Source organism: Megalops cyprinoides, chromosome 23 (genome assembly GCF_013368585.1).
Source record: "Megalops cyprinoides isolate fMegCyp1 chromosome 23, fMegCyp1.pri, whole genome shotgun sequence".
Lineage (NCBI taxonomy): Eukaryota > Metazoa > Chordata > Actinopteri > Elopiformes > Megalopidae > Megalops > Megalops cyprinoides.
Window position 1 is genome coordinate 4,499,023 of NC_050605.1, and position 72,089 is coordinate 4,571,111.

A 72,089-nucleotide genomic window follows, 5' to 3' on the forward strand; every position below is an offset into this window, starting at 1 on the left:
AAGTTATGAAACCGGACTCACAGCTTACAAAAACAAAAAACACACATGACAATCTAACTCATCGAAATACAAAGAAATAAATGGTACGTAAGTTTCAGTTTTTAAAGAATGCTCAAACTGCAGCCATCCGAGAGCAGAAGGACTGCCCCTTCCGATTGTAGCTAACAGCATTATTATAGCGGCTACGCACTTGGGGGCGTGAAGTGTTAAAACAACTGTAAACAGTTATAGCCAGCGCTTTAAGACAACCGTGCTTAAGAACAGATAGACCAAGGTAAGTCTGAATATGTTTGTTAAATGCAGTTAAACACACATCCCCGCTGTTTCTTTCAACTTTGAATTTCATCTGCGCAACATAAGCTGGAATGCGGACATTGGCAATGCTCTAGTGTCACTGCCATGTGGCAAAAGATCAAAAAATCCTCTCTTAGCAACAGAAACATGACGCAATTTTTATTCCTAGTCGAATAACCAGTCAAGGATATTTTAAACTAACGACTTACCGATACTAAATAGATCCATGTGGAGGGGGGGGGGAACACCTCACAGTACACAGTTTTTAAAAACATGACAGCTAACTACCGACCTGCTGAGCTTACAATAAACATACTGCGCTCCAGCTGCTAGTCAACTATCAGATTTACTATAAATAACTCCACTTACCTTTTTGACACGCACATGTATTCTGCTTCCCGGTTCAAACGGAATAAAGACGCCCTTTTTGCTTGTGGTCATCGCATTTTGGACACAGTACTAAATACGCGTAAAAGCAGGTGCAATCCCGTGTTGGGTATCGCGTCTCTTTGATGAGGCGAGTTGTGCGGGATTTTCAGATGCCCCCCTCTTCCTCTCGACACCCCTTGTCTGACGCGAGCGCTCGTGTGTGGGATGTTTGTGGACGATCGGGTAGTTCGCTCGGCGTTTCGCAGCTCGGCGCGCACTTCGCAATTTTGTTCCTGCTATTTCATTATATCATGTCCATCATGTGACACACTGGGCCTCTCTCTATGGAAACTTAAAGGGCCTCCCACGTGACTCCTCGCAGTAACAGCACCTCGCGCAGTTACAGTAGCCACATCACAAGGACCTCTGAGAATGCACAACATGATCAGTGACTTCATTAGGTTAAAACCAATAACAAATAACGTGTCCACGAAAACACCCCCCCAACACACACACACACACACACATACGTGAGTATATATGAAGACACTTTTATATTAGGCTGACTGATTTAAAAATATTATATCCACAAATCTACAAATGAGGCTAAGCCATTTAATCAATATTTCAAGTAATTCAAATCGTTAATTCAAAGCTCTATATTTTTAAGCACTTTTTAATTTAAAAATTTTAAAATCACCAATTACACCAATTATGTTTTGTATTCCTTTGTATCCTTTAAAGTGAGTTCACAGGTATGAGGTCATCTGACCAGAGATGTGAGTCATAGCAGCTGACTGTATTAAGGCTTGATGGTGATGGTGATTCAGCCATGACTCATTCCTTTTACCAGGGACTGAATAGATACGGAAAGTGGCAACCTTTACAATAAACAAAGGAACTTCTGTGATCAGTCATCAGGAGACATATATACGAGATAGCAAACACAAAGTGTATAATACACTTATAGCTACAATTAAAGCTGGCCTACCCATTTCAAATTTGATGTGACTCCCTGACTGAGGACTATACATTCACTGTATGTATATATCTGGATATGCTGTATATATTGTAGTTATAGACAGGGAAAGCTCAACAAAGCAAATTCAATCTATGACGATCACAACATTATATGCACAACTGCACCATAGATTCCACTGGTATTTGAAGCAGGAAAGACAATTTCCTGACTTTGCAATGAACTGAATAAGAAAGATACCACACAGTATGCCGTCTTACACACACGTGTACTATGCACATACACAAACACACACTTTAATTGTAACGAGCTGGTGATAAAATACTATTTTATAAAATGTAGCAGAAAATTATTGTACCCTGCAATAAAAATTTATGAAAATAATTAAATAAATAAGTAAATAAATAAATAAACATACAAGGGCAAAATCTCTTGGAGACCTGGACAACTGAGATATTTTTGAATGGGAAAACCAAGCATATGATGTATTTTTTTCTGGTGTTATGATGAACACAGATCTTGTCTTTTGTTGCATGTTTTCCCTTTGGACTGCAACAAGGATACCTATGCGGTTAAAAAGAGAGATTTGGAAATGTAAATCTAGATAAAGAGAGGCACAGACAGCAATATGAGGGCCGCTTCAGTACCATCGGCTTGGCAATCCTGTGTGATCTTAAAGGGAATTGGGATGAAACCAGAAAGCCACATAGCCACCGTAGCACTCCTCTGATCTCTTCTCACTGTCTTATCTTTTTATTACTCATCTCTCTGTCTTTCTCTCTTGTGCTCTCCTGACCTTTATTCCCCAAATCTCCATCTCCTCAGCACTATGCTCTCCTGGCACCCAAAAGTCATGCTCCTTGAAAATGTTCTTTTCCTCACTACCACATCAGCTATTTTTATGCTCTGCCCCCTGCAGGACAGTGGTAGAATAGTCGCTGAAAGTCAGCTGCCTCAGGCCCCATTCACGCAACCCTTCGCCTTTGCCTACATCCTATAATTCTGTGATTATGTAAAAGATGATAATCAATGCAATCAATGATAATCACAACCACTGCAAAGATAATGTGCAGGATATAAAAATATAACTCTGCATATAAACGTCTTCAAGCAGTACAACAAACAATATGCCACACAATCAAACAATTCACAATTAATAAACATAAATGGCTATGAGTCATGCAGTCCCTTTAAACACGACTTGAATAGAGGTGGATCTAGTCGAGCCTTGGGGATGAAGCAGTGTCCCAGCAAATGCTCTGTGCCCTGGTGATGTTGCTTTAACAATACAGCAGCATTAGCAAATCGCACTGATGCGATGTCACAAAAAAAATATTACAAAACGTATTAGCTGGGTTGATCGCAGACACTGAAATGTTGCCCGTGGGATTCTTCTTCCAGGGCACAGGGAAACAGCTCAGTGTAAATAAATTACTCTGTACTTCAGCACACAGCAACAGCAGAAAAAAAAAACATGTCATTTTTAAATGAGTCTCAGATGTCAGAGCCTACAGCACAGTGGGGAATAACAAATAGAAGGGGAGGAATTTTTACCTGGTAAAGCTTGAAGAACAAAGTGAGACCAAGTATATTTATTGTGAGACACACGTATGTTCCATTCTTTGACCGTGTTCTGGGTCATGGATACCCTGTTATGAACAACTGTAAGTACCCATGAGGTAGTCACCAAAGAGGCCCCCTGCCCCCAGCCAATAAAGGATTCGTAATCATGGACATGGTTGCTGTGTATATTCTCAGATTTAGACTGATACTGATATATTTACATGAAACCATCCTGATGTTGTTTTGTAAACATGTAGGCTATTATTACATAAAAATGCATAGACTTAAATTCTTGATAAGTAAGTATTTGCTAAATATATGATAATGATTCATAAATTATTCAAGAACGTTATCAATTGTTTGGTTAAATTTCTATTGTATTTACTTTGACACTGGAAAGGGTATATAAACGACAAATATATGACACCATATATAAAGCACCACGTAAGCTCATCTTATATCTTTGCCGGAACCTCATCATTTACGGTAAATTCGCATCATCCTGTAGACTTCTGAGCACGCACTTAGGAGAAATGACATTATCCTTCATTGCTCTCCATCGGTCCGCTTCCGGAAAAGACAGCTTCACGATGCTATGACTCACCAGCGACTAATTGCTTTTCATTTCGGAAGGTCATGGCACGCTACGTGGAGTGTTCAAAGAAGTTAGTGTATTTACAGTGCAATTAACATGGCCTGTATATTTCACAATACACTGTTCGTGACTCCTCAAAAGACTGCCTGGTAAGCTTTTGTGTTTTCTTTTCAGAGCTAAAAATAATTGACGTTCAGGACCAAGTAGTAGTAACACGCTATCTAATATATTTGGAATTATTAGTCAAAATTAGATTGTTTCTCGCGGATGCAATTAGATATTTAGCTCTGGCTCGTCTTGTTGTGTTGTCACGTGCAGTGATCTTAATCATTAAAAATGCCTGCCATTGTGCAATATAATTTGATCACCTAAGAGGTCCTTGAATATCTGTTATGTCCAATACTTAAAAATAAACAACAACAACTGTAAAAATAAACAACAACAATATAATAATAATAATGATAATAACCTACTCATCAAGAAACGTTAAAACATGCTGTAAAGAACATTTATGCTATGGATGTTAAATATCAAAACATCAGCTCAACCCGTTCATTAGGAAATACATCGCCATGCCGAATCGAGAATCATTTTTCTAGACTTTCACAACAATTTGTAATCATTAATTATGAATGTCCGAGTAAGATAATGCACTCGTTTCGTTCTCTGATTTTTCTCACGCAAGACAAAACCAAAGAATCTACTCAAAGGTCCCCCAGAAACGTGTGAACATGCGGGAGGGTCGGGCCTCCCGGCTCACAGACCCCCTGCTGGGGAATTAGCGAGGATTACAGGTCCTCCCAACAAAGACGACTCTGTTCTTCCCGGCCGTGGGCATGGGATCGCTCCTGTAGGTAGTGGACTGTCATATCCTCTTCCGAAATATGAAAAAATAATACCTTTTTATATATTTCTTGCAGTGTCAGAAGTGAAATATTTATGACTGTAAAAATGATAGTTGGATTCAAGTTAGATACTAGTAAACAAGATTCAAAGGCATATTTGTTCCCAACAAAATATCAATGAAAGATGTTTAAGAAAATAACAATAATCAAATAGGTAGGAATGCACTTTGAAACATACACGAATATAATTTTTAGGCATTTAAAGAATCTTACTATTTTAAAATATGGGCTATTCTTGATTACATGTAATGCTCCTTATCCAACACAAATAGTATTTTCTTAAGAAATTTTTAATTTTAATTTTTTAATTAAAACGAGAAAATGTTCATTGAAGAAAAAAAAATATATATATTCGTTGTGGTCATGAACATTGACCAACTGTAAATAGAAACATTCCAGCATTTTCCATGCTGTTAAAGAGATCATAGGTGCAGCTTAATTTATTGTAATGTATGTACATGATACTCAATCATCACCGGGTCCCACCTGGTTAGACATGAACACTTAGAAGCCAATTATGTCATTATTGAGCGCAAAGTGGAAAACATGCTTACCCTTGCTGTTACGAAGTGCTTTAAACTGTGCTGTCATGATTAGTCATCTGAGGATGACACATACAGTACAAAGGTAGATAGCACAATGACATTAACATGGTTTCCAGAACACCAAGGACAATAATGACGTAATACCTGTAATGACGATCGCTATTATTATCATTATTATTGTTGTTGTTATTGTTTTGTCATTTGTTTACAGTGGCATAATGTGTGCACATGCTCACACCTAGGGTGGCTTGTTGTACATGGTGTGAGATAATTACGCTAAAAGCGTTGTATTAGAAAATACATTTAAAAAATGCATTTGAAAGGATTAGCTACATAGGATACATTTCACACATTAGATTTGGAAATATCAATAAAATCAATACCGTTTCTCATTTAGTGCAGGTTAATAACGAGGCAATAAACGATATTTTCTAAGGGAAAGCGTAAAAATATCACACGTTACAAAAACAGTGGGAGCAGAGAAAAAAATAATGTACTAGAAACGGAAATATAATAATAATATATAGGCTACTGTATACAGGTGTACCTAATCCAATTATTGATTTGAAGGTCTTGATAGAATAAACAGAGTCTGACCGATTTCGAGAATAGAATAAGTAGGCTATATAAAAGAGTGTGGACCAAAATCTAAGAAATTGAGAGTGCTATATGTCAGCATTTCGTGTGAACTCTTGCTCGCGTAGGCTACAGAGGTAGGTAGCGAATGTTGTGGTGTTATTGCTTAGTCTCCTAGTGTTGGTAATGCTTTTACCAACTCCTAGACGTTCAGCACCGTTGCCCGCCGCTTTATGATGTCTGATATATTTGCATTGAACTTTTCAGGGTCGTCAAAGAAAACCCTGTAAGCACGTTTTTTTAAAAGGATATTTTGTTTCTTCAATAGTGCAATTGAACTCGAACCAGACTGACATCGATAGCTATCTAACCATACGGAGGACCCCACTTCAAAACACTCATGTCCTCTCTTATCGTAAGAAACGCCAAGCCCAGAAGACACTATAGGGGAAAATTTTTTAAAAAATATGAAAGTCTTTAATGTCACAAAGGCCTTTCCCCAAGACCCCTTTTGGAGGCAAGCGTTTTCTTTGTATATTTAAAAATGACCTTTCCCAACCCTCCTCAGGTAACGTTTTTTATTGTAACGTTAGGGGAAAGCGGCAACCTGGCAACACCGCATTTTTTGCGGTGACCTTGACGGAGCGCTGTACCCCCAATCGGACGAGCGAGCTTCCCCGACGTGGAAAACGGCGGTCTGTCTCTTTAAGAGACGTCAGCCCCTTCTCCCCCGCCCCTCCGTGTTTTCGCTCGTCGTAATATGTGCAACAAGATGGCGGCCGTTCCGGAGAACAGAGTGCTTTCCTACAGTGTTTTTAAATGGAGTTCTTACTCCTCGACATACCTGCCAGAGTGAGTAAAGGCTTCGCACGCCGGCCTCGTTTATTTGTGTTTTTGCTTGCAGGTGCAGACATCCTGCGCGGTAACAGAGCCGCAGGATATTCTGTATAGCTTTGGCCTACCTGCTCCGTTGCTGGCTAGCAGCAGCAACGATGTTCCTCTCCGCTCGATTTATCAAAACAAAAACAACACTCGTGCAACAGTTGCTTTTTCTGTTGCAAAACTAGCCACAAATGCGTTATTAAATTGTGTTATTCTGCCCATGTGCGAGTTGGTTGAACGTATTTAGCCGGCAGGCAGGTAGCGTTGCGCCTGAAATTAAACGTCATTGTCAATAGGCGTAGTATTTGGCTAGTTACGTTAGCTAGGCCGAGATTGCAAATAAACAATGTCCGAACGGGATTCCTGGTATAACCGCTAACGTTAGCCCACACGCTACCTGATGCATCTTCCTTGTGAAGATAAATGCTCTGCCTAACCTAGGTGTTTTGAACCGATGCTGGCATCACTGGAGTCTGTGGCCAGCTAACTATCTATAGTAGCTGGCTATATTCCCGTCACTCCTCAGCAGCAGTGTTAGCTAACGTTACAGTAACTAGCTAGTTAGCTTTGAGCTCCACTTGTTTTATGGGTAATCTTTTTAAACTGTAGGCTGTGCATCCCCTTGAGTCTTTCAGAATGTTGTGGGTCATGGATTTTAAAGGGCATTTTGTTGGTGGTAATGGTAGCATTTAACTCTACTACACGATGTTTTGGGGAAATCTGTTGTTCGCTTGTTGGCTAATATAGCTAATATTACCTACTAGCACTAGCTGTAGCCTGTCAAACGCTGACATTTGCAGGTTGCATCCATTTTGATGGCTGTCTATTATTTACGAACAATGACGCTTGCATACCATAAGCTTTTATTGATTATGATTATTATTAGCTTGATGGGGTCAGCCGGTCGGGCTTGGTTAAATACATGTCAAGGTTGAAGTTGCAAGCTGAAAGATACTCTGACTGCATTAAAAGAAGACACTCCATGTCATTGGGCATCGACTTTATCGTGACAGCAGATCACTGTAAAAATCGACATGTAGGCGCAAAAAATGATACAAGCGCTGATGGCCCCGTGTAGTTGATTGGACTGTTTCCAGGGACTTTCTGCAACAGTGGGCAAAGGTCGGCTTCTCTTTACTGTAAACCGTGTTTTCATGGTGTGCTCCGTCACTTCTCGTGTTGAAATCGAAAGCACACTGTTTACAGTGTGTGTGACGTGAACAGACGGTTTACTGTTACCAGATTGGATGACCGACGATGCTGCGAACGTTTACGAGGCAGTCTTGACCACCCGCGATGTGTAAAAACACCTAAGTGCTGTTGTCCACGTAGACAGTTTTTGCAGTTGCCCTGCAAGCATCAGCCAACTTCATTAATGCAGCACATGCCATTTAATACCAGTCTCTTAATTGTCCATTAAACTAAGCTTGGATCTGCCCATGCACATAGCACTGCAAAATGTGAGGTGTTGGTGAAGTGCAGGTTTGGGATGTAGCGGCAGGTATGGTGCAGTGCCCAAAAATAAATGACCCAAAGTGGGCAGCTATGCACCTTTGACTCCCCTGTAGTGATGAGTTGAAACTGTGCACTCGTGTTGTGGATGGCCATAGGAGTCTGATCTCTGAACTCCATGACCCCTTTCACTCGGGGCAGCCTCCTATTTTAGGAGGGGAGTGACACGTACCTGTCCCGTCACTTCACGGGGTAGTAGTGCCTTGCTTGCTGGCTTTGCATTTGCCAAGGTCATCCATAGTCAAAGAGAGAAATGAAACCTCTATTGTGCCCCAGGGGTTGTTGATCATTTTAGCCTATCATGTAGATTATAAATTAACCGGAAGCATCAAGCGACGAGATGCTGTTCCGCAGTCATGGGACCACAGACGCTGGTCGCTTTCTATTTTGGGAAAAATCAAGCCTCCTGCCCCAGCAGTACGCAGTGCGTGGAGGTGTGAATGCTGAGCTCTTGTTGTCTAGCATGCATTGCACATCCAGACGTCGCCCGGGCACAAAACCCAGCCCTTTGTTTTGCCACTTTACTGCGCAGTAAGCTCTGCTGTTTCATGTTGTTTAACCACCCAACCTGAACCTTAACCCCCCGCCCAGACACAAACACACAAAGACACATACACACACCCCTTTACCCGTCTGCTCTAGGCTGTTTTTGCCTTTTATTGTGTTCTCACAGAAGAGTACAGGGAGGAGCGCTTTTAAGGATGAATGGTCGTGCCTTGATTCCCATTTATCATCTGTCACCTCCAGATATTTCCCATATTTTCGTAATCCTTAGAGTCCACTAAAAGTGCAGCTGCTGTAAGATAGTTGCAGTTTGAACTACTTCAGATTGAATGTGGATATGAGGAATGGATGAAGTGTGGGTTCTTTTAAAAGCTGCTGGAGGTAAAGGGACTTAACACACTGTCTCTGGTACTCTCACGCAAACCTCTGCCCTTAACTGACCACACTGTCTCTGGTACTCTCTCACAAACCTCTGCCCCGACTGTACCACACTGACTCAGTTCTTTATACCCCAGCATGTCTTGAATGAAACCACTCTCATTTGCCTTGCAGGAATATTTTGGTGGACAAACCCAATGACCAGTCTTCCAGATGGTCATCCGAAAGCAACTATCCTCCACAGGTAAACACACACCTGTCACACACATTTTCCAAACATCTGTTCATATATCAGCATGGATTTATTAGTGGGTCCACATGAATTGGCATCAGTGCACACATTTATATCAAGGCACTGGTGGGCGTTTAAAATGCACAGGTACTCACAGGGTACTTTCAGTCCGAGTTTACCTGGGAGAGAACTTCTCTCTCGTGCCTGTACAGTGTTGGCACAGCCTGGGGTCAGAGTGCACTGGAAGCTGAGAGTGGAAGCTTGCCACACACTGACACATGTCGTTCTCAAAAACCAATCCCAAACAAACACAATCCCGGGTTTGGCTCCCGCTCGGCCAAGCTTCACTTCTTGTAAGTGAAAGCGAGGACACCTTCTGTTAAATTTTTAAAAACATATTTTAACATCCCTTCTCGGAGACTAGGAACTATGAGTTTGGGACAGAGTATAGTGAGCGTTCATCTGCCCGTACCATTTGTACAGTGAAAAGAGAGGCTAGGATGCCCCATCTCAGTCCCCCGTCATTGAATGAACACACTATATTGGGGCAGAAACTGCTCCCCTGTTAAGGCTCCTGCTGTGGTTTCCAGCCCTTTGATGAACAGAAGGATATTAAAGATCCTTCTGTTCTCTTGAGCCCGATGAAGATGTCAAAACCGAATCGACCCGAAGCCTTGACGTAAAGCCTCCATGTCGAAAAACACATTAACGATTTGGGTAATTCAATGAAGAGATGATGAAAGAAGGTGAAATTGCATTGGTGGAGGAACGAGGAGATGGAGGAGGAGGTTGAGGAGGAGGCGGAGGTCTCGGGCGCGGCGTAGCTTAACTGTCTGGAATTAGCTGAGGCACATGGTCTGTGGCTGGGTGCGACTCTCTCCAAATGGCTAGAGAATTTCTTCGGAAGCCCATCAGACTCCTTTACAATGAGGTCTTCCAGGGTTCACTTTACAGGAATCCGAAGGCTTCCCTGAATTCTCTTGCACAGCCTGTACCACTCCTCAAAGGGCTCTGTCCACTTTCGTTAATTAGGATAATCTATAACCCGCTTCACAGTTTATACATCTGGTAGATGGCTCAGTGTCTGCTGGCTTAAATTGAGCATTCTAATGGGGTGCAGCACTGAAGAATTGGTGGACTGCTGTATGTTAAATTGCAATTATTCCAGCATTGTAACGTTTGAAATAATTGTGCAGTCGTTAAGGAGATTGATGTTAATGTTCCCGTTCGGTGAAAAAGTGAACATTTTCTCTCCGTTTCCTCTCTCCGTGCTTGTCGAAGTACTTGATTTTAAAAATGGAAAGGCCAGCGATTGTGCAGAGCATCACTTTCGGGAAGTATGAGAAGACGCACGTGTGCAACCTGAAGAAATTCAAGGTGTTTGGGGGGATGAGCGAGGAGAATATGACGGAGCTCTTGTCCAGGTAAGGTCGGAGACGCGTGACACTGCATGACACCGCTACCCTGGGGTTTGGGGGGGGGTCGTGGGCTTATAACAATGTAACCACCATGACTCTTGTTTCAGTTAGATGATAAGGGTGGGGCTAAGGAAAGGAACTGTGGTGCCCTCCTTTGGGGCCCGGTGGGGTTCACGAGAGGGGGGCAGAAATTGCATGTAAATATACCTCCCCCTTTTTGGTAAATAAATACTTGCCCAAAAGATGGTATGACTGCCTTCAGAAGCCACTCTGATGCAGTCTCCTGGAGTATGTCCCTTGTGATGTTCTTAATACAGGTACCTGGGAAGCAAAGGGTGCCCAGTTTTAACGTAAGCTATCATTAACAGGTGGGCCAGACTTAATGACTGTAGTTTTGTCTGGAATTATGTATACAGATGGGCCTTTGCATTGGGGATACTCTACAGCAGAGAGCTTTGGGGATGTTAAATGAGGTCTGATTGGCAGGGTTTAACAGAGGATTTAATGGCAGGTGCTTTTAGGAGGAGAACAAAAGCAGATTTGGATATAACAGTATGTGGGGTATATTAGGATGGAGGGTGGTCTGTGCCAAAATTCAAAAGTAAACTGAAATGACATTTGCAAATGGACCTTACTTTGCAGTCCACTTATGGACATTGATTTAGTGTCAATTTACAGTTGCTGTCTCACTTCTGTTGCTTGTTGCTGGCACAAATCGCTCTCTGCGTATCAACCTCGCCTCATCCGTCTTTAAAATGGAAACGTTTGTTCACTCGCCCCCGAGCAGCGGCCTTAAGAACGACTACAACAAGGAGACCTTCACACTGAAACACAAGATCGACGAGCAGATGTTCCCCTGCAGATTCGTCAAGATAGGTGAGTCACGAAATACAAAAATGCATTTTATAGGGCCACACGTTTCAGCCTCATGCTACTTTTTTGGGTATTGAATATGGTGTTGGTCTCTCCAGCATTGTGTTTGACAGTGACACGTAAATGTGGCATTATGAGGCAACCCCGTTAACCCCTTCTGTCCTCGTGGCTTCCCTGCAGTGCCTCTGATGTCGTGGGGCCCCAGCTTCAACTTCAGCATCTGGTTCATCGAGCTGCACGGCATTGACGAGCCGGGCGTGGTCCAGCCCTGCCTTAACTGGTACAGCAAGGTAGGCGGGACGAGCCGCAGCCAACCACGCGGCACTAAAATGTAAATGGCCGACCTTAACGGCCAGACGTTCAGTTTCCATTTAAGCTTTTACTTCACCTGATCCTCTAGGACTTTTCTCCTGTATCTGCCCATGTTGGTTTCTATATATATATATATATGTGTGTGTGAAGTTGCCAAAGAAGAGTGCTGTGAATTAGTTCCTTGGTGTTGGCGAGTATTTCTAAGTTAGAACGAAATGATTTTGGATCTTGGACTCCCTGAGTGGGATTGTCAGTTTTGAGCTGGCAAGTTGTGTGGGAACACTGTAAGAATGTTGTAAGAACGCTGTGAGAATGCCAGAGCAACTGTTTGCCTCTCTCATCATGATCCAGCAGCACAGCGGACAGCAGTGTTGCTGGAATGTTGTAGGAATGTTGCAAGAACGTTGTTAGATTGCCATCGCGACCGTTTCCGCCTCCCCTTGTGTTCCAGTAGTACCGCGAACAGGAGGCGATCCGCCTGTGCCTGAAGCACTTCCGGCAGCACAACTACACGGAGGCGTTCGAGTCTCTGCAGAAGAAGACCCGCATCGCCCTGGAGCACCCCATGCTCACCGACCTGCACGACAAGCTGGTGCTCAAGGGCGACTTCGATGCCTGCGAGGAGCTCATCGACAAGGCCGTGAGAGGTAACCGTTGCGGCGGAACCACCGCCCCCCCCCCCCCCCAGCCGGTCACCTTGAGCAGCCACCGCGATAGAGGGAACGAATGAAAATGTCTGAAGCTAGTCTGGTTTCACTGACTGTATTAGATAGTGATGGGCGGGGGAATTGAGGGACACCGAGTGAAGCTCGTTCTGTTTGGAGGCCTTGAGAATGCGTGAAGTCAAGGCCTGCGCATCTGCTCCCTCACGCTGGTGCTCTCTCTTCTTCCCTTTCTTCCCCACCTCCTTTGAACCTCCCCTGACTTCCTTTGCCACTCCTCATCATGTCCTTAGCCTCTCCACTCATGCCATTAGGTCCTCCCCCTCCATTCCTTTGTCTCTCTCTCTCTCTTCCTCGGTCCCTGTCTCCGTACTCCCTTGTCTGTTGCTCCCTTGGTGCTTCGCTGTCTTGTTCCGTCTTTCATGTTTCTCTTTGATCCCGCTCTCTCACTTCCTTTTCCCCACTCTGCCCCACTTCCTCTTCTGCTCTCTCCTGCACTTCCTCTCCCTCTCCCTCACTTCCTTTTCCACTGTCCTTCACTTCCTTTTCCTCTTTCTCCCTCTTTCTCCTTTTCCATTGTCCTTCACTTCCTTTTCCCTTTTTCTCCCTCACTTCCTTTTCCACGGTTCCTCACTTCCTTTTCTTCTCTCTCTCACTTCCTCTTCTCCCCATTTACTTTTCCACTGACCCTCACTTCCTTTTCCTCTTTCTCCCTCTTTCTCCTTTTCCACTGTCCTTCACTTCCTTTTCCTCTTTCTCCCTCTTTCTCCTTTTCCACTGTCCCTCACTTCCTCTTCCTCTTTCTCCCTCACTTCCTTGTCCCTCACTTCCTTGTCCCCCCTTTCCCTCGTGCTCCTTCACTGCCCCACTCACATGCTCGCTCAGTCTCTCGACTTTGCGCTCCTTGGTCTCTTTCCCCCACTCTCTTCCAGCGCAGGACAGTAGCACTTGGAATCGTTGCGTAGCTGACATGTGGTTTTGACTATGCACAGTCACACAGAGAGCGCTTCTGCTTTCGCAGTAGTGTCTCATTTCCTCCCTCTCCCCTTTTCCCTCCAGATGGTTTGTTTAACCACTACATCAGCCAGCAGGAGTACAAGCCCAGATGGAGTCAGATTATTCCCAAAAGCAGCAAAGGTAAAACCAAAACTAGAACCAACAGCACAATGAATGATAAAGATGTAACATTTAATTGTAAAATTATAAAGTAAAGATTTAAGATTTAATTTCTGAACAATTCTTTGTGTGGGTACAGTGCAGGGGAGGATGGACTGTTTGTTTTGCCTCTTTGAAATAGTGATTATCTGGATCACAAGGCAGTACGGAGTTTAAAAATCTTTCTCTGTAAGTGGTACAGAAGTTTAATCTCCTTTTACTCTCTAATTGTGTGTCTTTGTTTCTCTTTCTCTCTGCCTGTGTGTCTCCTGGGTTCTCTTGCTTTCTGTTTGTCTGCTTCTCTTCAATCCCTGGCTGTCTCCCTGTCTGTGTCTCTCTCTCAAGGTGACGGGGACGACAGCAGGCCTGGGATGAGAGGAGGCCACCAGATGGTGATAGACGTTCAGACAGGTAAGGGCGCTCCTGAAAGCCGCTTACCCAGAGTCCCCTGCCACTCATACGTCAGTGCGGCCCTCCAATTCCATCAGCCCCTGCAGTTATTGGCCCCGTGAGCGAAGTAAAATGCAGCACTGAGGAGAAGATGGTTTTCGTTTAACAGAGGCCCACCCATCTGACGCCTTGCGCTGCTCAGACGCTATCGGATTCTTCACACCGCCAGTGAAGCCTGTCGCAGGCCTCACGCCCTTACAATCAGCCTGCGATAATCACTGAAAGTGCAGTGGTCTTGGTCCTGCAGCAGGCCTGCCTGCCTGGGTAATTAGTGCTCGCTGGCTGCAGACAGGGTGTGTGTGCTGAAGCCGGACCACGTCCCGCTGAAAGGCTGGCAAACATGTGAAAGCTCTCCCCGGTGGTGCAGTATGTGTGAAGCGTCTCCTCCTCCTCCTCCTGCAGAAACCGTGTATTTGTTTGGTGGTTGGGACGGCACCCAGGACCTGGCGGATTTCTGGGCCTACAGCGTCCAGGAGAACCAGTGGATCTGCATCTCCAGAGACACGGAGAAGGAGGTGCGTGGAGGTGCAGGCACACACACGCGCACGTGTAGATACACACGCACACACAGTTTCTCACATGCGCTCACATACGCGCACACCCACACACCCCATACATAGACACCCACAAACTGTACCTCACAAACATGCATACGCACATACACACAGTCTTGCACACCCACGTGCTCTGTTTGCCTCTTGAATACACACACACACACACACACACACACACACACACACACACAGTACTATTATAAGTGAATGATGGCCTCATGAGTTGAATTTGAGCTGGGGTATTTTTGGAGATCCTGTGATGGGGAAGAATAATACCGCTGTTTGCTTTCTTCTTGAATAACGACACTGGCTCCCTGCCTCTGGAGTAGAGGGGAACATTAGTTTGAGTATAAACACAGAGTGATGTGGAACCAGTTAACAGGAAAATAATGGCAGCATCTCTCGCTGCACCCCGCCCCCCTGCTCCCCCCCCCCAGTCTCTCGCTGTCACTCCCTCTTTATCTCCGTCTTTAGCGGTTTCTTGCTCCATTTCTCTCACTTGCTCTTTCTTCCTCTCTGTCACTTTTTTTCGCCTCTTGTCCTTTCTGACCCTTGTCGGTGGCTCTCTGTCTGTCACCTGTCTGTCAACTGCCCTGTGTCACATCTTCCCCCCGCGTGTCACTCCTCTGTGCAGGTCTCGCTCTCTGACACTCAGTCAGCACCTTCCCCACCCACCAGCACATCAGGGATCGGGTTCCCTGTTTTCTGTTGAGTGATGAAGTAATGACTTGTGTCTAATGCAGTGTATAAACCTGACCTGTTTCCTAACGATCCAGGAGCAATTTTGTATTTGCGTCCATTTGAATTCACGTACGCATACAAGTTATATATGTATGCTGAGTGTCGGTCCCCACTAAAGGAGCGGTGAAGGTAATTGGTGAAAATAATTGGAATAAAAGTTTATTCATGATTATAAAAAGGATAGTATTGGTAATGATGATGTTGATGATGACAGTGATGGCGATGATCAGAATAATAATTGCAATTTTGGGGATGGTGATGAAGATGATGACAGTGATGGCGATGATCAGAATAATAATTGCAATTTTGGGGATGGTGATGATGATGATTGGCGGTTGTCGCGTATCTTCTCCCCTCCCCAGAACGGACCAAGCGCGCGCTCCTGCCACAAGATGTGCATCGACTCCCAGCGGCGGCAGATCTACACGCTGGGCCGCTACCTGGACTCCTCGGTCCGGAACAGCAAGTCCCTGAAGAGCGACTTCTACCGCTACGACATCGACGCCAACACCTGGACGCTGCTGAGCGAGGACACGTCCGCCGACGGGGGCCCCAAGCTCGTCTTCGACCACCAGGTACAGCCCAGGGAGGGCCGGTCAGGGGCCAAACAAGGGCCAGTTAGATGCTGCTGCCTGAAGCCACCTAGGCCGTGCTGCGTAAGCACACTTGATTAAGAGACGCCAGAGCAGCTTGCATAGTTCACATACCATCCTTTCGTTCAGTTGGATATTTAAAGAAGCAAGTAAGGTTAAGTGACTCGCTCCAAGGTTTCACAGCAACCTGGGAGTCAAACCAGGAATCTTTGGCTTGCAGTACCTCCACCTTCCCACAGTGCCGCAGTGCCGCCTCGCTCAGGCAGCAAGCATGGGTCATGCTCTGAAGGTTTTCACACACTGCCTCTTTCCAAACACTTGATGCCTTTCAGCACCTTGCGTGCAGCACGCAGCATCGTTGAGTCTGACTGCTTCACACCGCACTTATAGCGGCAAGCTCCGCTCAGTACTGCTGAATCTCTGACTTCTGCCAATGATGTGTTAACGTTGCTGCCAGGAGTAGCAGAGCCTTCATTGTTTGTGTGCGATTTCTCCCAAAGTGGAACACGCGCTGGCAGGGGTACAGTAATGGGGCGCAGATGGGAAGCTATTGGTACGCAGACTAGCAAGCGGGTTGCCTGTCTGCGGACTGAGTTAAATGTGTGTGTGTGCCTGTGAGCGAGCACATGCGTGTGTGTGCACGTGTGTGTGAGTGTGTGTGTGTGTAAAATGCGAGTGTGTGCATGTGTGTCTGTGTGCGCCCATTCTTGTTTGTGCGTGTGTTTGTGTGTTTGTGTGTGTGTGTGTGTGTGTGTGTGTTTGTGTTTGCGTGCGACAAAGCTGGCTGTTGTCCTCGGTTTGAAAAATAAAAGGCTGCTATTAAAAGCACGTACAGAGCTTGGGAAAAGAAAGAGTCTTTGAAGAAGTGGTCCGGTGAAAAGGTCAGCTGGTGAAAGCCAGCTTTGGTCTGGGTGAGCTAATCAGTTATTATAAATAACCCAGTGCTTTTGGGAATGTTTGCTTCCCCTTCTAAGAGGATTGATGCAGAGCAAAGCCTTTGAGCCGTTTCGTGTAATTCGCACCTCTCCCCCGCTGCGTCGCTCCCGCAGATGTGCATGGACTCGGAGAAGCACATGATCTACACGTTCGGCGGGCGCATCCTGACCTGCAACGGGAGCGTGGAGGACAGCCGCACATCGGACCCGCAGTTCAGCGGCCTGTACGCCTACCACTGCCAGGCCGGCGCCTGGAGGCTCCTGCGGGAGGACTCCTGCAACGCGGGCCCCGAGGACGTGCAGTCGCGCATCGGCCACTGCATGCTGTTCCACACGGTGAGTCTCAGTCACGCGTGGACCAGTACATGCTGTTCCACACAGTGAGTCTCAGTCACGCGTGGACCAGTACATGCTGTTCCACACGGTGAGTGTCAGTCAACACACGGACCACGATGAGTGTCAGTCGCACATGGACCAGTGCATTCACTGTCATGCAGTGAGTCACTGTCACGTATGGACCGCTGCATGCAGTTGCATGAAGAAATTCACTGTCACATGCAGTGAGTCATATGTGCGCCGCTATATGCTGTTCCTCACACTGAGCAAGTCACAGTCGTGCATCGGCCACTGCATGCTGTTCCTCACCATCGGTCCTGCAAAGAAAGCGTCCTCGGAACCTTTCATGTTTTGTTTTCCTGGTAAAGAAGGCAAGCCAGAATCACAACATAATCTTTGACACCAAGGGCTGACTGCAGGCACACAGTGCAGATAAACAGTAGATTCTCAGAAAAGTATGTCCTTCCAGGAAGTTTTCAAAAGACAGTCGTCACAAAGCCAGTGGAAACAGAGCAATGTTGGTACAGGTCTTTATTAAAACAACACCATTTGGCAGAGCTTAAAAGAACACTTGCATATCAGTGTTCTTAAGTCATTTTAAATGGTCATGTCATGTAATGTCACACATACTTGTAGCAAATCTGTAAATTAATTGTCTGACACGGCTAACCTAAGACCTGCACCGCTGACTTTTAAGAGATTCTTTTGTTGTTAAGGTATTCAGAATCTGGCTTTTAACCTCCTCTCCTTCTTCGCCTTCTTCAGAGAAACCGGTGCCTGTACGTATTTGGGGGTCAGAGGTCGAAGACGTACCTTAACGACTTCTTCAGCTACGACGTGGACGGCGACCACGTGGAGATAATTTCGGACGGAACCAAAAAGGACTCGGGCATGGGTAAGGCGTCTGTGCGACGTGCATGTGACCCCCCCACCCCCCCCCCCACCGCCTTGACACCGCAGCTCATAGCCTTCTGGGAAATCTCACACATTAAGCAGCAACTCCTCCAAGATATAGTCAAACAGAAGACCTCGAGGTAAACCGGTTTGAGCTGGAGACACTATTGGATGGCCAGTGGAGGCCGCTCTTCAGTGTCCATTTTCACTTATTAGGTTAGAAGGCTTTATGCTGTAGTGTATTTCAAATGAGTCTGGTCAGTCTAGTTTAACTCCTGCAAGTTAAAGGTAGTTCAGTCCGTTCAGCCCTAGGGACTATGCAGATGTGGACTTCAGGTGGGGAGTCGTATGAATCATGTGCTATGCTTGTGAATCACATGCTATGTGTTCAGGTCAGGTTAGCAGTAATGTTGATGGTTAGCGTAGCTGCTCCGCGTGTATCCGTGCACCATTTCTGACTCATTGTTCTTATCCCCATCCATGCTCATCTGCCTGATGATGCACGCTAATTCCCAAGCTGCTCTGCATAAGAGCACCATCTAAAGGGGTAAATGCAGGCGCACCTGAAGAGCAGCAATTCCCGTGAATCTTCCTCTCTTTAGAATCAAAACGACAGTGAGAAGCTGTGGTCAGGGCATCGGAGTCCGAACCCGGCGGTCATAGGGTTCAGTTTTGGACGAGGCCCTGCCGTTGTTCGTATGAGCGTGCAAGTGTGCGGATTGCGTTCCAGCCAGCGGTAAACAAGTCGCGGAATGTTGTGGGTGTGAAACCAATAGCGCTGAAGGGGGCGGCGAGTGAAAGCGTGAATAACGCAGCCCGCAGCGGCAGTCAGCACGGGCTCTGATTCGTTTGCGGTTCAGCTGCATTTTCTTACCCGTTCCTTCCATTCCCCCGACGCCCCCGAAGGTTGGTCTCGGGTGCCAGATCACATCTGCTGCGCTCACGTCACCCAGAAGCTCTGTTTTACGGTCTGGCATTCTGCGGTTCGACACCCTGCCCGAAACGCTGGGGGAGTTGCTGGGGTGATAATTGGACCAGTGCTGTGTGAATTAGTCACTGACTGCTCGACACGTGTGCCATTTCAGTAAGGAATTTCAGTTAGCCTGCCGTGTTAAGAGAGAGGGGAGGAAAGTAGCCAACAGCGCCCAGCTCCAGATTCCAGGAATCGCTGTTTCTCTAGAACTGTTTGACTCGCCTCCATCCCGCCGCCCACGCCTCTCTTAGTAATTGGCACGGCCGCAGCGCCGTATTGCTTTGCCGGGTGCCTCGTTTCCGCGGCGATCCGCCCTGCCCAGTGCACGCGGCTTCGCCCGGCATCTCGGAGGGCACTTGCGGTTGCCCGTGGTTGGAGGATTCTCAGGTTCCGATCTGGAGGGCTGAACGGGGGCTGGCCAAACCGCACGCGTGTGTCCCTGTTAAAACCACAGCGGTGTGGAAAGACTCATGAAACATATGACAATATAAAATGACCAAACCTGCCCGTCGCTTTGGTGACGTCACAGAAAGCAAGGTGAAGCCGGCCGGGGGTGTCTTGCTTCTTTGCACGAGGCCTCATATAGAACAGATGTCAGGTTCTGTTCCCTCTCGACAGATCGCACACAAGTGGCAAATCGGAGGCTGTGTGCAGCGCCCGGTACACCTGGGTTTAATCTTGCCTAGCGCAGGAAGAGAACAGACTGTGATTTGGCAGAAAGGACAGGCAGCAGACCCAGAGAAGGCTTCTGTAAACATCCACTCCACCCAACTTCCCTTTCTGAGGAAGAGGAGCGTCATCCCTTTTGCTATTTTTCTGTCACTGGAAACAAAGGGTATCGTGTCAGTGGGAAAGCACTTTCTCATTGTTTGGAAGACAGACTGATATTTGACCTTGGTATGTCCTTATCTGTTTCTGAATGTAGATTCAGACACAGTTGTTAGGTCCTTTGAAAATGTCTGTGCTTTTGAGAATGGACCGCGTGGAAGTGAATTACTCAGAGGGCACTGAGGAGACATGTCTTTGAAACGCGTAAGCAATAGGTCGAGTTTGTGAGGCCGGATTAATAAATGCTGGATATCCAACCGAGAAACTTTCCCTCGGCTTAATTTCCAAAAGCGGTTTTTTAAGGGGAGCCTTAAATTAAATTTCCAGCCGGCGTCACCGAAGGCCAGGAACAAACTGATAACGGGAAGGCGAGCTGTTGGCGTTGGTGTGACTCCGGGTGCACTTTAATATCCTGTCCTGTCCGCCCCCCAACCTTTAGTCCCGATGACAGGGTTCACCCAGCGGGCTACCATCGACCCCGAGCTGAACGAGATCCACGTGCTGTCGGGCCTGAGCAAAGACAAGGACAAGCGTGAGGAGAACGTGAGGAACTCCTTCTGGATCTACGACATCGCCCGCAACAGCTGGTGAGAAAGGGCAGGGGACGCACCCGTGCGCTTTTCCCCCTGAGTGCGCGAAGAGGGAGGGAGGTAGGGCGTTTCTGGTGCCCCGTGTCATCGGTGTGCTAGAGCGAACTACCTGTTTGTGCCTCTGTAGGTCATGTGTGTAAGCGTTAATGGTAGGATTGTGTGGTACCCTTTGCCTGTTTTGTGTGTAAAAGAATGATTAGTAACTATCTGTTTACTGAAGTGACCAGTAGCTGTGTGTCATGCCCTGCAGTTTGTGTGTGTATGAGAATGATCGCTAAGTGTCTGTCGCCATCTGTTGGTCATGTGTGGGTAAGAACCATCGATATTCGCGTGTCTATTAAAATGGCCAGTGGCTGTGTGTTGATGCCTATGTGTTGTGCGTATGAGAATGATCAGTAAGTGTTTGTCACCCTCTACAGGTCGTGTGTGTATAAGAACGATCAGGCGGTGAAGGAGAACCCCTCTAAGGCGGTACAGGAGGAGGAGCCATGTCCACGCTTTGCCCACCAGCTAGTGTACGACGAGATGCACAAGGTAACCAAGCACTTCTCATTCACTCTCATACAGCAGTGATGAGTCTGATCCTAGGAGGTACTGGGGTGTGTAATGTTAGTCTGTGTTCAGTAGTAAATGTGTTGGTGATGTCTGGTGGCTGGCTGAATCTCCTCTGTGTGTTTCTGTAGGTGCACTATCTGTTTGGTGGGAATCCTGGAAAGTCCTGCTCTCCAAAGATGCGCCTGGACGACTTCTGGTCCCTGAAACTGTGCCGGCCCTCCAAGGAGTACCTGCTCCGACACTGCAGATACCTGATCAGGAAATATAGGTACGACCATAACCAGGTGGTCAGCTCATATCTACAGGCATAACTGCAGCCAGACCTGGTTAAGTCAGGTATACTGGTACAAATGTATCCAGACCTGGTCAATTCTGTTCAGCTGGTATGACCATGCAGACCACACCTGGTCAGTTCAGAGTGAGCACACAGGTAGAATTGTGATGTAGTGTCCGATTAGCTGATATAAGGTACTCTTTAGATGTTTTAAGTGGCATATATGTTTCTTTGTAAATGTGTTCAATACTGGGCACGTCGGTATCTTACTGATACCGTACTGTTGTTAGTAGTGGCTACTGAGGAGTCTATGTAGATCACTGTGTATATTTGGACATGACTGCATGGCAGTGCCATCTACTGGTTATATCCAGCCATTGCAGTACAACCTTTGCATTTGTGCATCTTGGCCGTTGGCTCTCGCCATTTTGTTTCGATTCACATGAATATAACTAGCCACTTGAACATCTAGGCTTACCATGTTTAGGCCAATGTGAAAAAGACCTATTTGCCTGGAATTCCTAAAAAATGTTCTTGTGTCATCCTCGTTGGCCACAATATTAGTTATTGCTTAAGTTGTTTTTCTTAAAAATATCTTGAGGTTTGGTGTACATACATACATAGTACTAACAATGGTTAAATTGTTTTGAGGCACACTTGTGGTATAGTTACATCATGCAGGTGGACTGTAGTTACTCTGTAGATCATTTAACATGTGGAATCCAAACAACATACTGAAGTTATAGGAATTAACTGTTAAAGTAACAGGAGTGTCCACATTTATGCATTTCTGTGTTTTTCTGTGCAGATTTAAAGCTAAAGCCCTGAGGCAGTGCTGTGTGCGTTCATTCATTTGTGTTTTTCCGCGTAAATCTGAAGCTTAAACCCTTTTTTTTTGCACAGGTTTGAAGAGAAAGCGCTGACGGAGCCTCTCAGTGCGCTGAGATACCTGCAGAATGACCTCTCTCTGACTGTGGACCATTCAGACCCCGACGAGACTAAAGAGGTCAGTAGCTTTCTGCAGCTGTGCGAGTCTCGGATCCACGGTACATAGTATTACGTACCGTAAGAACCAGTGTATACGCGCACACTTTGGTGGTACATACTGTAATGATCAGCGTATATATGGTACCTGCACATTCACACTCTGGTGGGACATACAATAATGACTAGTGTATGTATGAGACATGCAGATTCACACTGTGTGGTGGTACATACTGTAATATCCAGTGTACATGTGACACTTGCTGATTTAGACATTATAGTCAGAGATGGTTATATAGAGATAGTTAGGCATACATATAAGTGTATGTGTGCCACCAGCAGGTTCACACTCTGTAGTGTTATTGTCTTTTTCCACTGTAGAACTGGAACCAGTGGGTATGGGCCGGAATGAAAGTTGTCCGAATGCTTGGACTTCCTATGCAGTCCAAGGCAGCAGTTTCTCTTCCGCAGACAGACTCCACTCCGCTGTTTGCTTGGTTGTTTTCTGGGAGCAGAAATGACAGCGTGCCCGTTTCTCCCTCTGGTATCGGCTCCTAGGGAGGCGACTCGGTGAGGTGACTCCCTAACTCCGGCCCTCAGCTTGCGCTAAGTAGGCCACCACCAGCAAGGCTCGGCGGGCTGAGCTGAGCTGGATCGGCACCACGGAAAAAGGCAACGAAAGAACGCTCAGAACCTGAGCTGAGGGAGCTGGACTGGCTCCAGCTCTGCAGTGGAGAATGGCTGCTCACGTATCGAAAGATGCTGTGGGTCACGCACACCACAGCCGTGTCTTAGCTCCGACTCGATTTACGGGACGGTAGGGCTGGTGAGAAGCACGGAAAGGCTTATTCGGTAGTCCCTTTCCCTCTCTGTGTTGATGCGAAGGAGGCAGAGGCGTTCCATCACTGTGCTCTCAGCAGCCAGCTCCTTGTTTTCCCCCCTCCATTTTGTTCTCAAAGCCAGAGCGCCGCACCGGCAACGCCACCGCGTGAGACAGTGTGACTTCGAGTGATGCAATATACATGCGATGTGACTGTTGTGTAGCTTGTGTGCCCGGCGCTAATGCACACGCTTGCATTTACTCTGCAGTTCCAGCTCCTGCCTTCCGCGCTGTTCAAGTCCAGCTCTGACTTCATCCCCCTGGGTGAGTGTACTCCTTTCCTCCCCCTTGTCATTCTCTATACATTACCCAGCCCCTCACCATCTGTCCAGGAAATACAAAGCCTTTGGGTGGATCAGCAAAGACCACACCTATTTTTGTAGATCACTGTCGATGTCTGGTGTTATTGTAATTGTTACGTAATTGTATCAGTGAGGTAATATTCCTTGTATGCACTGGGGAAAATGCAACACAGGAAGAGGGTGTTGCTAACAGGACATGATTCTAAAAGTCATTCTTCCTGTTAGGTTGGTAGGTATGCCCTCTGTCAAGTTAAGGGTTGGGGAGTACACCTCATACCTGTGTGGCACCTATTTGGAGTTTCTTACTGACCTAACCACCATGACCCTGAGGTCTGACTCATGAGAAAAAAATAATTCTGTGATTTAGCCTCCTTAAATATGGATATGTTAGGTAGTATTTAACTAATTAACCAGTCCGTTGGGGTTTGTGTAGGCCAGCGTACGTGGGTGTCCGATTTTAGAGTGAGGGTAAATTGTGACGGGAATTAACACACACATCTGATAACCAGTGTCTAATCTTGGCCCATTGAAGTTTAACAAAGCGGGTTCGTCCACAAAGAAGCTTTTGTTTGTTTTGCTTCCTTGTCCCAGGCTTCTCCGACGTGGACCAGACGTATGCCCAGCGGACTCAGCTCTTCGACACGCTGGTCAACTTCTTCCCCGACAGTATGACCCCTCCCAAGGGTAACCTCGTCGACCTCATCACCCTGTAGCCACACCCAGACCCCCCACCCCCCCTCCCCCCCCCAGCCGCGGAGACCCCGCCCCCCACGCCACCTCACAAGGACAGACAGCAACTTTTAAGACTCTGATTTCATAGGAACTACAACTATTTTTATAAATCCTTCTGGTTCAGAAGTGCTGGTTGACCGTGTGCTCATTCTCCCCTCTGTCTTTCTCCCCCCCCCATTGAAGTTTCCCTAAAAGAAAAATGACAGCTTTGACTTTGGGGAAACATTCATTTATAGGGTGTTTCAAAAAAAGAGAAATAGCAAAACCGTATTAGCGAGTGTACGTTTCTGGGTTGAAACTTGCTTGGGTTGTGTACATTTGTTTTATAGGTGCATTTTTCTATTGATGACGAAGAATAAATTGATATACAATTGTAAATGAAAGCCAAAAAGATTTTTTTTTTTTTTTTTGAAGAAGAAGGTGGCAATGATGACCTCTTAGCTTGGTTTTCTTTCCTTTGGATCAGGGGTTGCGATGGTCAGGAGAGGTTGACTGTGCACGTTCACGATTTTTGTGTCAGATTTCTCTCTCATACACAGGCTCACACACTCACATACAAATGTGTGTGTGTACATTACGTTTGAAGCTATGATTTATATAATTTTTTTTGCCAGCCTCCTTAATGTATTACTGATAAAAATCCAAAACACATTAAAATATCAGTCTTCTTTTTTTGGCTTTCCAGTTTCAGCCCCAAATACATACAGTAATGCATATTGATTCCCAGATCATTTTTGCTCTTGGTTTTTGATGCTAATTTGCTGTCCATTCTAACACAGTCCACGAAGATATTAGGAGCCACTGTGTTTACCCAGTGATTGATTTATAGTGAAGTGAAATGCATTTATTTTTCCGAAGCCAATGTTTTTTTGCTGTAAGAAATGATGTTGCCATTCTCTTGAGGCCCTTTGTGCAGGGACGGGGGGTCAGCTTAAACCTGAATTACATGAACCCTGGCTTGGCTCTTCCGTTTCCAAAACCCATATGCCCACACAGCAGAATGTGCACGAAAGGCCCTATGGGTTTCACAGTCTTGCTTGTCGTCCCCTGGTGTTCTGTCAAGTAAAATATGACTTTGAGAGAGCACCTTGCCTTTGGCCCCACCCCAGGACCTTGTCCAGGTTATAACGGGTTGTGTAGACAACCAAGAACGCCCTTTCGTGTGTGTGTGTGTGTGTGTGTGTGTGTGTGTGTGTGCGCGCACACTTGTGCTCACACATGCATGTGCGCTGAAACGTAGGTGGTAAACTGAATGCATGTACTGATAGAGGGAGAAGCACCGTGTGGAACAGCCCCCCCCCCAAGAAAGTGGTGGAAAATCTCAGGTTCCTTCACCTGCAGGACTCTGATCTCATGTTTCAGTGTTTGCAATCATTCCTCCAACTAGAAGGAAAAATGACTGGGCATGTAAGCTATCTCACTCAAACAATTTTACTGCAGCTTACTTGTGTCTGCCAGAAATTTTTTCTTACTAATCGGACCATTTTAGGCAATTTACAAGATCTGCTTCATAGACCATTGCGTGTCCCCGGGCAGTAGTGATCAGTTTGTGCGCACATGTGATAGCCTGTCACTCTCAGCTGTTTGTGTCAGGGACGTCAGTAGTGGAATCCCAGTGCTGCACCTGAGGGGTGATGGGAAATGTAGTCCATGGTGCAGATCATCCCATATGTGGATTCATCACAGTTTATCAGATTGGTCCATTATTTAAAGGAAACAACAAAACAAAAAAACTAGCATGCTCATTTTTGGCTGCCTCTTCTCAAATGTCATTTTATTCCAAGACAGAGACACTGAAAATATTGTAGGGCTTCTATAGAGATGGCTTTTCTTCCAGTTATTGTTGTGGAGCTGTGGTTAAGTGCCATACAGTCTGGTGTTGTTTCCCATGTTGTACATTAGTGTATAAGAGAGCAATTACAATTAAATTAAAAAGAGTAATATTGGTAAAAAAAAAAAAAAAAAAAACGAATAATAAATAAGTAAATAAAGGGTTTGACACTGTAATCTGGTTGATATCTGGGTGCTTTTAATGTAGAATGCATATAGGCCTATAAAAAAATCTTTTTTTTCAATTTAGTGTTTATGGCTTACTAAAAGATTCTGATCTACTTTAAAAATCCTACTTTAATGTTCTTTGTACTTCAAATCACACACAACATGAATGAGGCAGTGGTAGCATTAATATAATAAAAGTAAAGAAATTTTCTCTTATGCTGATGGGTAGGTTCATCTCAAGGTTATCTTAAAAATAATGGTCAATTATTCTGGCTTCACAGTAAAATTGTGAGTGGTACCTACACTAGAATTAGACTTTGTAGAATATTGGTGCTAAGGTCCTTGGAAATATTCTGGCGGCTTGTTCATTTCTTTAACTGAAACAGTTTCTCATAAAAAGTGGTGTGATGTAGAGAAAAAGATTTCCATACACAACACCACTCTTGAACAGGACTGTCACATGCAAATAAGAAAAAAAATATTTACAATGCATCTACTTAGCTCTGACTTGTTGTTATCGGGAAGGAAGGACTCCCCATTGTTTTAAACCAAAATTAGCAACTGTTATATTGGAAGGTGTAAATTACTGAAACATGGCACCCAATTAATGAGAAGTAATACTGGAGTGTAATGGTACATTGTGAAACAAGTTGTGCTGCCTGAGGTTGTAACGGGGCACCTTTGCAGTTCTTTTTCTTGGAGTGTCTTGCTGATGTGTGCACGCACAGCCACGCTAAATTCACTAGATGACGCTCTGCTGTCAGCGTTTGCTCTTTTGTGTCCCTTTCTGCGAGCTAAAAAGGTGTAGCACGAGCCCGAAGTTGCCTTCCGAAGCTGCGGCAGTCTGTCCCGGACTGAAGACTGAAGTCACGCGAGCGCTGAAACGGCCCCAACCCGCCAAGCTGCCTAACAACAGCATGCATTTTTAATCCCATGCGCTGTCGTCATAGTCCAGGGCATTTATGCAATTAAGAATGACAGAGCATTCATCACGTAAGGGCTGCCAGTCTTGCATGCATGTGCAAGTGCGCTCTCACACACGCGCGCACACACACACACACACACACACACACACACACACACACACACACACACACACACACACACACACACACACACACACACACACACACACTCTCCTGCTTGTATTTTGATACGTGACCACTTTTGATTTACGTCTCTTGAGTCAAATCAGTCTTAAGGGGCTCCAGTACTGACTAAACCGCCGACTCGCTCATGTCATGAAGGTGCTTCTGTTTTGTACTTTTAAGTATCGCAGAAACCAGGTACCAAGCAGGAACATTAAACCATTCCAGAGAGGGCAACCTGAGGAGTGGCCAGAGAGCCCGAGCAGTGCTCATGAATGTAAACCAGGGGCGGCTGACCTTTTGCACATGTCTCTTTAAAACTAACCAAGGAACTAACTAACCATGGAAAATATACACCTCCCATTTACTCTGTGGCACTGAGAACAGGAGGAGGCTCGTTCACATCCAGCCTTCCCTGTGTTTTGGAAACAGACATGCAGACATGCATTATGCTGAATTGAGTTCAGTCGAGGTAGATTTAGCAGTGCATGCATGCACATGTCTGTGTATGTCTGTGTATGTGGGCACTGTAAGTACATACGTGTTTGCACTCGTATTGGAGCATAGGGGTTTTGGTAGTCCTCTGTTAGATTGGAAGCTTTTTTCATAAGTGGCTGAATGGCCTGCATTTGCTTTTAAACCAGTCAAATGCACATTGGCTTTAAAATGTGATGTGGCATCTTCCACAGGGCTTAATCAATCATAGCATAGGCTCTGCCTATGCACAGTTACAACATAAAGACACTGCGAGTCATGTAAGGAGAAAGGGTGAGTCTGAAACAGTCAATTCCAGGCAGTGTGGCGATTATCTTTAAGCATCATTTCAGGCTGGCACCCTTGAATTTAGAGAGAGCGCCCCCCCCCCCCCACACCCACGATGGTGAAAAAAGCAAAAGCTTTTTAAGACTGTTTCCACTGTTTGACCTCTGGGATTCTGTCACAGTTTTCTTTTAATTCAGTACCTTTGCAATATTCTGCTGGACTTTTTACCACGTTGCCTTTAAGAGTTGTTTGTTTTTTTTTTTTTTTTTTTTGGTGGTGTTTGAGGATCCAGAGTGGGGGAATTTTACATGAGGATTAGCATAGGGTAGCATTTCCTTACGGTTTCTATGTGGAACGCACCTTGCAACCTGAATGTAACGGGTCACTTCACAGAGGCTGGAGTGACCGCAGTGCTTTAAAGAGCGCAGCCTGTGTGACATCTTGGGGGCGGGGCGGGGCAAGGGACCAGCTTTCTCATTGGACTGTGGACATGGTGATCCCTCATTGGGCGACGCTTTCAAGAGCTGACACTTCCATGAGCTGACACTTCCATTTGTTTTTTTTCTTTTTCTTAAAACCATGTAAAAAAAAAAAAACTATTACTGACAGTGTCGACGTGCACCCAGCCTTATATACTCCATGTGACGAAATCCCATCGGCCTTCCCTGTGTGTGTGTGTGTGTGTGTGTGTCTGTGTCTGTGTGCACGTGCGCGTGCGTGCGCATGTGTGCGCGTATTCTTTCTCTCTGTCTGTCTGCTTGGTTGTCTGTGTATAGTATATACCTGCTGAAAAGATATCTTGTGTGTGTATATGTGTGGATATTTGGTCGGTAAAGCTGTGTAACGCATACAGTCAATATAGTTAAATTTGGTACCTTCTGGAACTGGACTATCAGCAAAAATGCTGATGGTTAAAAGGTTCTGATTATGAGTCATGTGTACATTACTACTTAATTATCTCACACTTACCGAGAACTTCAAACAGCATCAGTGGAGTTATTTTTCAAAGACCAAAGCGAAGGAAAATTATTTAAAAAAAAAAAAAAAAAAAAGAGCTGTAGGCCCAAATTAATCTTTGAAGGTTAAATGTATTTGTTGTGCCCTGGCCCTGAGTGCTATTGCCTAATCAGTTTAACAGTAGGATGTGTGTGTTAATGCAGACTCAATAGAAATTTGCTAGAGTCCAGTCACACAATGCTCTGCACTCCCACTCTACACAATATTAATAACGTGCACAGTTTGTGTGACTCGTATTTATCGTGCTGGAATCAAGCTGAAATCTACTTTAAGTCCAAAAAAAGTACTGTCATCAGTGCTGAATATGAACCTTAAGCCCTTAAGCAGTGAATGATGAGACCTGCATAGTCTTTGGAGGTTGCAATTCCCCATCACATGCACAAAGGTTTCTTCTGAAGAAATGTACAGACATCCTGACCTGTGAACTTTTTTTTTCTGGCTCATATTATTGAAGGACTTGAAGTATTTTTCCTCCACTGTCACAGAAATATTCTGAATATTCATTGGTCTCTTTTCTCATCTGTATGTGCTGCTGGAGTATTATCCGGGTGTCCTTTCCATTGTGTGCGTGTGTTTGTGCTCGGGTGTGTCCTCTTGGTTAACTGACTCGCTTGGCCTCTGCCCTCTAGTGGCAGTGTGACGCCACTGCAGTGATGTAACATTAAAGAGTGGCGTTCAGGGCTGTGGGGAAGCCACCTCTGTGAAAAGGAAAGAAGGGTTTTTGTGCCACAAAAATGAAAAAAAGAGATTGAAGCACCTTTTTGAAACTCAATGCCAAATCCATTTTCTTTAGCAGTTTGTTATTTAGTGTAGAACTAAATGGAATGCTGAATTTTTTTTTTTTTCCCCCGAGTGGAAACCCTTAGAAAGCTGGTACTCTGGTTTGAAAGCACTACTCTGTGGAGAGGTGAATGTTGAGAGAAAACTGTAGAGCTGCATTGTATGTAATGTACATAATGACTAAAGATTGTATTTTGTTCAGGTTTTCTTAATAAAACGATACCAACTCCAGTGGTACAAGTCTCCAGTTCATTTTGAGTGTGAACTCAGTGTGATGTCTGATTGATACGTGAAGTGTGGGGCGACAAAAATCTGTTAAACAATAACTTTTATTTCTCTTTACATGCTTTTTCCCCAAACAAAAATAAGCTAAAGAATATCTTTGTAAAGTATGTTTGTGTAATATGAATACTGCTCCGTTCTTTACCTAAAGGCTTGATTATGGAACAGTTGATTTAAACACCCCAACCTCCCCTTTGGGTAAAACAAAAAAGGCCACACTAATCCTACAAAGCTGATTCTCCCCACTGAGGTGTGATGTGAATACTCCCGCCAGATGTGCATATGCAATTGTGTGTCCCAAATCGCTGCTGTAGTGCCGTACTATAAAACCCATTCCAAGATGGTGCCGGCCTGCAGGAATATGGTTGCCCCTTCCCTTTCACCTTTCACTGCCCTGTGTGTGTGTGGAACGGCAGCTAAAAAAAACCCAAAAAACACGGCGACCAACGGTGTTCATTTTATTTTTGAAAATGTTTATTGCTGTATATAAAAAATAAAACATCTGTCCACAGAACCAAGACTGATTCATAAGCACAGATTCCAGTGTCAGACCCCCAGTGTTCTGTTAAAAGATAAATACGGGACGTTCTTTACCCTTATAAAGCTTGTTGGTAAAATTCAGTACTAAACAGGCTATGTACAAAGATGGTTAAAACAACAGTAGTAAAGGTGATGAGTGGCAATCACTAGTCGGTTCTCGCACCGTTAAACTGCCCAACCTACCGCACCCACAATATGCTTGGTTTCATGTCTTTCTAAATGAGGAACTCTGACTTCTCTGGCAAGAGATTATTTGAAACATTGTTTTTGGAATAACTTGAATGAAGTGTGCAGGAAAGCACATGTAACTTGACACTCCTGGAGTTCTGACTGGCTGATACACAGCGCATGCACATGGTAAGCACTTCCTCCAATGACGTTTTGTTCTGAAGTCTTCCGTGGCAGCCTGACGTCCCATTCAAACGCGGGCTGTCTTTGTGCCTTGAAGCTGGCAGCGACCCACGAGTAGCTTTAGCCGCGCCCAGGTGCTGTTGGAGAGGCTGGAGAGACCGCACATGCAGTCGTGCTGTGGTCGAAGCTCTGCTCACTGGGTGCTCCACCCCTTACATTATCTGAGCCTCACTGGGCCACACTGGGATTTAAAATGGCAACCTTCTGGTTCCAGTCCCCATGTTCCTACCAGAGACTTTGAGATCTCTGGCTGCAGGTATCACATTCAGGTCCTCTGAGGGAGGGATAGGGGGAGAGTGATGGGGAGTCCTGGTAGCCAACAGGCTGCATGCTAGCCAAGGTGATCTCATAACACCACCCCGCACAGGGAAAACTGAAGACGGAGACTGCTTCGCTACAACAAGGGGCAGCTCACCACACGCTCACAGATCAGCACACAAACCAAGAAGTGTTAAAAAAAAACATTTTCAGGCACGACATGTTAATGAATATTCTATTGTCACACGTCCAGTAGCTACGAATCAGCAGTGCTTGAAAAGACACACCCATGAATCATCACAGTGTCTATGCAGAGGCGAACGCTGGCCACACTGGGACCGTTGCCGCTAACTCTTTCATAAGGTAAAGATTGCAGGATGTTGCTGAATTTATCCTGAGGTCAAAGTCTAACGTGGAACTACAGTAGCTCTTCATCTGAGGTGACAGTCGTTTCACTTTTTGCAATGCACTAAAGGTAATTCCTTACATACAGGAGGCTGCTCCAACGAAAACACTTTCTGTGGGGAAAATAATACAGGTGCAGAAATACTCAGGTTTAAATACTCATCTATTTTGTGCTGCTGCTATGTTTATCTGTATATCATCACCAGAGACACAGTAGTAATGGTACTTCCTTGTATAACTCTGGAAACAAGCAGATGTGCTCTTAGGAGAACGCAGAAAAAACACTGGCATAACAGAAAGACAAAAAGGTGTGCAATAAGATACTGCAGATGCCCTTTCGTTCAACCCCTAGTGGTACAATGCTATCTCTGCACCCCTTTTACGCAGGCAGACAGCTGTCCAGAGAGTGACTACAATTACCCTCAGGAGCATTAAGACGAAAGACCTCCCTGCAGTTCATAGGTGGGGCGTACAGTTACCCTCGTCACGGGACTGGCCAGTAACCGTGTACCACTGTTCATCAGCGGCTGGAGTCATTCTGACTAAGGCACCTTCTTCTGGTCTGAGCTGGGCTTTCGCAGACAATCTACAGGGAGGGGTTTTGATTTTTTGAAGGGATTTAGTATTTCTTCTTCAGACATTTCTGAATTTGATTGCCTTACAGAATATTCAGACCGGTAAAATATATCGCATGCATGTGCTTTTATATATTGATAAAATATATCATTGTGCATGTGCTATTTTACATTAAAAACGATGTACTGTACATCCAGTTGTTGCAGATTGGAATCACATGACCTGCACTGGATCACATGATGCGGGCTGCAAGCATCTTGTGACTGGAGGCTGCTGTTACAGTTCAAGTTTAAAACTGTAACAACACTCAGTTAAAAAAAAAAAATTAAAGGCAGAGGTGGTAGTTAGTTTGCTTTTTAAGATTTAAGATGGCTATTTAAGATTTTTGCTTGATGGTGAGAGTTAGACACATCACGATTGAAATAATCCCACATTTTGGTTCCCAAAAGGTCAGTGTCGGATACAACGAGGCACCACGGTAATCGGTGTGGCCTCTGCCGGCTTGGTGGTGCGGTGTTCCCGTGGTGACGGCCGTGGTTCATGACGGCTGGTTTGGTGGAGTTTCTTTTGCACCATTCCCGCAGCGGGATCGGGTAAGGGTAGGGGGAGGGCCAGGTGAGGGGGGGGTTGGCCTTACAGGTGGGTGTCTTCCTCGTCAGGTATGTCGTCTTTGGCCAGGTTGTCGATGGGGACGATCCAGCTGTCGTTGAACTCCCCGATCAGGGTGGCCTTCTTCTCCTGCATCTCCGGCTGCACCTCGGTCACCTCCAGGGTGGGGTTGTCGTGGTAGCCGTTCTCCACCGTCTGCAGCTCCTCTGTCAGGTGTTGCTATCAAAACCAGAAACAAAGTGAGTGTGACGGACTTCACCAAGCATATATATAGCAGTACCTGCAACAAGGGTTGGCCTCCCTTTACATTTACATTTACATTTATACATTTAGCAGACTTTGGTCAGTTATTGTGCCCCTCTGTGTCCTTTTCATGTCAAATGCCAATTTACATCATTACCATATAACCATATAACGCGTCACTTCCTAACACAGACCATCAGCTAGGCAAGAACCTCCTTCAATACAACTGGCACATCACACCAATCACTAAGCCTGGTGTGGCACACACCAATAGGTATTTACAAGCGTGTAGCCAGCATTTGTAATTCTGTGTTTGTGTGCAGACGCCTGTGTGAGTGATGTGTAAGTGTTTGAGGATTAGTAAAACTCAAAACAACGAAAAAAAAAAAAACCCTGCAGCCCACCTGGTCCTTCCTGTAAGATCTGCGGTGACACATGGCGTAGATGGTGAGGCCGATGATCATGGCCAGCAGGGCGGCGCAGGAGCACAGGATGGCGACCAGGGTGGTGTTGTCAGATGTGCTCTGTGGGAGCGGGCGCACAAGAACCACACACATACTGTCAACATCCTCTCTGGTCACGTCACAATACATCACTTCCTTTGGAGTTACATCTAGAGGTACCCTCGGAATTAATATGTGCACAGCTCATTGTAAACTGCTTCTTGCAAAACTTGCTGTTGTTTCTTTGATGCAAATGAACTGACTGACATTTTGACCATAAAGACCCTTGTCAGACACAAAAATACATAATGCAAATATGTATGTATGTAAAAATTTTTTTAAGTATTTGTGCGGCACTGTACCTGTAGTTCATTGTAATATTTGTTCAGGAGTTCACCGCTAACTGTAACAAAAAGGATACATATATTAGCAGAACTTGACTTCATTAAAGATATAAAAACAATAGCTGCTGGTAATGACTGCAGATAGCATTATTAAGATTTTCATATATGTAGCATCCTCGAATAACATCAGCAAGGTAAGGGGGGGAAGGGGTATTGTCCCATCCTACTCCTAGATATTTCCTCCATCTGGGTGGTGCACAGTGGCCATTTTGCCCCAAAGGCATGTTAGTGTAGTAGTGATGGACATTTGGATAATAATAGTGGGTGGATAAATGGTCAGATTTGGTATTGGACACATAGATACCAAGGTTAAAACCAGATGCCAAGGTTAAGACTAGATACCAAGGTTAAGAGCAGATGCTAAGGTTAAGACTAGATACCAAGGGTAAGAGCAGATGCTAAGGTTAAGACTAGATACCAAGTTTAAGATCAGTTGCTAAGGTTAAGACTAGATGCCAAGGTTAAGTCCAAATGCTAAGGTTAAGACCAGATGCCAAGTTTAAGACTAGATACCAAGGTTAAGACCAACTATCCTTTGCAATAAGCAAGTGTTTCCCAGTCCTGGTCCTGGCGACCATCTGCGTATGCTGGCAATCATACAAGCTCTCACTTATTTAGGTTTTACCGAATGGCTAGCGGAGTGCTGCTCTTTAGTAATACTTTTTGGATTTACTTATATGCTTAAATATGTATGTTATATATTTGTTTATTCTGCTACAAAGTCATATACATACATGAATAGAAGATTCTGTTACAAATGTGTTTGTACTAATTTGAAAACAGGCCAGCTTGTGTGCTCGTTTGTTTACGGGACCCAAACCCACCTTGGATGGTCGCACCTTCGAAAACCTTCTTCCCATTCTTAGTCCTTATTTTCAGCTCGCACTTCTCCTCCTGGCTGTCCCTTATCAGCTTCTGGCAAATTGCACGCTCGTGCTTGGTGTCCTCCTGGGCAGACACAGGAAGAGCAACGCTAGAGCTCCGCCCAGCTCGCCTAACGGACAGGACGCCCATTGGGAAAGCCGGATGTAGCCCCATTGTGACGGCGCACGGACGTGCCACCTTAGAGGCTCTCGTTTGGTGTTCTGCTCGGCTGTCTCACATATACATTTTTTAAACATTTCCAAGTGGCACCAGGCTCGATTCAGTTTTTAGAAAGCCATTTTGACAACATTCACACAATTATGTATTTACGATGAATGGCACTACGCACAAAGCCACCATTGTGCTGTGACCCATTGGCGAAATTCATGTAACCTCATTGTCATTAGCAGCGTTTTAATGGTTACTCATTTGACATTGAATTTAAATGACTGAATTTAAATTCAATGTCAAACGTGTGAGAGGTCACGAGCACAGCCTCCCCCCACGGTGGGATCGGAGGTGTTCTGGTAGGTGTTCCAGGAGCGCTGTTAAAGAGGCCCTTCGTCAGTGACAGGAACAGCCATGCCGGGAGAGGGCGGGGCGGGAAGGAGAGAAAGGAAAGGAAGGTTCTTCTATGCCGACGGCTTTTCCACCACTATGACTGTTGTCTGTAAGGTCAGGTACATGTAACTTTGTAACTTTCCAATGTGGAAATGCATTAAAAAATGTTTCACAGTTAAAATGCAATGGGAGACTACTGTATACACACCTTAACTCTGAAAGTTGCCCTACATTAGAGGGAAAAAAACACTACTTCATGAGTACATTAAGTAAAGAAAAAACTTTTACCTATGTGTCTCAAACTCTCTGTTGCACGCGTGAATTCTCTGTGTGCTCTGCTGAGTTTTCCCAGAGGTGTGTAAAATCACAGAAGCTATTATTTTTTTGTCCATTTTCAACATTATAATCACTACTTCACGTGAGACACTGCAGCTACAGTGCTGTAGTACTACAGTGCCTCTTCTCTCTTTTTAACGAGGAGCAATGGCTTACCTTTTGGTCAGTCTTGTTATAGATGTACTGCAAAGAAAGAGAGTATTGTTTTTATTTATGTTTGTTCATGGAGGGAAATTTATTAAGAAGGAAAAGCTCATGAAATGAGAAGCTTTCATTTTCAAACAGGAGTCAGAAAGTAGTGGCATATCCACCTTAAATGCTTTAAGAATGAGTGACCTCACTATACAAGTATAGTATATATACCATAGATACTGTATGTGTATTTACATGTACACACACCGTCATCGATACATGCATTCCTTTCTTACCATATATACGGCTGCTGACATGGCCGTGGTTGTAGTCGTGGTTGTAGTTGGGATTATGGTTGTGGTTGTGGTCACGGCTGTCTTTGTAGTCACAGCCACAGCTGAGATCTTGTTAGTGGCTGTGGTGGCTTCATTCGCCTTTGATGCTGGTGAAGTCAGGAAAAGGGGGCAGGTAAATGCATCATTAATGCCAGAGTGTGACCCTCAGAGATAGCTAACACTGGGGCTAACACTGGGAGTAGCACTGGGGCTAACGCTTGGGCTAATGTTGGGGCTAATGCTTGGGCTAACGCTGGGGCTAAAGTTGGGGCTCCCGAGTAGCTCTGAATGAAACCTGACCCATATGGCCTGGGTTCGACCCCAGCTACATCATCAGCCAACAATTAGTGGCAGCTAACAGCAACAATACAAACTGACTTTGTCTGCACAGGATGGGGGTGGGTATGTCAGAAGGGGTTGCTTGCCTCACCTCTGAGGCACAGTGTGACTCCTCAGGCACCTGTGGGTTGGTCCAATGACATCACTGAAGCCACACCCATCTTCCTATCGGTGCTTATCTCACTGCTTGAAAACGTGCAGTGTGGAAAATAGTCACGGTTCATGTGGGAGTATATCAGAGGATTGCACTTGCTGAGCCCTACAGCTCCTGGATGAGTGTTGTGGTGAGAGGGTCATCAGTATACAATTGGTGATGACTAAATTATGGTTGAGCTTGCAAAGTAAGTGAGAAACAAATTTTAAATCCAGAGAGAAATAGCTACTTTTGCCCTATGACCCACATACTCATGGTCATGTCCCAGACGTTGACAGGCAGAAGCCACTGTCCATTTTTTTGGATAATGGACATGTGGAAAAAAATGGACACATTTTTGGATAATGGATATCTGTGTGTCAAATAAATCATTCTTTTGCAGAGCGCTGATGAGTTGGACATACACTGAAGGCAATTGATAGAATAATGAATGATAGATTGATGAACATTCATATTACTCTTCAACAGAGGATTACTCCAATAAACCATTTAGAAATGCTATATATTTTATGATAAATAAATAAAATATATTTTTAGAGGCCATCTATGATTGCACTCGCTTTAAAAAAAGGGAACTCGGGGCTAAGTTTTTGGTTTGAAATCCCTTGGGCTTTAAATTTCATTTGAGGCTTTGTGATTGCAACGCTTAACTCCTCTGCTGCCTATTTCTTGCCATAGGGCAGCAGTGTTGTGTAGTAGTTACAGAGGACTGGGGGGGTTCAAATCACCTGTCATTTTTTTCTTTTTGTACTTTACCTTTGCGCTTTTACCTTATTTGGAATAACGAGTTTCCTTCAGTACATTTGGCTGGAGACCTTTGCCCAGAAGTGCAGGACGCAGAGTGCGCAGTCCTCCAGTACACACAAATGCCACACGGTCCAATGCCACATAGGGGACCCACAGGGGGACCCTGTCCAAGATACCCCTTCCCTACCCTGGCTGAACTGTCACTGTAGACTACCCGGTCATTGTCGGCAGATGAAGCAGCTGGTATCAAACCTGGGCTGTCAGGCTCAGAGCAAGTGCTTTGACTGACTGAGCCACTCAGAGGCCCCTCTCAGCACCTTTGCTTGTCCAGGAGGGGATTTCAGAGGTGCTGCACCAGGGGTTGGAGTCTGTGTGTCTCCACTTAAAGGCCTCTTCCCCTGGTGACTGCTCCCCACTGCTGTATTATTCTACATACTCGTGGGGTTCTGGCTAATTTGAGGGAGCAGAAGTGATGGTGGCCTTACCTGTGCGGCTCTGGGAGCCCGGAGGTGAGGTTTGCGTCTCTGTTTCGGGATTTGGTGTTTTTGTGGGCACTGATGTCTGGGATGACAGACGACCAGGATGCGATGAATCTGTGGTAGTTTCAGCTTTCAGGTTAGGGGTGGTGATAGAGTCTTGATGTGTGAATTTCCCTGGAGTGGTCTCCCTTGCCGTGCCGGAGGGGTCTGTGGTCGGTTTAGTCAGGCTGGCATCAGAGTTGCCTCGACGAGCTGCAGAAGAGGGCTCAGGGGGTCTTGTACTTGTTGGCGTGGTACCAGCAGTAGAAGAAGATGGGACCGGGGTTGTGATATGAGCAGTTGAGTCACTGGTCAAGGGCTCGACTTTTTTAGTTGTGGAGTCGAGTGATTTAGCAGTCGGGGTGGCAGTGGTCACGGCGGCAGTGGTCGAGGCCGCAGTGGTCGAGGCCGCAGTGGTCAAGGTGGCCACCACGGCAGTGGCGGCAACAGTGGTGGTGGCAGTGGTCACAGCTACAGTTGTGGTAGTGACAGGTTTTGCAGCGGTGCTGACAGTGGGTGCTGCAGCTTTTGCCTCACTTGTTGTAATTGATACAGTGGGGATGGTCTTGTCCAAGCTTGAAACGGCACGGTGACAAAAAATTCCTGGGGGAGTGGCAATGAGAAAGCAAGAGAGTGAGTGTGGTCTCAGTGCTCTGTGCCTCTGATGAACACAGTCAGTGTGGTCACAGCATACTGCTAATGTACACAGCGACATGATCAATCCCCACCATCACCGTTTGGTTTCCAAACGATTTTCCTGAAAAGTGCTGTTGGGTTCCTAATCTCTTTTCTGAAAGCAGCCATTCAGTTTCTAATCTCTTCTGAAATACAGCTGTTTCGTTTCTCATCTCTTTTTCTGAAATACAGGTGTTTGGTTTGTATTTATCATTTCAACCACTGGTACAGTCTTCTTCTTCACTGGTGCATCCAAAAACTTGGCCACAATGAACTGAGGGAGGTCATAATACGAAAAAGGGGAACCTTTTTCACACATTCTTCAGACATTCACAATATAAAAAATACTCTGCTGGCTTACACATAGTTACACATAAGTAAACATGTTGTTGAGATGAATGTAATCTAGTTTTATTTAAGGATACCCCCGAGGAAACACATGCTTAAATACAGTTGCATATAAAACAGTGACCACAAACATTTAAATATATGACACATATTTTGACATAATAAAAACTCAAGTAGTCTTTTGTCTCTCTTTTGTCTAATGTAATCTCACTAAAACAGTCTAATAAACCAATGTGATCATGCACATAGTTTTTCCTGGCTTGAAATGGCTGAGATGTGATGGACCAGTAATTGACCTCATGCTAAACCTGAGAGGAAGTGTGGTTTCCCCCAAGCTGAAGCTGGGTTTTCTAATCCAATTATAGCCGCCAGGGCCTCCTCGCACAATAACTTAGGAAGTAGCACACCCATTTGCCCCAGCTTCACCAGCACTGCATGAACAATGCAGACAGGGCCTCCTCTCTTAAACAGCACCTCAGGGGAGTTAGAACAATGTCTTTCTTCCCCACCCACGTACACAAACACACACACACACACACACACACACACACACACTCACACACTCTACTCATAAAAGGAAGGACCTAAATTGTTATAATACAATAAAAGAAGGTTCATGCCCATTCTTGTGTGCATTGTCAGTTTGTGGTGATTACATTTTTTAATATTCCAGATTTTTAAAATGGAATGTTATAAATGTAATCACCATCAACTGCGATAGCCTCTGACAAGGATTCACGGTATCTCTTGTGCTCAGTAGTTTTGTCACATAATCAGATTTTTGGGGCTTTTCATCAAATGAGTTCTTGTAGGGCTCCAACAGGAATACAAATACTCAGACAATTCACAAATCTCCACAAAGCCATAGGTCTCCTATGACTCACACAGGACCACTAACGCTCAAATAATGAACAAATCTCCACAAAATGTTGAACAGTCTTTCCCCAAGTTCTCTCAGCACTGATGAGATGTTGTCCAGTGATGCTACGACAGTGCTGAGGACAAATTAAGGGGAATTGTATGTATTGGCTGTGCCACTATTCTCCCATGTTTCATCCTTACATTTGTGAAAAGAGTGGGGGGGGGGGGGGGGTCGTCACAGAAGTACTGCAGATTGGGGCAGGGTAAGGTAAGGAGTGATTTCAGGTTCTTGCATGCCTCTGTGCCCTGGGATACATCACTACGGTGCTGGATTCCCTTAAAATCTTAAAAATACGTGTCCAGTCTAATAAATACATTTTAATCAGGAAACTCTAGCAGATACAAAAGCTGCTGTGTTAGACTTGGATGCGCTGGCTGTACACTACACAACTGTGTGGCATTGACCCTATTCCTGGTGCTGGCCCTATGATTTCTGAACAAGTAGATCTGCCTGGCAACAGTTTATGTAGGGCGCAACCTATGCCAGCTTTGCAACGGTGCATTAAGCAGATGGTAGCAGTAGAGCATGTGGGGAAAAGTCAGGTAATCAAACATGACAAGAACGTGCATTTTCATTGGCCACTGGATAATCAGTCGTCACAGTGACAAATCACAGACTACGATCAAACAGCAAGGCGTTCCAGATTGCCTGCTCCACTCTTGTTTATCGAACTGATGGAGAGAGAGGAAAGCATGACAAATCATTTTTTGTCATGTTCAATGAATGACAATCCTAACTGAGGTGTCGGTCATGGTGAACGAGCAATTTCCTGACTGGCTAGTGCAACAATACCACAGAACATAGATTTCCCTATAAGAGAATGATATACTGTATTTTAATAAATGTAAATGTGCTACAAACTAGGCTTTGTTTCAAATGAGAAGCAGCCCAGGGACGAAGTTTCCTGGATCAGTGCAGAACAAATCGTGGCTAGGACTGGACCTTGGGCACTCTACCCGGATACAGAGGGAACTCCCACCACCCCTCCCCAGATCCTCATGCCGATCTATTGTGGTTGCCCTGGCGATGGGCAAGGTGGGGCTGTGCTGATAAGCAGCCATTCTGTGGAGAGCAGGAACCAGAGTGTCGGGCCCCTGTGGGTACAAATCTACACACCGTTCCCCTTTGTGTCACCCCATGACATGGGCCAGGCATACTCTGTGACGCAGCTGTGCATCATACTGGACATGTTGCTAGGCCTAATTAGAGGATATGCAGATGACACAACAGCTTCTGTAGGGTAAGATTTTATTTTAAAGAGAATGCTGGTTTCTGGGGTCTTCTCTACCCAGGACACTCTCCACAGCATCTTATCAGCCTTTCTGAGAGGTGGTGTCAGGAGATATGGAGTCTACTGTTGTTGCCCGGGTTTGTTCTCACCAGGCTGCCCGGTCTTTGCCAAATGACAGAAGCGCAAATCCTCAGCTTATCAACAGTGAGGCTGTTTTCATCGTGGGGAGATATTCCCTTAGGGAATTCTTGCTGCAGTCCCTCAAACAGACTTAGCACATGAGGACACTGGAGAGTTTAACATGCAGGACATTAAATAAATTTAGTAGATGCTCTTGCCCAGAGGGACTTTCATGGCTTAAAATTGTTTACATGTTATCCATTTATACGGATGGCTATTTACTGAGGCAATTTGGGTACAACAGAGACTGCAACAGCAGCTTTACAACAGCAGGGGCCCACCAGGGAATCAAACCAGCAATGTTTGGGGATACGAGCCCTGCTCCTTAGCATCATGCCACTCGGTATCCTCATTTGTGAAATCCTCAGAGGTCATGTGTAACAAACAGATGAATATATCACAGTGGGAGATAGACCTGGAAGGGAAGGAGACCCAGTGTAGCCCCTTGTACTTCACTAATCAAGCCCTTACCAAAGAACACTGAGGGCAGTGCAACCTCCCTTAACCACTTATTGCAGCACATTAAATCTGAACCAATAAGCACACATAATCTGGTATGTCACACAACTCTTTTTGTGTAGCCACTTCAGTAACAAAAGAGGGCACCACCAACCACCTTGCTTGTGAACTGGTATCAGTGAGTGGGAATGGTTAGACAGTTGGATCTGACTCCTTGTTTTTAAAATATATCCTTTCCTGTTTTCTTCTCAGAGGAACCTCTGTGAGCAGTAACAGGGATGGTGGTTCTAATCCAATCACAGCTCTTTAGCGAGTATCACACTGTGATATGCAGCAGTAAGGTCAACTCCCCTGCCTCCCCCACAATGGGCAGAGTAATGCTTTAATTTTAACCCTTTAGTGATTAGTTTCTAATCAAAAATAACAGTCCCAGTACAGACATAGTAGCTTTCATTATCTTACACATATAAATGAATGCTATCATTGATTACAAATCATGGGACAATGGTTAGAGTTATGCTTACAGCACACATCATGAATTTAGCCCCGATTTAGTGTTTCTACTTAACAACTTAGTTTACTTGTTTTAACACCCCAGATTGAGTAGTACCTCAGGTCCCACGGGCGACAATTATTTCTCCTTTGGGCACATTACAAACTGCATGTGGATATTGAGCAATCTTAAACCTTTCACTGGTTCCTTTTGAGTGATGGATTTCACAAGCAGTGAGAGATTGCTGGCAGTCAATTAAAAATCACCGTTCAACAGTGTGATGTGCCAACAGAGGAGCTGTTTCGTGGGAACTGTCAGTGTTTCCTGCTGGGTCCACGGCTGAAAGCATGGAGCCGTGAGATAAAGGACGTAGCGCCAAAGACAGGGCCGCCACGCTGAGGGAAACACGTGGGACAGAAGCGGCAGGCGAGGAATTCATCAAGCCGTGGCTCGAGTGTGCGGGTTTGTTTAATCCGCTCACACAGGGCTACCGCTGCGGATAGAACCGTGACGAATGGAAAGAAACAGCCGGGAAGCATTTGGTGACGTAGTATGTCCTGGGGCTGTGGTAAGCTCTGTACAAACTGCAGTTATGGTGAGCCTTAGAGTTATGGTAAATGCTGTATAAACAGGAGTTGTAGTAAGTCCTGGAGTTATGGTAAATGTTGTATAAACGGGAGTTGTAGTAAGTCCTGGAGTTATGGTAAATGTTGTATAAACGGGAGTTGTAGTAAGTCCTGGAGTTATGGTAAATGTTGTATAAACGGGAGTTGTAGTAAGTCCTGGAGTTATGGTAAATGTTGTATAAACGGGAGCTGTAGTAAGTCCTGGAGTTATGGTAAATGTTGTATAAACGGGAGTTGTAGTAAGTCCTGGAGTTATGGTAAATGTTGTATAAATGGGAGTTGTAGTAAGTCCTGGAGTTATGGTAAATGTTTTATAAACTGGAGTTGTGGTGAGTCCTGGAGTTATGGTAAATGTTGTATGAACTGGAGTGGTGAGTGCTCTGTGAACATACTGTACAGGGCAGGATCAGTGGGCAGCACTGCATGACTTCGAATTCGAATTCCAAGTCCTGATGAGGTGACAGTTTGAATTCCCCTACTCTGAAACACGTGCACTGTGTCTCAGCCCTGACACCCAGCTCCTACGTCAGTACGCTTAATCGCGATATTCAAATATTATGATAAATGAAACAGGCTTTGTCCCTGCTGTGTGGCTCTGGATGTTGTTATGAAAGTTGCAACTCCAATTTCTGTGCTAAGGTGTGGGGTGGTGCACTACTTCTCCGTGTAGTGAATCTCTTTGTCCAAAAGAGGCCAGAGGTGTGAGAACGGGCCTTGAGTGTTTTCTCCCCGAGTCTTCCTGCTCCGTGTTGACTCTGTTGCGCAATAGGATGTGTGCTTCCATGGTGCGTGTGATTTATACTGACAGAAAACAACATGCCCATCTCTACCAAGAATGGACCAAAGCAGGGCTGAGCTACACACCCACTTATTCTGTGACACGTTGGTGAAGGCATATTATGAGGGGTCATTTCGCCTACACACATCCTGATTGACACTCATGGTGCTCTCATGACAGCATACACGAAGAAGATTGAGTGATGCCTGTCGTCTTAAGATTTAAAAATGTTTTCAAATGCTCTTCAATCTGTTTCGAGACAATTTCTAAAATAATTCAGTTATGTCTAGAGGACATAAAGCTTGTGTATTAAAACTACAGCAGTGTTTAAAACAATGCATTTTAATTGATAAATTGTGTCGATTTCTCACATCAGTTCTGCACAGCAGGATGTTATCAGTGTGAGTGAGCTGATGCGCCAATAAAGACGAAAATATGCATGTCATATCACTGGGATTATCTCTCATTGCTTTGTGGTTGGGATCATTTTTACCTTTCTGTTTGTGACAGGGATAATCTCTCATGTTTATCTCTAGCTATGTGTTTTTTTGCTGGAATGCCCTGTCTCTGGCTGTGTGTCAGTCAGTGGGTATCGGTTCTCTGGCTGTGTGTCAGTGAGCGGGTATCGGTTCTAAGGCTGTGTGTTAGTGAGTGGGTTATCGGCTCTCTGGTTGTGTGTTAGTGAGTGAGTATCAGCTGTCTGGCTGTGTGTTAGTGAGTGGGTATCAGCTCTCTGGCTGTGTGTTAGTGAGTAGGTATCGGCTCTAAGGCTGTGTGTCAGTGAGTGGGTATCGGTGCTAAGGCTGTGTGTTAGTGAGTGGGTTATCGGCTCTCTGTCTGTGTGTTAGTGAGTGGGTATTGGCTCTCTAGCTGTGTGTTAGTGAGTGGATATCGGCTCTCTGGCTGTGTGTCAGTGAGTGGGTAACGGCTCTCTGGCTGTGTGTTAGTGAGTGAGTATCGGCTCTCTGGCTGTGTGTCAGTGAGTGGGTATCGGTTCTAAGGCTGTGTGTTAGTGAGCGGGTATCGGCTCTCTGGCTGTGTGTTAGTGAGTGGGTTATCGGCTCTCTGGCTGTGTGTTAGTGAGTGGGTTATCGGCTCTCTGGCTGTGTGTTAGTGAGCGGGTTATCGGCTCTCTGTCTGTGTGTGAGTGAGTGGGTATCGGCTCTCTGGCTCTGGATTCTATGATCAGACCTTCAGGGGGGCTCAGCCCCTAATGAGAATGTGACATGCATACAGTGCCTTGCAAAAGCGTTCAAGCCCCCTGCTAAATCACTCATTTCACTGGATAACAATTAATACATTACATACTATTTTTCTATATATGATATTTTAATTTACAACAATAATACTTTTAATGAATTACTAGTAAGTAACATGAGTTTTACACCACAAAATATTTTTCTTGCTCTCACTCTTTCTTTCTGCCGACTCCATCCTGCTCTCTCTCCTTCTCTAACTCTCTCTATCCTCCTCTTTCCCTTGTTGTGCTGTCAACCAAAAGGCAAATGTAACAACCAAACAGAGAATTTATAATCTAATAAAAAGTATAAATTGATCCATATCAATTCATAGCATTATTCTAATTGAATATTGGGTTGCTGTGGGTAATGCAGTGAGGTGACGTCATTTTGACCTTACTCTCTCACCTGAACCTGGCTGTTTTCTTTAAAAAAAAAAAAAAATCCATCTATGGAAAAACAGAGGTTTCCAATGAGTTAGGGTTTGTTCCAATGCTTCAATTCACTGTCCATAAATGTACTGTAAATATACCATAAAGCCCAGTTCTATCAGAATAAGAAACATTGTGACTACTAAACTACTAAAGTGCATCAGTTAGCTCCTTAGCTGGTAACTGTGCAAGCAGACTAGCTCAGAAAGCTAACATTAGCTGATAATCTCTAGCGATCTACATCAGCTAACATTCTTTGACACTATTCACACCATGGAAGTATAACCAGACACTTTCTAAGTAAGGAATAAACCACGACTGGCGGTGCAGTTCTATGGAAATAAACCACGAGAGGGTGGTGTGATGCGGCCCCGCGGTGAAGCCTGAAGGCAGGCCACCCTTAACCACCCTGAAGTTCACAGTAATAATAACCACGTTCTCAGAACATTCAGCAAATTTATTTGTTAACATTTCAACTTACTTGTGTTTTTAATCTGCGTCATGAAATTCACCTACTCCTAACCTACTCCTTCTTCTCCTTCTCCTTTCACTGGCGTGGCGGACTACCAACATTAAAGGTGCATGCTGCCACCTACTATACCGGAGTCTGTAATATCATGACTTTATAAAGAATACTGGACATTAAACCTGTTTAAATAAAGCCATGTGAACCTGTAATTGTTTACAGGTTCATTAGAGGGCTAAAAATGATTTCAGAAAATAATAATAATAATTTTTTATTATTATTATTTAGGGGTGTTGAGATGAAATTTAGGTGTGTTTGAGCACCCCTAAAAAGAGTCTAAAATCACCAATGGAGTATCGGCTCACTGGCTTTGTGTTAGTGAGTGGGTATCAGCTCTCTGGCTCTGTCAGGGGGAAAGTGAAGGTAAGATCGTGATTACTGCAAGCTGGGCTGAGACACTTCTTCTGCAGGGGGTCCTGCTGTTGAATCCCAGCAGGCGTTTAGCCGATCCCGCTTGGTGTGCTAGTCCCAGTCTACACGCAGTAAAAGGAGAAAGACAATCAGGCCAGAGGGGCGAGGTTTTGAATGATCTGCCTTCCTTCCTGCAGTGCTGTAAAAATAACATCTTATCCCGAGCCTGAAACAGAAGCAGAGGAGGACTCTTTCTGCCTGAAAAAAAAAACACCCAATAACCACCAAATTACCACGCAGCCACCCACCACAAGACAACACACCGTAACCAACCAATAACTGCCCAGAAACCACCCACTAATCAACCAATAGCCTTCTGCAGTAGTCCTGAGTATTTTGAATGACAACATGTTGTTTTATAGCACACATAAACAGAGACTTCTCACACTCCAGCTCTCACCACAGGAGCTGTAATGGTAGCATGTTCTACAACGTAATAGACCGGTGCCGTGCTATTCAAGCCTCCAAACCTTCAAAAACCAGCTGGGTTCAGCTGTCACCAAACTTGCCTGATTACACAGACAGTGAGCCACGGGGTAAAGACCTAACACAAACCACAGCATGGGAATGTAATCCCAGCCCATCAGGGGGAGGATGCAGAATTTGCATGTTAGGAAATTACTTTATGTCCCTTTCTCACAGCTCACAGGCTTCCAGGGCTTTGGCTCCATTTTGAGGGCAAATCAGGACACACATTTACATAAACATTGTAAAAACTGCACTCACTCAATATACAAATAAAACTCATTATGAATGAAATGCTTAAAGCCGACCATTTCAGCGGTAGGCACTATACAATTTAATGCTTCCCAGGAGCATTTTATTATACTTTTTATTATAGTTTTTCAAAAAACACCTTTGGATGTCATTTTAAAAAATCGGAATATCATTGTAATAATATGCCATTAAGAGTTATCATTATTACCTTCAATAAGTTGGGATGGCTATCTAACTAACTAACATCTTTCTTAGTTTATGTAAAATATTGAAAGACAAAGCCTTTCTCAATGCAAATTTCTTCCAAGCAACACATTTTAAAGACACTTTTTAAGGCCAGGATCTAGACACCTGATCTGTATTAACTGAGTAAACATGCTAAAAACATGTTTCTAGTCCTCATGGTCCTCATGGTCACATGACCTCCATGTTGAAATGCATTTTCTCATACCATAGAACGAAAGTCTAAGGCGGCACTTAAAGGGTAAATTAGAGCACTTCTCCTTGTGGGAAAATTTAAGAGGGGCGGGGGCAGAGACACTTGATAACCCACTTTTCCATTTCTTTGTGATGGGCTTCATTATAGTGTACTCTGGCAAGACAACCGCCTTGAGACAGCGTTATTGGCCCCTGGGAGATGGATTTGAAAAAGAGTCAAAAATTTTTCCCCTGCTTTTCACACAAAGCAAAACTGTGTGGGGTGTGGACTCCTCCATCCCTCCCTTTATTTACGGAATGACTGGTAACAGAGTGGCACGGCAAGGGTTAGCCCATGGCTGCAAGGATGCCGGCCGTTCTCATCGGTGTACGTGCGTGTCGGGAGTGGATGCTCTTTGACTGCCCGACCCCTGCGGTGTGACCGATCGTTTCGGGACCTGTGCGCCCCTCCCAGCGATGGTGTCCCATTCATTGGGACCATTCAGCGTGCCCGGTCACAGAGGGGGGGCTTCTTTGCACAGCTGAGTCACTATAGCCCCCCTCTGTCGGGTCTCCATTCAGCGCAGGAGAGGGGCTATGAATGTATGAAAGGGACCTTTCGTGGGGGCGATGGGTGGGTGTAATCAGCTGGCCCACAGCCTTGGCAACGTTACCATTGTGTTGTTGGAGCGTTGTTGTCAAATCACAACTGTGCCACACGGCTCCTCCCTGAGCAAAGTATTTCACCTGTAGAAAGGGTCACACCATTTGTAAGATATAAAACTAATTGTTTTGCCTCGACTTCAACACAAGCATCAGCTAAGCAGATGTAAGAAGATGCAGTAAGTGAATGTAAATGAAGTAATGGTCACCTGATTCAACTTAGTGCTGCCACACCTCCTATCTATATATTACATTGATTTCTGGTAGACTCTTCTCAATTAAAATGTGTGGTGTACATATACAGCTGAAGCTCATCGAACACAGTGGAAGGTCTTGAGTTCCAAGGGGTGCCCTATGATGGCAAGGATGTCTATGCCCATGGGGGTCTGTGTGTGTCTCCATGCAGCGTGGGTATGTTCATGTGTGTTTGTGCATGTCTGAGTATGTTTTTGTGTGTGTGTGTTTGTCTGTATGGGTGTGCCTGTGCATTTGTGTGTATTTATGTGCGTGTGTGTGTGTGTGTGTGTGTACGGCATTCCCGTTATTGAGACACAGGGGAGGAGCCCGGCAGTGGGAGATGGGGTGGAGCTGAGCCCGGGGAGGAGGGATGGACTGACGGTGCCAGCCTCGGGGGGGATTTATGACTGAAGATAGCCTGTGAAGAATCAGGCCCCTGAGGATAAGGTTGGGAGAAGATACCACGTTCATCACAGGAATCCTAACAATGGACCTTACAGTACGCCACGGCACTTGCCTCTACAAGGAGCTCCGCTCAAAACGCCTGCATCTGCCAAGATCCAACATAAAACAGCATAGACAAATGACCCCCCCCCTCAGCATCCCTGCCACCCCTCTCTCTCAGTGTAGGTTTCCTCGCTAACGGGGAGCGAGAGGGAACCCGTGTGCACTGTAAGCCCACACCTCACCGCCTGGTCAGCTGGAGCGGTGAGTGGGGGGAGTGGGAAGGTTGGAGGGAAGCACCCACTGCTAGGAAGAGCACGCCACACCTTCCCTGGGAACGGGGATGTTGATATAGGCCTTTCCTCTCCATTGTTCTCCAGTCTCTCATGCCCCCGCAAGCCAAAGAAAGTCATGCAGCATCCACACCTGGCCCGGGCCAAGCTAAGAACCAGATGGTGGGGTGAACCTTAGGCCCGTCTCACCCCTCAGCACTGTTCTGGGGTCTGAGGAGTTCTTAAAAATAAGAATAAACTTTCCAGGGAGAGGTGTAAATTCAGCTATCCGACCTGCGCTGTTGACTTTTAGATTTGCATGAGACAAAACGGGAAAATGACACCAAAATGATGGGACTGAATACTGAAGTGGCCATCATACCCTCAGTGTTATGGCACTTTATGGCACTAGATGTTCTCATCCAAGGTAGTTTATTTGTATGCAAAAAGGTGCTATTACAGAGTAGTTACACTACTCCCTCCCCAGCAAACATACACAAACAAAAAGCCAAAGAACCCTCCTGACATGAAAAATTGGTTAAAAGCGCTGAAATGTAAAAATGAGTTCAAAGAATAAATACTTACATTTCGGAAAATTTAATGGTGACATAACCTTAACTGGTTTATACCCAATTTTGCCATCTAAATGTAGGCTATAATTGACAGTAACCTAACTCTGCAGATTTTCCCATTTTGCTGGTTTGAAATCTGTGTTTGTTTCACCACAGTTAACAAAATCCTTTTTAACAAAGCTGTTAGAAGAAGATCTTCGTACTATGACGAAAATAAACGACAGACGAAACCAAAGTGAATGACTGCGGCATCTCTTGATGTCTGTGCCAGCATTTCCTTGATAAAACAAGCAAGCCATTGCCAAACAGTTTCCTTGCGATAGACAGGTGCGACACTCGGCTAATTAAAAAATAATAATAATACGTCTTTGTGTCAGAGGAGAGGCAGCAGATTTCGGGCCCACTTAATTAGCGGGACCGCTTTGGCTCTCACGCATCCGCGCGACGGCTGCCTTATCTCACCCACTTGTCAACAAGGGGACAGATGTTTTATATCTTTGAGAGGGACTCCCCCGGGTACCACTCCCGTCCTCCTTGTCACGACCGCTCTCTTCCCAAAACAACGGGCTCTTTATTAAAAACTCACACTTCACTTCCGGCCTTGCTATTTATTCATTTATTTAAAAAAAATTTACGAAATTTACTACATGACAAAGAACAACACGTAGATTCCTGAAAATTAATAAACAGGTCGGTCATAAAGACCCAATCTATTTGACTGAGTGTTAATATTTATTTCTGTTTCAGGTGTAACCCAAAAACAGCTTGTTCGATTCATTCTTGGACACGTGAAATGAATGTGACAAGACTGTAATGAAATAAACACTACTTCACAGAAATAGAGTGGAACTTAATGACCCCCTACACATTTCTTTAAAAACCTACCCCTTCAGTGAAACAGCTATTTCAAGTAACACCATCTCTGTTAATTATTATTTTAATAGGCCTAAAGTAATCTGGGTAAAGCTATGTTTTTCAATAGGGTATACGTGTATTCAACATCATGTTTTCTATACTTTTTCAGGTCAATCGGCTTTTTAGCGATACAGACAGACTGGTGTCCAGCTTCCTATATTGAAATTTTGCATTTTACAAAATACTTGTTTTGAAAGTTATCAAATTGGCTAAGTTCCATATGACGTGAAATGAGGGACACCACAGGGCTACTTAAACCACACGTCAAACTCCCAAAGTTGCTGTCTGAAACGCATTTCCAAAAAAAAAAAAAAGATCAAATAGCTAATTTAATATGCAAATGTACGCATTCACACATTCAATGCGTGTTTTTAGTAAACCAAATCAATCAGTCATTAGAGAGTCACTTACCGAGCAAAAGAACTACACAGATGACACGCATGTTGTTGTCTTTCTGTCTTTCCATTCCCCCGAAATAATTCAGTTTGTATCACCGTCTGTCTGGGGTGGTAAACTCAAAATGCTACTACACTTGCTGATGAGGCAGCGATACCAGATACAATTCAGTCCGTCTTGCGTACCTCCTGTATTTGTATTTGAAGTAAATAATTTTGTCCCAAAGTTTTTTTTTTTCTTTCTTTTTTTTTCTCAGAGCCAAGAATGCTTTTGTTTGCGCCTATCCTCTCTTCGCTCCCCTCTCCGGCTCGGGGATCTGAGGAGCGTTTTTTCCAGGTTTCCTTGGCTGCGATGAATGTTCGCCGCTGTCGCTGGCTCTGTCCCTGGCGCTATTCATGCGTGGACTGCTACTGCGAGGCTGCGGTCGTTCTTGTGTTGGGAGCAGCGCAAGCCCGTGTGCGCACACCAGACGCCTTTTTCAAATGTCCAGCTGCTCGCGCGGCACTGGCGTGGCACTGCCCACATGTCTGCAGAATGTCAAGAGGCGCCTACAGCGAGAGGAGATCCAATCGAGAACAATTCGCTCGCAGAATAACAACGGACAACTCCCTAGCAAAATATGTTGTGAAGAATACATTTTTGAAAGAAACCTCCCAGGAAAAATGCTTTGAACTGACTTCGAAATTGACGCTTCCTTCCTAATATACTTGCTTATTGACTGACTCGCTACGTACTTATACCAATGTTGAGTTATTTATTAATTACAATAATTTTAATTATTGTGGGTTTGGGGTAAAAATATAAATATGTCCATATTTGTTTTGGATATCTAAACTTAACTTTGAAGTGCAGGTGGATGGTGAAAAAACCTGACTGCACTCTCCATGACAGGGAATTCACTCTAGAAGTACAGCTGTTGAAATCTACAATACTCCTGACCTTTCACCTTAACTGACACACTTAGTGCCCTAAGTGACAAGGACTTCCGCCTTTGCTGTTCTCAGTTACTGTGTAGTATGGCAATTGTAAAGCTTTTTCTCTGGCAAACTTACAACACCACAAACCAGCATGAATGAAATTGATATCAGGTGGGAATACTCTGCAGCATATTGTATTTACCCAGAGAGAAGGGGGGTGGTGGACCCTCATGTTTCCCCCTCAGCACACTCTTAAACATGTTCTGCAGGGGGCCTGGGTAGGCTAGGTACATCTGTTCTTTCATCTGGCCCCACCAACAATTTTAATATGTGACAAGTGTTGACTGCCCATGCGACTTAATGGCAATGTGGCCCTTATAATATACCAGCCGCCACCCCCCAGCCCACCTCACACACATACACACACTCTTAAGGGAGCTGGACCATATAAAAAAAATATGACAAATATGACACGTGGGAACATCTGTGGGTAAATATTGTCTGCCCAGTAAAGGCTGGTAGAGATTCAATGAAAAATCTTAAGGGTTTGGAGGCATACCATGATTGCCACAGTCATACAGCTCAATCTGTCTTACAAACTACAGACCTCCTTACCTACAACAGGGACTATGGATTCACATTTGAATAGAATCAGAACTTTAATTCCCATTAAATCCCATTTTAATTCAGTCAATCCAAGGAAAATCAGTCATCATTTTCTATTAAGATTTTTTTATTAATGAATTGAATGTCAGTTTATTCAATGAACTATCTGCAACTGAAATAGAATTGACCCCTGTTCTAGTTAGACTTAAAGCAACATACTGCTATCTAACATCTCTGAAATCTGAACATCCTATACAAACATCACAAAGCTCTCAGACCAAGTCCTTTCTATTGTTATAGCATTATCATTTTCACCATAAATGGCTTTAAGTCTTAACCATATGGAAGCCTGAATATTCATCAACATTATATTGAAATTTTGTTCTCAATGGCAATGTCACATTGCCATTCATATGCATATAATAATGATAATTTTCCGTAATAATGGAAAAGTCACTCTTCGTGAATCCCAAAATAGGTTTAGCTGCATCACCGCACTGTCAGTGACTCAGTAAGTTCATCCAATTAGAGTGTTTTACTAAAGACAGCAAAGGGGTTTGCTAGGACCAAAAAAGTCAGTCATTGACAGCATTGACGAAGTCAATGTCCAATACAATGACGTTTCCGAAGCCGAAGTCTCCCATCGCTATAATTTTCACCCCTCTTAACCAACATTTGGGGATGGTTATCTTACATTAGTTACTACCATGTAGTGCACAGTGAAAACTGTCCAAGGCGTATCTACCTAGTTAGCTCAGTAACACCACGATCGAGATTGCAGTCATTTGCGTGACAGGAACAAATTCGGCTCAGTTAGTTTTGAAACTTAAATGCAATGTGTGTGGGCGCTTGCGTGCACGTGGGCATGCACAACTACCAGCAGCTCGTCAGAATAATGCATTTTATTAGGAAGAAAGATGAAGGGAAATGAGATACAAGATAAGTTTTTTATATATATTTATTTTAAAAGTGGGTAAGTATGTTTTAAGTCCACGTTAAGTTTTAAATTATAAAATTATTTACAAAGCACGTATGTCTTTTGAGATTTTTAGTTTGCGTCTGAAGATATGTATGAAAAAGACATAGTTATGGTTCTGCTTCAATCTGAGAAACAGATTTAGCCAATAATGGGACTTTTTTTTTTTTTTACAAACAACAAAATCAGCTGAATTCTCGTTTAATTCAAGTGAACAGTTTTATTGCCCACGTTTATGTATGACCCGACTGACACATCAAATTACAATAAAGTACGAAGACTGCAGCATTTGTATTTGTTTTTATTTCTTGTAGACCGTGCCATCAAATGTATCACACATCTAACACTAAACTCAAAGATGAGAGCAGAAAGAGGTTTCGCAATCTCAAGCTGACATTTACGGCGGGTTCTAGACGCTGCTCCCTCTCGCACTAAGCATCTCTGTCACTCGGATCCGCACACGGATGCGCCGCGCCCATTCAACGCGCCGTGTCCGGCCGACGTGAAACGAGAGGCATTCTAAAGGAATGACAGACGGGGGCTGATCCCTTGGGTGTTTGCCATGCTCTCTCATGGCCGGCTTTCGGAATTCCAGTCGCGTTAGCTCAGTCACTCGCCGCGTTTCCATGGTTTTGATTCCCCGCCCGCGAGCTGCGTCCGCTCACGCCTCTGCTTCATTAGACGCCGACAATGACGGGGCAATTTAGGAATGTCGGGGTGCATTCCCTTTCGTTCTACCCCCTCTTCAGCACCAGGAAAAGCCGTGCCAGGCGTCGAGAGGTTAGGGTCAAGTCCTGCTCGCGGTGAAAGACATTTTTAAAGATCAAAACGAGCTTGTTATGAGATTTCCGACGCGCTTTATGGGGGTCTCTAATCTTTGCGCATCATTGAGTAACGTGAAAACGGTTCTCGATGCCACGTAATGTCTCAGCGAAGTCAGGACAGCACACGGTTTCTTTGGACGCATAGAAGGAAGTATAACCGCAAGATACCTCACACTTTATTGCATATGTAAACAAGCTTTATATTCACATATGACTCATATGACAAAATTCTGTGCTTCATTGCAAAAAGATATTCACAGCTGTCTGTTAAAAGGCATCTAACCTTTATTGCACATATTATGTATGCACATATTGTCAGGTGTATGAAAAGATAATACATTAAGTAAATATGAATAATAAATACGATTTAAGCTGCATTAACTGGCTTGGATAAGGGCTTCTGCTTAGCAAGTAAGTTATATAAAAGGTGTCTGCCTGTGTTGGTATGACTGTCATACCTCTGTGTTTATGTGAGTGCATGATAGGCTATAGAGTATGCAGTATACAGGGTACAATACTGTAGCTATCTGTATGTATATCTCTGTGTGCATTGTGTGTGTATATGTATGCATGTGTGTGTATACATGAGTGCATGTGTGTATGCTGGGTTGTGTTGGAGGGGGTCTCTGGAGACCTTGAGCCTAAGACTCAGAGGAGGGACACAGGACATTCTGTGCCTTGCTATCAACAGTCCAGTCGACGAGTTGTGCGGGGGGCCACTCCCCGGGGACCCCCAGACGCCAAGGAGGGAGGGAAGTAGGGGTGGCAGGTATAAATAGCCAGAGACCAGCTCTGCCTGAGGGCCACTTTGTAGCGCACTCCACGCCTTTACCGACGGATATATTTATAACTCCCAATGTGTTCCTATCACGCCCATGTAGCAGAGAACTAATGGGGTCCGTGAAAATCACAGAGAGGGAAGAGCGCGCACTCGTGGCACTAAAATCAACCTGAGTTTATTTTATTCTGTAAGAGGTGCTCAAGTATTGAAAATGGTGTGAAATTGGGCAGAGAAAGGAGGTCTTGTTCAGGCGTCTCTGATATGGCACCAGCTGCAGTTATTTAAAAAGCAGCTCTCCACAGAACTGCATCCATACCTGGTGTTGAGCGTGTACTTTTTTTTATTTTTGAAAGGGTTAGGTTTCATTTTGCCTTGGAGAAATGAAATGCCAGGAAATGAGGAGCTGAGGGATTCTGGGGAGGTCTTCATGTGTTTGGTTCTGTGTGTGTGTGTGTGTGTGTGTGTGTGCATATGTGTGTGTGTGTGTGTAGGTGTGTGCATATGTGTGCGTGTGTGTGTGTGTGTGTGTGTATGTAGGTGTGTGTCTGTGTGTGCATGTATGTAGGTGTGTGTGTATGTGTGTGTGTATATGTGTGTCTGTACATGTGTGTAGGTGTGTGTCTGTGTGTGCATGTGTGTAGGTGTGTGTATGTAGTTGTGTGTGCACGCGCGTGTGTGTGTTTGTGTGTGCGCATGCTTGTGCATGCCTGCATATATGTGTGTGTGTGTGTGTGGATGGAAATCCAGGTAAGAGTGAAAACTGTTGAGCACCAACTCACCAACTGCACACCGTGCTGCATCAGGCCTCACAGCAAAGGCTGACCTCCTGAAGTCAAATTTTGCAGGCTATAACCCAACAGGCCTTCCAGGTTTCCCCGAGCCACTGACACTCTCAGAGCTCAGAATAGACTTTAAATCACATGACTATTTCATTACAGATGCTAGCTGTCAGCTGCAGCCCTTAATTTTTTAATTGGTGTTAGCATTTGGAGTAGAAGTTAGTCCACTTGGAATTCCAGGCTTAAATCAGTTGCTACTCAAAAGGTTGATAGGATTCATTCATAAGTATTATATTCCACATCAAATGATGTGCACTGTAGGTGTACCAGGGCTGAGCTTATGTTTTGAGTTCAATTCAATTATGCATGATCAATGTGGTATTCCACTTAATCAATGAATGTCTCTGTTGTGAATTTCACATAATTCACTTAAGAACTGACTCACATAAGAAGCGCAGTTGTGATGAGGCTGTGGTCTATATCCCCATTCTTCATGGTGTGGGACAAATTTTCAGTTTCATTATTGTAGTTTGTTATTGTTATTTGTTATTGTTATTGTTGTTTGTTAAATTAATAATGATGACAGAGAGTGTGGACAGAAATTTTGGAAATGCAATGCTTGTCAGAGGTCAGTGTAATTCACTGTAATGACATGCAGTGGGGAGTTGTTCTGTAGAACTGGAGCACGTTGCAGTGGTATCTCTCTGTTTATCTGCAGTTGACACCATTTTTAAACAGGGTGGGCGCCAGGGACCAGAATTTATGCAAATATGGGGGAATTAGCATTTTGCAAAGCAGAATTGCTGTATATTTGTTATACAACAGTAACTGGTTTAGTCTTACATTAATGAAGAATGTTTATTCTATGCAATTTTCATGCCTGGTTTACACCTCTTTAATATTTAGAATTTTGTCATGGCCTAGTGTGGGGAGGGGCTGCATCTAGGATTGGATATACTGTATATGGGAGTCCCATTATTTGATGAATAGGAAAATATTACGTATCGGTCTTTTCATACTTTGGGTATGGTGGACCAAAGACAGGCTCCCTTTGATATAAGAAACATATGTTCTTACAGTTGCATATCATTTAAGTTTTTTTTCCCTACTATAGTCGTACAATAGCATTATTCATCCGGCTATAATGTCTGTCAATGGCCTGATTAAACTTTTACATTGCAATCTGACTGCTGGTATTCCATTCTTCACACATGGTTTTTACAACCTCAAACTGGAAATAAAAAATAACCATAAAGAAGAGAGAAAGAAAAAACTAGGTTATTTTTTATCTGAATCAACACTTATGGAGGCAACGGTTCCATCAACTGACAATATTTCAACCTAGGGTTGTACAACATTTCTGGCAGCCCGTAGGCTTTTTTCTTATCTGCAACATATCATGCTTACACTCTAGCTATATTTCAGTAGATATGAATTCGCACACATTCAAAGAGTGAAAGTTGCAATTGGTGCGGGTATAGCAGTATTTGTATTTGGTTCGGACTCTGGCTAAGGGGTCGTCCCTGGCTGCAGGCCAGAGTTGTTGACCCCCCATTTAGACATCATGAACAGAGAAAAGAAAGGGTGGAGATAGGGTGGAGTAGGGTGTTGTGAACATAGAAAGGAAGTGGTTAGTGGGATTATTATAGTCGTGAATGAGACCAGTTTGTGAGGGGTTGTTTAATTGTAAAGGGATTGTTTGAAAATTCTCCTCCCAGATATTTTTGTGCACTCCTAATGAACTAATTTCAGAAAGAGTTACAGTGCCTTCCATATTTAGTCATATGCATGACTAAATAGGAACAAAACATGCTACACTAAAACTGTACATATTGAATATTTTTCTGCTTAATAATGTTACACTTAAATCTTAATATCACTGCACTCAGCAGATTCAGATTCTTCTCAAATATTCAGTTTTAATCCAGAAAACACAGGGGTCAGATTGACATGCATGTCATTACTTTGTAAATCCTTCTCTTGCTTGGATTACACTGTTAACATTTACTGGAGTGTTTTCCTGTAGTGTTCCTGTAGTAAGTGGGATTTTTGACAATTTTCCCTTGGGAGAATTGCTCTAGGTCTTTCAGATCTTTTGGATTTTGTCTTAATTTTGTGAAATATTTGGCAAATGTTCAATTGTGTGGAAGTCCAGGACTTGAGATGATCGGATGAGAACATTTACTTTGTGGAAGGAAATCATTCATTTTGTAGATCTGGATGAATACCTTAGACCATTCCCATGCCGGAATGTCCATTTTTCCTCTTCCTTACAATTTGAGCATGAATAAATACTGTATTGGTGTGTGTAAGTTTGAATAATTCTCTTGAAATTTTGGTGGTAATGCCAGTTTGTTTAAGGGATCTCCATCAGTTTGCTTTGGATTTATGGTTGCCTACCGAACCACTTGTGTCACAGCCCATGGTGGTGAGACAGACACGTGTCCCCTTCCTGACAGGGTTGCCACTGTACTGTAGCCTTCATTTTCCAACACTACAGTGGAAAGTGGAACATTCATATTTTTGTAAATGCCTTAGTAGAGGTCAATGACATTTACACGCAGAGAGCTCTCTGACCTTGATATCTGTGAACTATGATAACACATGCTATTTGTGAGCCTTTTTCTGCGCATTACTTCCTTTTATACTACAGGGAAACAAGGAAGCCTTTGGATGCATCTATGTAGTGCCAGAAGCTTCCGTTGAATTTACAGTAATCAGAATGTTGGTGTAAATGTGTGTTGACTGGATTTTGTTTCAAAAATATTTACTTACTGTGCAAACCTATTAAGATTAGTTACATTTTTGAAGTTGTTATATAGTTATTTGTCTTTTACAACATGTTATTTGTTCCTGCTTTGTGAGGGCTATAAATACATGTGGCAGGTACGATATCTTTATTTATGATAGTAACACACTACCCAAAAGCCCTTCTTTAAGGAACCTCTGTTATAACTCTTTGCCTTTCAGCCCCCCACACCATCCTGACACCAGTTTACAGACACTGGCTTAGCCATGTGATTGCTGGGAGTTGCTTGATTAATCATGGCCTGTTAGATGGTATCTCAACTCAGACCCAACACGAAGGGAAACAACACCAACCAGCAAATAAAACAGCTGCACTGTAGTCAAGAAAACACAGGAAAATTGCTCTGTAATGAGAGGACAATGGAAAAATGTTTTTTCTTTTATATGGTGTGGTATATAAGGTATAGATTTGGGCATAAATACTAGAACAGTATTCCCCTAATGCATGTTTATCTCACAGTGGGTAGAAGGGTAGAAGGAATGTAATGGATGTACACTGCACCGAACGCAGGGGTGGAAAGACCTGTGATTGATGGTGAACAGGTACCTGCTTCTCTGAGGGTGGGAAAGCGAGTGGGAGGATGGGCTTGGGTGGAGTGGAAACGTTGCATCGCGAAATATCTCTGCATTATCTTTGACCCTGCGGGTCGACGTGGGCATCCATCTTCCTCAGGAAGGATTTGATCCCGAGGTTCATCTAAAGGTGGCCTCTTTTTTTTTTCTCTCTGACACAGCGACGGGAGACAGCTGTCTGTGACCTGGGGAGGGCCCGGGGGGGTTACAACAATTGGCTTTCTCCCCCTCTGCGGCAGAGTGCTGCCTCTGGGCCTCCACCCCGACGTCCACAAGGACGTGCGTAAGAAGCTGCCTTGAAACTTCCTTCTGTGTGTGTGTGTGTGTGCGTGTGTGTGTGTGTGTGTGTGTGTGTGTGTGTGTGTGTGTGTGTGTGTGTGTGCACATTTTCTCTATATCCTGTGAGCTTCATGGCTCGGGAGCATGATAGACAGATAGGAGGCGGAGGGGCTGTTAGTCCGGCAGGAACAAGGAATGTTCTGTTTGTTCACAAAATGGGAGTAAGACAGGAAACAGCCAGCGAGAGCTTCCCTGGGAGCGGCGCTCAGCGCTCCTGCGTTTCTATTGGAGGAAACGGGGCGTGTGCCCACCGGGATACACTTCCAGTCTGGACCATGATGTCACACTGAGTGCCGCCGCTGATGTGGGAGGTACAATAACACCAGCCAATCCCGCAGCAGATGTACGGGCCAATCACATTACAGATGACAGAAATAGAATGACAAGCAATTATGCTGTAGGTGTAAGTGCTAACCTGATAAAATCTAATACCTCAGCATTAGTAAGAGGGAGTATACTAACCTCCAATCACACCACACATGGTAGACTATAACAACATCCAATCACACTGCAGATGTAAGCACTAACCTTATAACATCAAATCACAGAGTTATAATAAAAATATCCAGTCCCAGGAGGCTCACAGGACTTTGTTTATGTGACCATCATTGATTCATAAAATTAAAAAAATTATTTCCAGACCCAATGTAGTTGAATTGTATGTACTGTGAAAATAATTTCCAGTGACATCCAGAGTATGGACCATCATAGAAATGCCTTATTTCATAGCTAAATTATGTTAATCTGAAAGAATGACACTGACCTTGACCCTCACTATATGCACAAAGGAACACATTATCTATGAGCATGCTATTAAAAACTGTAGATGCTATTTAGAAACCAGACTCTTCACCCCATTGTTGAATATATGCAGTACGATGATGGTCATGTTTTGGCTACCAGGGCAGTGCTCCTATTGTGTATGTCCTTTCTGTAATGTACTGTATGTGTGCTGTGTATATATTGTTTTATCTTGATGCTATTCATATTCTGGAATGTCTGAACAACTGTCTGTGTATCCAAGATCATCTAACAACTAACTCATCTATTTAATCAAGATATCTATTTATATATTTATTGAGAAAAAAAAACATATCACAAAAGACCCACTGGTCACCGGTCCAAGGTATAGTGTTTAATTACACTCATATAAAGCTAACAAACAAGCAAACATTTTTTTTCCTTTGTAGGTCAGTAATTCTTACTCCAACCAAAACATAATGAATTTTCTTTGCTCAGTTTGTTACACAAAGCTGACCTGATGCATCTACCTATTCCTGAAACTGAGTGATGGTGCAATAAGATGGTGCAACAACCACATGCTATAAAATGGAGTGACATTACAGAGAGGAAAGAGAGGATAAATGTAATCCCAGAACACATTTGCTATCAACCATGTGTCTACGAAGAGCCTCCTTTAAAATTGCCTTGGCGGTGTCTTTCGATTGCGCAGATATTTAGGCAGCAGGCTCAGAGAGACAGGCCAAACAGAAGGTCAACGAGGGTAAGAGGGCGGGGCAGTGAGACAGCAGGGGAGGAAGCCAGAATATAACAATTTCATTTGATCGGAGGACGCGCGTCACTGGTGCACAGCAGGGAGTGAAACATATTAGGTCATTGTTCTATTTTGTCTTTCCCTGGTTTGTCTTCTCTGCCCCCCCACACACATACACACATACACACACACACACACACACACACACACACACACACACACACACACTCAAAACACCAAGGGATTTTATGAAAGATGTTTTTCACAGTCATTAGATCACATGCTTTCTTGTACTATCAAAGTCAAAGAGCATCTTTCATAAACAGTCCACAGTGTTCTCAAAAATAGCTCAATACCCAAAATTCTCTGCCATTTTTTCTTACCCTTTGTTTATTTCATGGCCGCACCACTTTGACAATAAAAAGTCCAAAATAAACATGCTCTGAATCGATCTGTATTCCTCATTAGGGTAGGAACACATTGAAGACTTGCACCAAACACATAGCACCAGTTTGGAACTCTTGCCTTTTGAAATATTTTTAAACATGCTTGGTTCCATGGATATCAAATGATACATTTTCATTATGTCTACAAACAATTCCAAAGCCCACCAACAGCACACATGCTTTTCAGATGTAAATTTTGAGACAACTGACAGACATTAATGAGTTTGTGTACAAGCCATTTTATGGAGTAACATTCTCCTTCTTCACACTGCTATTACCATTACAACAACAACAACAATAGCAATAATAATAATAGTTCAGCAGATTCTCTTATCAATACTGATTTACAATGCCTTGCAAGGAGTCTGATTCTTACTCACTCCTCATTCAGTTGGCTAATTGAGCTGTCAATCCTAATTAGATTATGACATTATTGGATTCCTTGTTCCTTGGTGAAGATAATAGCATGTTTAAACAAACTTCACTCTGTCCTTGACTGTTAATGACTCTATAAGGAACAAAAATGTAGGCAGTTTTCAGCAGCAGACTAATGAAATACTGTATGCAGGCAGCATAGGTAGGAGATGGTTGGCATAACTCCCTCTAACAGGGCAGTCTTTATCCTGAGGTCTTGCCACACATAGAAACAGACTCACTGCACCTTATTTAATGAATGGTAAGGGGGTGAAACAAGTTGAGGGTTTACATAGGAATCAAAGCACACATACCAGAGGATCCCAGGGAACAAAGCTTTGGACATGTGGTGAGCAAGGTTTCCACAGCCTGATACATATCTTTCAAGGGGAGCTTATAATGACTTCTGCTTTTTTCTCACTGCTTAATTGAGTTATATGGAGAACATTACCTCAAGCCATCTTCCTGGTGGGGAGGGTCAAAGAAGCAAAGAAGCTTTCATGAAGGGCAAAACTGACCTTTAACCATGAGAAAAGGTGAGATATGCCATAGATAATGGGGGACCTTGGAGTGGTATGGTACATGGAGTTATGCATACATGCTACTGCCTTAAACTGAGAAAAATAGTTAGCAAAGTGAATTCATATGCCTCACCATTTTGTATTGTAGTTGAGCGTTACAGTAGATGGATCACACATTTCTGTCCAAATACGAATGCACGTAAGTCTGTATATAATGTAATGCAATGGATAGCTACATAGCTTAGTCTTACAGTCTGTGTGTGTGTGTGTGTGTGTGTGTGGGCGCGCGCGCGTGCCTATCTGTGCGTGTGTCTGTGTGTGTGTGTCTATCTGTGCGTGTGTATCTGTGTGTGTGTGTGTGAGAGAGAGCGCGCGTGATATTCTTAGTATCGTAATTATTACTGTTCACTATTTATTACTGTTCACTATTTACAAGGTTTATTTTGTGTCCTTATTTATTTAACAGACACTTCTTCCCAGGGTAACTTGGTTGTTAATTAACTGAGTGCAAGCGCTTATCACCGTTTCTTCATAGTCGCGAGTACCGTACCGTGAATAAACAAATCAAAATAAAACATTATTTGCTTATTTCATATTTCCTTAAATGTACATGAGCAGTTGAAAAAAAGTCAGTCGAAACAGAAATCAATTGCGTGCTCTACACACAAGGGAATGTGTGGCTGACTGGATTGTACTTTCTCATAATTCGTTTTCTTCGATCCATTTATCGAAAAGTTTTTTTGATGTGTTTTTATTCACAAGGAGTAGCGTGTGTGCAGTAGTTCCTATTCAGATTTTACTACCCAAAGTGCTCCCCTGAAACAAGTTTAATTGACGATTTTTATCGTTTATTCTCTATGAACTCAGTGAGACCAATCTGAAAACGACTGCGCAGGCACGCGTGAACCTGGACAGCTGACAGGTGCGCAACGCTGCGTCTCTGCCCGTGTGCGCTCTGTCCTCCGCAACCACGCATGAGACCAGGCGAGCCGATTCCCCTCAAGCCGCTCCAGGCTGCGACCCGCGGCACCTCTCGCCGGGTACTCCCTTCACATTGTTGTTTGTTTGACGCATTCCTTCGGTGATAAACCTTGGCTCTTACGCGGGGCGCCGCGACATCGCCCGAGCGAGCCTCTCCTCCTCAGCACATTCCAATGAGAGCCTAGAACACCCTCAGTGAACCGGCGCTCTCACGTTCAGTATACAGCTGCCTCCCGCGCAGAGTTTTGTTTATCTTCATTTTGGACTTAAATGAAACGATTTCGATTTTTCGGCATGGCACTGTATCATTTGATCATTTGAGTAGTACGTGTTTCAGGTGCCACATTAAAGCTGTGTACTCAAAGCAGGTGTTGAAGGGTTTTGTGTGTTTTCTGGAGAGAGCAGGTAGTTATACATATCAAGTACCAAAACAAACTTCTCTATGCAAAAAAATGTTTAGAAAAATGCACTATATGTGTTTTCATTCTGGTTAAATGCTCTTGTCAGAGTAATGAATTGATCACCAGCAATGGTGCTACTGAGTTATTGTGACTGTTGCAGAAGCGTATTCAGTTCATTAACAAGACAAAAGAGTGGGTGCAGGTGACGAGATGAATCCCAATGAAAATTTGGATATTCTGCCGCAAACATGATGAATGATAAGTGAATCCTGTTGGCAGCAAAGCCAAAATAAATATCAAAATAAATATGTTTTATAACGTACGTGCATAAACAGATAGTTTCTTTGGATGCTCTGTCTTCCAGTACAGAATTATTGCCTGAGCTACATGTTTCTGGGTGCACGGGGTATTTTTGTACAGCTTCAGCTGAGCTTTGCAGTTAATTAACAAGTGTGTTTGTGAAAATATGAACACCCTCATTCTAACTGCCAGTCTCTTTCATCGTGCTGTAATGTGCAGATTTAAGACTGTACAGTGTATACATCATGTGAGGTCCTTGGTCATTTAGTGCCATTGGATTGAAGGGATATATCATCTTATTCTCTTTCTCCTCTCTGACCTGCATCAAAGCACACAGGGTAAACTAGGCATGCCCATCCTGGTATCTGTCCCTTCCTACCCCCTCAACACACACACACATACACACACACACACACACATAGAACATGAGGAACATCCTGAAGATGTGGAATGTGTCTATGGACTGTCTGTTACTTGAATGGATAACTTGACCACCACACATTCAATTTATGGTTATTATCCCTGTGATATTCCACAGGTCTCTACTGTGCCATTAAATTGGTGGGTGTGCTTCTCTGTGGACACACACCCACTTCCACACACACACACACACACACACACGCACACACACACACACACACACACACACACACACACACACATTCCTATTCAGGGCAAAGCAGATGGCACAATGCTTACCAAAATCTATCTGAAGCACCCCATAACTTCACGCAAGCTAATTCCATCAAGAGCTGAAACCTTGAAAGCTATGAACAGTTAAAATACAGGTGGTAAGGAATACTGCTTGGTTCTGTTCTATTTCAGAGAGACTATACCTTCATGTTTATTGTTAGCGCTGCACTCTGCACTGGATGTGTTGAGTGAGGGGGAGATTGCCAGTGTCCTAGATAGACCTTAAAATATCCCAAACAGCAGATAACGGTGGTGTTGCCTCTTGACTGTAGCGTCCTCATCCACGGCTGAACTCAGCCCGGGCAGGCCTCTTCACTCTGGGCTGTAAACAACCCGACCGCACAGATCCCAGTTTTAAAATGTTTCAGGTTATCAAGTGGGCACTCAGAGGAGTGTCTGAAATTGCCACTCTGAAGAGGGAAGGAATCTTTTACGTCTGCGGCGGTGAGGTCTGGCACTTATACAGGTGCCTTGAACACCCTGTTTCTCTCACTCACTCACACACACACACACACACACACACGCACACACACACGCACACACACACACACGCTCACGCTTTTTGTTAAGAAAGTCACCTGACGCTAGAAGAGTGATGTGAGGAGCAGGTGTGTGCGAGCTGCTTGTATGGGTGTGTGTGTGTGTGTGTGCGCGTGTGTGAGAGAGTGTGTGAATTGGGGGAGGGGGTGACTTGCAAAGTAAAGATACAGGTGTGAGTGTGGTGGAGGTACAGATGTTCATACATGTGTGCATGCATATTTGTGTGCTTGTGTGTGTGTGTGTATGCGTGTGTGTGTGTGTGTATGTATACATGGGGTGCTGGTAGAGCTGAGCTATTGTTGGCTCCTTTTCCCCCATAAACATGTTGATAGCTTTGTTGGAAGAATTAAAATGAAGCTGGAGCTGGGTGAGGCTCTCCTGACTCTGCTGATCTTTACAGTTGCACCTGATTGGACTAAGCTCTGGAACCATCCTGCTGTGTCTTAAAAAGTAATATCTTCTCGTAATGTGAGTGTCCTCTGAGGCTGTGCTGTGACTGGGCTGTGTGTTAAAGCTATACGGTCACTAGATTGTGCTCAAAGTGGTTCTGGGATCTGTCCACGCATAAAAATCTGCGTCACAGAGGTCGTTTGACTGTCCTGCGGCATTTCTCTGTCTTCCCACTGCCACCCCCCGCTGCATTATCTCTCACCGCCCTCTTCCTCCTTTTCCCTCTTTTTCTCTCTCTTTAGCTCCAAAGCCCCTTCTCAAATCGTTATTTTTATTTTTAAATTCGACCTCGTTGCGCCATGACAGAAATGGCGAGGACGATCTTGTCAAATCTCGCAAAATCAATTTTTACGCGAACACCGTCCTTTACCTGGAAAGACGGCGGAGCGGATAAAGGGACACGTGTTCACTCAAAGCGCTCGGCGCGATAACCCCGCTCTCAGCCGCGCTGGGAGACGGCCTCGCCGAGCTCTCTGCGGTGAGCCACTTACGGAAATGATAGCTATTGAAGGAGTAAAGGGCCCGGTCGCCGGCATGCTTTGTAATTTCACGGCGTCACCGCGGCGATATCGATCACGACCCCTTACTTTACGGGGGCCGCTCGGAGAGCGGTCTAATGAAAAAACAGACTTCTGCTCTGAAGCAGTTTATTGCCCTTTCTGTCAACACGCATTGTACCTACTTGTGCTGGAAACTGAGCTGGAATTGTAACCTGAACGTTGTGGGTTCCATTCCCCTGTAAACCACTCCCATTGGATCATTTTTTGTGGGACATTTAACCAGAAGTACTTGAAAATTTCCATTAAATTACCAGTAAATTTCCATCTGTGTAAACACAAGAAACGAAGAGCTATTTGGGTCATGCTGACAGCTACTGCTTAGCTGTTATTTAAGTAAAGTGATAGCAACACCGAAATGAATGTTGTATAATAATTAACTATATCACTGGGATTTTAAAAAGCATGCAGCCTGACTCTCAAGACAGGATTTCACGTTATTAATTACATGAACCATTTTAATATAGGAATATTATTGTTATTTGTTTGGTCAAGAAAGGTCTCTCCTACAATATACAAGTACAACTTTTTATTAAAAATTGATTGGAAAAATGCTTCATTAACACGGTTGTCAGTTTGCATGGCAAATTGATCAGAAGTCAGGGTGACTGATGAACTAGACTTTAAATATAGTCACAAGATCTTTTTGATAGCTGCCTGTTTTTTTTTACTGCTTTAAAAGACAGTGAAGTGAAAATACCCAACTGCAGGTATAAAGACCTTTTTTATTAGGCCAAAGTATGAAGCCATGACCCAAGTGCAAACTTCAGCCTCTCGGTAACCACACAGATCACCAAGTCAGTGCTGATGCTGAGTTCTGCCGTGGGGGAGTATTAAAAAGTAATGCTTCATCCTTCTTTCACCACTTTCACCAGTGTAAGTGATGTGTGTATGTGTTTGATGGGGGGGGGGTGTTGCGTATGGTGTCCATGTGCCAGCCCTCACATGCGCCCACTCACATGCCCTGAATGCTTGAGAGGACAAATTCACTATCTCTTAAAAGCTGGAGATTTTGCTAACAGATGAACTTCAGAGTTCAGCCAAAGCACATACACATTAAAGCTCATTACATAGTGCTAAGAGAAGCCAGAGGCAGAAGAGGAGAGGGAGAGAAGGAGGGAGAGGCAGAGATATTTTAAAGATGAAGAAAAGTGTAAAATATCAGTCTTTAAATTATTTTTTGTAATTATGTGTCTGTTAAAAATTTCTTTCTTTCTTGGCTAAATTGACTTCAAAATAATGAACCTATTGACTGTAAGTGTAAAACTGACCCCCAGGGTAGGTCTCTTGGTGTTTAAGTGAACTGAGAAGGGTAGATTAATGTCAGAATGGACCAACACAGGTAGATTAGGGCTAGAAGGCATAAGGTGGGTAGATTAGTTCTGGAGTGGACTGAGTTAGGTGACCGGAGAGGACCAAAGCAGATAGATTGATGGGGCAGTGAGGCAAATAACCAATATTTTTACTTAATCACTGACTTTATAAATTTAAAAAAATACTTGCGGTGCACCATTACTTTGATATAAAGGTGGAGTAAAATAAAGTGAAACCCTATTGCTAATGAAAATGATATATAATATATGCAACATATAATGGCGATAGAGGAAGTGGGTATTTTTTCTGGTGGATTATCATCAACAATCAATCAAAATATACAGTACATACCATAATTAGTTGAAAAGGGCTTCATCATTAATGTCCACTAGAGGGCAGCGTTGCCACAGTAATGGCCTTTTGAATGATGACGGAGTAACTTTAAACGGCCACAAGACAGCAATGAAAGGCGGTTGAGCTGTGGGCAGCCACTGCTTCCCGAGATGATCGATGTCTCAGGTAAGTATGTGATGACAACGGCCTATGTTATTATGTCAATAAATGTCAGTGAGTATCATGTTCAAAGCAAATGTGAGTCATTCTGTTCAACTCGCTGCTTCTCAATTAGAGCTGTGACCTTCAGGCCTGGCTTTCGTCTCCTGGCCACCTGACTGCACTGCAAATAAGGCGCTCGCAGCAAAGGAATGGCCGTGATTAAAAATGCAGAGCCAATTTTAAAATGGTTTGAGTCAGCAGTTCTCCCCGATTGCTCTCAACGCACAGACAGTCCAACGCACACAACAGGGGCAGCAGACTTAGGCTACTGCAAGTGCCACACATATGTATGAGAGGAGTGGATTCCGGTGACGTGAATACTAAGTCAAAGCTCTTTGCACAATGCTGGAGCTTGTGCCCTTGCGTTCTCCAGGGACTGGGTCTGCCTGCTCCTGTACTTGACGTTCCTGCGATGTCGCGGCAAGGTCGTGAGAATGCGATACGTTAGCGGTATGGACAGGTTGGCCGGGCGCGTGCTGCTGATCTCAGCCCGTTCCCCTCGCAGCTCGAAACTCATCAGGCCCTCGCCCCCGCGCCTGGACGGGGGAGGCCTCCAGCCTGCTGTAATGGGATCAATAGGGACTCTGATTGATTAGCTGAAAGTGGGGATAATTTAAGGTAATTGTGTGGGTGGGCAGGAACAGAGCTGAGTCTTTGGGAGCAGGCCGAAGCGGGGATGGATTCTGTGTGTGTGCCAGGGCTGTCCGGCCTGGGTCCTGGAGGACTCTGGCCCTGTGGGAAATCCATCTGTCTATTAATCACTGACACAGTACATCATGGCCCTGTCTAATTACTGACATTCTAAATCACAGCGCTCTGCGATTACTGACATTCTAAATCACGGCCCTCTGTAATTACTGACATTCTAAATCCCAGTGATCTGTAATTCCTGACATTCTAAATCATGGCCCTCTGTAATTACTGACATTCTAAATCACAGCCTTCTGTAATTACTGTCACTCTAAATCACAGTGCCCTGTTATAACACCATTATAAATCACAGCACTGTGCAATTATTGACATTCTAAATCACATTACCCTGAAATTAGTGAAATTGAAAATCAGAGCCCTCTGTAGTAATTGGCATTTTAAATCACAACCTTCTGTTATTCTAATATTGCAGAAACCTCTGTAATTGCATTCTCAATCATAACCTGATACTCTACATCACAGCTGTCTGTAATTACTGGCATTTTAAATCATGACCCTCTTGTTACTGACATTTTAAATCACAACTGTAATTACTGTCACACTAAATCACAACTCTGTAAATCACCGACACCCTCAGTCACAGGCATCTGTAATTACTGACAAACTATACCATGACTGTATGAAATGACTGATACACTAAATCACAACTCTGTTAATCACTGACACCCTCAGCCACTGCTTTCTGTAATGACTGACACACTTTATCACAGCTCCATGTTATTACGGACATTCTAAGTTACCACTTTAAATATCTGAAGCTCTACATCACAGCTCGCTGTAAACCCCACACTAAATCACTGACACAAAAATCACAGCTCTGTGACTACTGAGTAAATGACTAGCAAACTAAATCACTGACATTTTATGACCGTGGAAGTGTGCAGTGGATGATCTCGGCTGAGCAGAAGTGGTGTCACTGATGAATGAGGTTTTCAACCAGATGATCACAGGTGTAAATCCTGGGTTTGGCAAGCATCTGTCTGTCCATAAAGGAGGCAAGCAACTCTACTTACTCAATAAAAGACTTTATCATAGCAAATACACATTTAATGCAATCACGAAAACTGATTGATGGGGGTTCTTCTCGGGTAATGTAATGATGGTCAGTGTTACTCCAGGGATGGTGAGAAAAGGACTGTAGATTCATTTGAATCCCCCTTATCACCAGCAGGGGTCACTATTACACAGGGAGTGAGCAATTATTGAAGACTCATAGAAAGATGAACGCACTGGCAGAATGGGCGTATGTGTATAATTGCGTTTAGAGGGATATTTTATAACCCAGTGACTTTAAAAATGCAATGACTGTAGCTTCTGTATCACCGTGACGTGCAGGGTTCAAAGTTTTTCTGTACAAGACACTGTTAGGCTGTTATGGAGTTGTCTGCTTAGCGGGGCTCAGGTGCTTGTGGGTGTTTTGTCAATGTCTTCCTAACGCTGCAATATGTGTCATTTTGTAATTCATTGTCAGACAAACAGAAATGCGGACGGCCATTTCAGAATGGGGCCGCGCTCGCCGAAAATATTCTGCAACCGTGTTCACCTGGACCTCGTTACAGGATTTGGGTCATTCCAAATAGCTCCGGGTAGTACAACATGCCTTGGGTTAAATTCCCAGGTGAGAGGTGCTGTGCTCTTGACTGTGGCACTTGCTTGCTCTAGGTATAATCTATATCAACATATGGGTCGAGGACAACGAGACTGCAGATTCTACCATGTGACAGCGTGCAACCATGCCATCACCAGGGTTACGCAGAAGGGTGGTTGGAAGGACACAGGGGCGGACAGACAGATGCATGGACGGACAGGCAGACAGTTTAGCGCAATAATCCGTCTCCGTTAATGTGCCAAACCAGAGCAGAGATGTCCAGGCAGAGTTGTGGAGGTGAAAAGTGCCAGCAGGGGTTTTTGGAACACGGAGGGAAGCACAGGCTTACCTCACTGTCAAAATTTCATTTGTTCCTCTCATTCTCTGGCTCGACTTCTGCTTCTAAAAACTTGTTTAACAAAGTGTTCCTTCCTCCATTACTTGCAAAAAAATATGATGACTTTGCTTGGTGCAGGATGGACAAAAAATATATTTGTCACCAACAGAGTAAACTGAGGTATATAAAAATGAACATCTTCAAATATTTTTATCTTTATTTTACTGCTTGAATCGAGGTGATGTGGGAATGCAATGCTGTGGCATACTCTAACCTTACAGTCGAGGGAGCTGTATACTTCAATATTTGGTAGCATCACCACACGTGGGAATTTCCTCATTTCTCCAGCTGCACAATCGGTTTTTGAATAGCTTTTATCACGAGCGTGGCTGCTCTTCCAGTGATGAGCAGCAAGCAGCCAATTCGCGGAGCCGTTCAGAAACGCACTGCTTTTCCGCCCTGTAACCTGTTGCTAGGCTGACTCCTCTCTCTCTCTCTCTCCCTCTTTTTCTCCTTCCTTCTTTCCTTCTGGGGGGGGGGGACGGTGCGCCTTCCGACACTGAAGGCTTACATTGTGCGCCATTGTCACGCATCACCAAGTCAAGGCTCTGCCTCTATCAACAACCTCATCTCCCGTTGTCAATGGAAACGGGGGGACCGAGGGAGAGAGACAAACACCTATTAACTGCCTCCTTCTCTTTTCTGTGGCCCCCTCGGGCTACGCGGCCCTGTTTAATTGGAAGCATTATGCAGGACAATGAACTTGCTTATAGAGTCATTATTGCAAACATAAAAGCTGGAAATCTTATCTGGAGGTCCAGGACAAAGGCGAGACAGAGAGGGAGAGAAAGACACGGGGGGGGGGGTTGTTGGGCTTAGGCTGTGCTGCATTTCATATAAGACAAAAAAGAACAGGATTCCTACTGTATGGATATGGAGGAGGTATGGTGCAGTATGGTGCAGTGGTCAGAGAAGCAGTGGGGATCAGTGATCAGAACAGCAGCGTGGACCACTGGTCAGGGCAGCAGTGGGGATCAGTGATCGGAACAGCAGTG

General features: G+C 44.3%; 2 protein-coding genes across 3 annotated transcripts; one reads left to right on the forward strand and one right to left on the reverse strand.

The window, feature by feature from the left end:
• The first annotated feature begins 6,587 nt into the window (after positions 1-6,587).
• Positions 6,588-24,393, forward strand: mkln1 (muskelin 1, intracellular mediator containing kelch motifs). Of its 2 annotated transcripts, none has more exons than XM_036518021.1 (18): positions 6,588-6,678; positions 9,277-9,346; positions 10,616-10,758; positions 11,540-11,628; positions 11,806-11,915; positions 12,392-12,584; positions 13,659-13,736; positions 14,100-14,165; positions 14,607-14,719; positions 15,862-16,074; positions 17,142-17,363; positions 18,129-18,258; positions 20,498-20,645; positions 21,068-21,182; positions 21,332-21,471; positions 22,381-22,483; positions 23,551-23,605; positions 24,235-24,393. In XM_036518021.1, the coding sequence occupies exons 1-18, from the start codon at positions 6,599-6,601 to the stop codon at positions 24,354-24,356; spliced, it is 2,190 nt and encodes a 729-aa protein (XP_036373914.1). In that variant the 5' UTR covers positions 6,588-6,598; the 3' UTR covers positions 24,357-24,393. The 2 variants fall into 2 exon arrangements, with proteins under 2 accessions (XP_036373914.1, XP_036373915.1); XM_036518022.1 differs by having other exon boundaries at positions 20,510-20,645.
• A 6,393-nt stretch (positions 24,394-30,786) lies between these two features.
• Positions 30,787-51,710, reverse strand: podxl (podocalyxin-like). Its single transcript, XM_036518253.1, has 8 exons — positions 51,144-51,710; positions 38,145-38,780; positions 36,381-36,526; positions 36,109-36,135; positions 35,016-35,139; positions 34,150-34,190; positions 33,749-33,868; positions 30,787-33,320 (listed from the first exon to the last, which is right to left on the reverse strand). Exons 1-8 carry the CDS (start codon positions 51,196-51,198, stop codon positions 33,126-33,128), a joined length of 1,344 nt encoding a protein of 447 aa, XP_036374146.1. The 5' UTR covers positions 51,199-51,710; the 3' UTR covers positions 30,787-33,125.
• Between the last annotated feature and the right edge of the window lie 20,379 nt (positions 51,711-72,089).

Coding starts and splice junctions, on each gene's coding strand:
- podxl (XM_036518253.1), bottom strand. CDS start 51,198: ATGGAAAGACAGAAAGACAACAACATGCGTGTCATCTGTGTAGTTCTT. Junction 36,136..36,380: donor TGTCAGCAGCCGTATATATG/GTAAGAAAGGAA, acceptor CTTTCTTTGCAG/TACATCTATAACAAGACTGA. Junction 34,191..35,015: donor CGAAGGTGCGACCATCCAAG/GTGGGTTTGGGT, acceptor TTTTTGTTACAG/TTAGCGGTGAACTCCTGAAC.
- mkln1 (XM_036518021.1), top strand. CDS start 6,599: ATGGCGGCCGTTCCGGAGAACAGAGTGCTTTCCTACAGTGTTTTTAAA. Junction 14,166..14,606: donor GGTGATAGACGTTCAGACAG/GTAAGGGCGCTC, acceptor CTCCTCCTGCAG/AAACCGTGTATTTGTTTGGT. Junction 20,646..21,067: donor GACATCGCCCGCAACAGCTG/GTGAGAAAGGGC, acceptor CACCCTCTACAG/GTCGTGTGTGTATAAGAACG.